Source organism: Silene latifolia, chromosome 6 (genome assembly GCF_048544455.1).
Source record: "Silene latifolia isolate original U9 population chromosome 6, ASM4854445v1, whole genome shotgun sequence".
Classification (NCBI taxonomy): domain Eukaryota; kingdom Viridiplantae; phylum Streptophyta; class Magnoliopsida; order Caryophyllales; family Caryophyllaceae; genus Silene; species Silene latifolia.
In genome coordinates this window covers 4,128,248-4,198,429 of record NC_133531.1, presented here as the reverse complement: position 1 = coordinate 4,198,429, position 70,182 = coordinate 4,128,248, and the positions used below count along the sequence as shown (strand labels likewise).

The window sequence follows — 70,182 nt, the reverse complement described above, 5'->3', positions numbered from 1 at the left end:
GTAATGACAAATGCGTTTTTGACGTGATTTTGCGATGATTTAATGTTTACAATAAATAGTTAAAAATCGATATTTAAGTATATTTTAATTTGTTATTGTTATGTGTTGTTGTGTAAGTTGACAACATAAACAACATAAATTACTAATTTTCTTCTTATATAGTGTAGGAGACATGTCTATAAAATATTTTCTTCTTATCGTCCGAGGAGATTGAAATAATAGTTAATCGTCTAATCCATGTTTGGTGGACTATAATCTTTGTAATCTACAAATGATTAATTACAAACACGACTCAATTAATTGTTTTTTGATAAATAATCGAGAGTTCTAATGTGGGTGGACTAATTATGAATTTTAAAAAGTTATCCATACTATATTTTCAAATTCATTACAATTTAATGTTACAAATTTGCTTATAGTATATACGATAAAACACTGGATATATAGGTAGGTTTTTGGGGTTAGGGAGGTCAATTTCTAGGTGGTAGTGGTGGGGCTAGGTGGCTCGTTGGGTGGGGTGAGGTCGGGACGTCAAGGGGTGGTGACAATGACAGCGGTAGCTGGTGGGTATGATGGGTATAGGTAGATGAATGGGGATAGCATGGGAAGTAGGAAACCCTTGGGGTGCTTGGCGAAATGGGTGTAGATGAGGGATTAGAGCATCTCCAATGGTTACCTAAAAGGACTTGCTTGCAAATAAAAAAGATTTTAAGCTACTTGCTTAACCATTGGAGCACTCCACATCAACTAGCTTAAATTAAGCTAGTAGCTCCATGGAGCTAGTAGCTTAAATGGTCCCACAAGAAAATATAACCAATAGAAAAATAGTTGTCTCATTTATTTTTTATTTAGTAATTAAGAATTAAATAAATTAATAAAAAAGTGTGTTAGTTAGGTCTCATCAAGCTAATACTAAATATGATTCACCATTAGAGTAATTTGTAGCTTGAAATTGTTGTTGCTCAAAAAAATGATGTGGCAAAGGTAAGCTAGTACCAACTAGCTTACCATTGTGGATGCTCTTAGAACTTAGAAGCGAAGGAGGGGTAAAGGGAAATGATTAATGTGAGAATTTCACTTATCGGGGAGTTATAGGTAAGTGTCTTCTTATATTTGATTGGTAAGAATTCCATTGATAGTTCCACTTGACATGAATTTGGCAATTAAACAACATACACGTAATGTTTATTCAATTCATGAAAAATTCTACTTTCCATAATTGAGAAGGATAACCAAACAATCCCTTATCTTTTATGAAGTGTAATTTATGTAAACAATTTGTTCGTCAACAACTTGTTCCACACAAGAGACCTGAAGGGAATAATATTCTTATTTTATTATTACATCACCTTAAACAAATTCGTTACAAGGATATTAATAAATTCGTCCCAATTTGAAATATTTGTTACACATTCCAATTAAATTGAAACAATTATTATTTGACGTAGAAGGAGTCACAAGGACAATATGTTATTAACGAGATTGAAACAAGTATTGGGGGTATGAAATTGAAATATTGTTTGGGGCTCCTGGTATTGCTAGCCTTATCCAATATAGTTTTCACATTAGTATTGTTTGTTTGGGCTATTTTGAACTACTTCGGACTCAGGTGTACTAGCCGTTTGAAATTCGGTTTAGGACAACCCATTAGATATCCGTCCCGATAAAGCTACTACGTACTCCCTCCAATTCACAATAAACCTCCCTATTTCCTTTTTCGGTTATTCACAATAACCTCCCTATTTCCTTTTTTGGTAAATGTTTGTGTGGTCCAAATGTAATTGTATGATGGGTAGTGTATTTGTGTGGTCCAAATTTAATTATATGGTGGGGTAGTGTGTTTCCTTAATTTTTGTGTCAAAATGAAATGAAATGGGAGGTTTATTGTGAATTGGAGGGAGTATCATTTTTTGTCAGGTTTTAATGTTATGACTGGCGGATTTAGGAGGGCACTTGCTGGTTAAGAAATTTTTTGCAAGTTTTAGTTAAAATCTTCAAATGTTTTTCAAGTTTCTGTTGTGCCGTTACTTGTTCATCCCCGTTGAGATTTTTCGTCCCCCTAATATAAATCCTGGCTCCGCTAGTGAATGTTATTTGTGTATTATGAGTTTATGACTATTTATTTATTGTTTCTAACAGTCTTAATTTAAGATGGCTCTCAAATCCAATTAAAATAGAAGTGAAACAAAAAATGGAAAATGTTTTAAATTAAGACAGTCTTATCACTCTTATGTAAAACCAGCTGATTATGATCATTTATAGACATGTATTATCTATTTAAGACCCTATTATTTGTTTTCCTATAGGGATATGGTCTTTTTTCCCATTGGTTTATCATATAAAGTTATTATTTTGTGTTGAGTTTTAATTATGTGATTCTTTTACTTGTAAATTTCGCAAATTGATAAAATGGGTGATAAATTATTATTCCATTAAATCCAATTCACTTTATCCATATTATCATTGTACGAAACACTCCATATTGCAAAAGGTAAGCATGTGTCATGTTTCGATGACATCTATACAGTATTATTAAAAGGCATCATAAAAAATGCCAACTAGACAAAGTCACGTAGGATGTGGAAAAGCCACATAGACATTCACATTGCCACCTTGGTTAAGATTGATACACGCTTACCCAACCATTCTCTACGCAGACATCTATACTATATAGTTAAAAGGCTACTTATACCATTTAATTTTATTCCACATGTCATTATATATTGGTTAATATTAATTAATTTTAATTTATATTGCTTATTTGATTAATGACAATTAACAACATAACATTAACTTATAAAATTAACATTTTAATTAAATGTTTTGTAATAAAACATGTTAATGAATTGATTAAAAACTTTCATATGTTTTATTTATTTATTTTCATATGATGAAATATTGGTTGAAAATGTTGTATTTTTTTTTTTTGGTAAAAAGTTAAACTTAACTTTCCTGAAATTGTACCACTTATAATTTACACCTATATCTATTTATTTAAGATCTTTATACAAACCCTTTTAATTAAAAATAAAATAATTGTGAAATTTAATAATATTCTTAAAAGTAAATGTATGACATTTTATTTCAACCACTATTTAAGATCAATATTAATAATAGTAATTTTCATTAATATTTTTTCCTATTTGTTTTACCTCCTGAGCTCCTCACTAATGAATTATCTTATTTAATAATACTCATAACTCAAAAATAAATGTGTTCCGGGTGTAATTCCAGAGCAAGTATCGTTACCACCCGTGGCTTGTTGAATAATGTCTTGAGTTGACCCCTTCTTGCCTTTATCGTTCCTCTCGGCCTCTCCTGAAACAATGAACGAACTGAGGGCTTGGCTTTGTGCCAAGCGTACTCACTCCGACGCTCAAGTCAGTAAACTTAAAGGATTAAGTTGTTGTTACTTGGCTAAATGTGTGTTGTAGAGAGATAAGGAAGATATTACCAGATGAATAGTGTATTTAGGTTAAGTTGTGGGATCCTTTCCTCAATGAAGGTTGAGGAGTATTTATAGGCTTTCACCTTTTGTCACGTAGTGGCCAAGTGGCCAAGTGGCTAGCAGGTGGAAAGACTGATCTACCCCTCGGCCGAGGGACCTATGGCAGGCCGGCGGGCCATGTTGACTCACCGCCGAGGGGTCTTGGATATGAGTACGCGGGTATATGTCCCGGCTGGCACGTTGTCACGCCGAGACCCAGGCTAACAGGCCGATGGGCTGCATCGGCTAAGCAGTCTGAGTTGTTGACTTGCTGTGGATATCTTTGACCTTGTTCAATATGTTGACTTGGTCAGCGGTGCAGAATATGCCCCATCAATTTGCCCCCAGCGTAGTCTATGCCGGTATGGGCTCCGATGTACGTTTGAGCGTATATTCTGCGCAAGTAATTTGTAACAAATGTTCTGCATCGGCTTCTTCTGCGGCGACTTCTTTTTCCTCGGCCTGGTCTATCCTAGGCCGTACCATATCCCCCCTCCACATGGATGCGTAAAGGGTATCCGATGTGGAAAAGAAAGTGACGCTGGCCGAGACCAGGGTTGAGAGTGCCGGTTGTTTTTGATTGCCCCCGGCCGGCGCTACCTAGCTTGGTTGATCGAGTGGCCGGCGGAGAACAGATGCTTGGGAATTTGTTGAGGAAGGTGAATAGGCGGAGAGATATGAATGGGCGTGTTGAAGACGCTTGGTCACTGTTGCATTGATTGACGTCTAACTGTTGCAACGATTGACATCCCGTGGTTGCATGTCCGACACGTGTCCGCACGCCATCGATTGGATGACGCTTCATGGGTCATTCGATTGGTCCTTCTTCATGGGCTTTGCCCTATAAATAGGGCAGTTATTCCGTGAAATTGGCCACCAATTTCAGTTTCTCAAATTTTTCTCCAAAATCTTCATCTTTCTAAACTTTCAAGAGCTTCCTTTTCTTCCAATCTTCAGAGTCTTTGATCCGGCGAGTGTTTTTCTTCGAGGTAAACAAACAAGTTTCTTCACTTTATTTTGTTAAATAATTATTGCTGTTATGTCTTCTGCTGACGCCAGAACTAGCACTTCTGCGCCGGAGGGTTCCCCGTCGCGTCTTGATTGGGAGGGGATACTAGACGCCGTCCCGATAAGGTTTGGGGGCCCTAGGTCTCCTTCTCCCGTAGCCGATCCACCAATTTTGGAGGAAAGGGAGGATGAGGATGAGAGGACTCCTTCTGATGGTGGGAGGCTGTCTATCCCGGATCATGGCGAGCCCTGCACGACTGGTCTTGACCGTGATTGGTCCCATAAGTTCGCCAGTTGTTCCGGCGAGACCTTTTTCGGAGACCATTTCTCCTTCGGTGAGGGGTATAAGATTGTTATCCCTAAGAAGGGTCAGGTGGTCTGTTGCCCTCCCCCGGGTCACACCGGCGTGTATATCAGGTAGCTGGAGTACGGGCTGCGGTTTCCTCTAAATAAATATGTCGCGGCCATCATCAAAGCCATGAACGTCGCTGTGGCCCAACTACACCCGCTGGCCATGAGGACGATAGTTGGCTTTGTGTGGCTCTGTCTTTTTAGGGGGGAGATCCCGACAGTCGACTTATTCCGCCGCCTTCATCATTTACGGCCGTCAATTGCCGGTAAAGTGGGGTGGTACAGCGTGCAGACGGAGCCTGGCTATATCTCCGTGAACAAGCTTACTTCTTGCAAAGACTGGCAACGGCGATGGGTGTACGTTCAAGTGCCGGAGGACTACCCATTGCCTCGGTCTTTCCAGAGCCCTGTTCACTTCCGGTGTGAGACCCGGAAGAATACGAAATGTATCTCCGGGGTAAGGTTAAGATGGACGCTTCGTTGGTCCCCCTTACCGCGGATGAGAAGCGGGCGATGCATTTGTTTGACGCTGAGAAAGGATGGCTGCCTCCAACTCAGATCATTCTTCAAGACGAGATGCTTTGCCGCGTCGGCCTCATACCGGCCCTCAACCAGGGTGAGTGGGGTCGGTGTGAGGCCCACCTTTGCTTGCTATATTCCTGTTTTTGGAACCTTGTTTTACTTCCTTTATGTAACTTTTGTTTGATTTCTTGCAGATCGGTTCGGTCAGGATCTGTCTGAGAGGGACTTGGAGAGGTTAGGGCTTGACAAGGACGGGAAGGTCGTCATGACAAAGATCCTACGGCCGACTTGCGTGATCGTAGACCGTCTCCCAACGAGCTCATGGATAAGCAGCTGAAGTCGCTGGATCCGGCGGCGGCCCAGGCAAGGGTTCTCGGGGGCGTGCCAAAGAGAACAAGGAAGGCAGCGTCCAAGTCGGCGGCGGTGTCTGCGCCAGCTCCCTCTTCGACCCCAGTGGTTCGGGAGCCTGTGGAGGTCATCGAAATCGCTGATGGGGCGGTGACCGTTGCTAAGACCTTTTCTCCTAAGAAGAGAAAAGAGCCTCCGTCTGCTTCCATCGTCGCCGGGAGAAGATCGACTCACCGCCCCGAACGAAGAGGGTCCGGACTGGTACGGATCTAACTTGTGGTTCGGATTTAGTCGGTTCGTTGGACATCCCAGATGACCGGCTTTCTGATGTGTCAATGCATGGTGATATGGATGCTCTGTGTAAATTTTTTGTAGATCCTCCTTCGGCAGCCGCCGTTCCCACTGAACGGCAATTAGGGAAGCAGCCTGAGAAGGCTATTGAGAAGGCGGGTGACAGAAATGTCATCGTTGACTCCTCGGTTCAGAAGATTCCTCCCTCCGAGCTTGTGGCAGAGGGTGTGAAATTATATAAGAGGATGGCCAAGTGGACCCAACAAGCCGGCTCCTACATCTTGGAGCAGGAGAAGACCATGGGCCAAGCTGCGCCACTGATCGCGAAGCTTAAACTTGATCTCTCTGCCGCAAGGGGGGAAGCCGCGAAGGCTAAACTGGATCTCTTTGCTGCCAGCCGGCGCGTGGAGGAAATGGAGAAGCTGCTAGGGGCCGAGAAGGCCAAAGTGGAGGAAGCTGATGCCGTCACTGCCAAGATGATGGGGGAGCGGGACAGGTATAAGGATGCCTATGACGCCGTGGCTGCCAAGGGAGAAAAGTGGAAGGATCTGTTCCACAACCAGGCCGAGGCGCTCAGGGACGCGCAGGCTGCCCTTGCTCAAAAGGAGAAGGATATTGAAATGCTTCAAGATGTTCTTCTCCCTAAAATGTGCGCCCAATTCCGGGACCAAGCCGAGGAGGCGGCCAGGGAGGCAATAAGGAGACTCGTCCTCGAGGGCTCTTTCCCGTGGGATAAGTTTGAACACTTACGGGACGAGATGGGCGATCTTTGCGAGGCGGCGGCACACAGAGGCGGAGGCGTGAAGGCGGCTCGGATAGGCCGAGGCCAAGGCGGCCTATGATGCGAAAGTGAAGGAGGGTGAGAGGTGAAGTTGCTTGAAAATGCTCAGCCTTCCTCAAAGCCGGCCACCGAAGATGTTCTTTGCCACCGACGGGGGCGAAACGCAGCATAGGGAGACGGGCGGTCGTCACCAGACTCACCCGGCGTCTCGGATAGCTTTAGCTGTTCGGGGGCCAATTATTGAGCCTCCTCTCCCTGCCATCCTTTTGGCGCTTCAAATCCCAAGTCTGTAACCTTTTGCTTTTTTGTTTCTTCGCTTTTTGTAAAGCTTTGGTAGGTAGAGTTTAGGCTATCCTTATGGGGACGGCCGTCGTTTGTACTCTCCTTGCAATCATCTTTAATAAAGTTATCTCATCGGCCTTTGGCTTGGCCGGGGCCTCGATCATAATTCCTCGTTTGTCTTTTTGCGTTATTAATTGAGTGCCTTCGTTTCTACACTCGGCATGACCGAGGCAGTTTGAATGCATGTCTCAACTGTGTTTAACGTCTTTAGCGTTCGTAACTGTGTAGGCATATTGGCCGCTAGATTGGCGTCTCAATTGCACTGAGTATACGTTTCTTTTTTTTAGCGTATCGACCGGCGTGTTCCCCGTCGCTCTCGGCTTTGACCGAGGTAATCGGGGTTGCGGCTTCGATAGCGTTCGTAACTGTGTGGGCATATTGACCGCTAGATTGGCGTCTCAATTGCACTGAGTATACGTTTTTTTTTTTTAGCGTATCGACCGCGTGTTCCCCCGTCGCTCTCGGCTTTGACCGAGGTAATCGGGGTTGCGGCTGCGATAGCGTTAAATCGTGTAGGCATATTGACCGCTAGATTGGCGTCTCAATTGACCGAGTATACGTTTCTTTTTTAGCGTATCGATCGGCGTGTTCCCCGTCGCTCTCGGCTTTGGCCGAGGTAATCGGGGTTGCGGCTTCGATAGCAATTCTTCTCTTTGAGTTCCTGCCTGGTGGCAATTTGTGGAGGGGATAAACACTGTGATGGAAAACTTGGGCGATTTATTTGTTTGTTATGATCGTGCGTTGGGGTGTCCACAATGGGTTTGGACACCTCCACCGCTATACAAAGTATTTTCTCAGGTTATCGGTGTTCCAATGGCTCATCAAAGGCACACCTCCCATGTCTGTCATCGGCCTGGTATGTACCCGGCCTCATTTCTTCGACCACTTTGTAGGGACCCTCCCGGTTTGCCGTCGCTTACCATGAATATTTCCTTTGTTGGTGGCAGCCGACTTCCTTAGGACTAGGTCTCCCATTTTTAAGTCCCTTTTGTGGACTCTTCGGTTGTAGGCTCTCTTCATCCGGTTTTGATATACGGCCAAGTTGAGGCGTGCCGTATCTCGGCTTTCTTCGACCAGGTCTAGGGAGGCTCTTAGGCCCTCCTCGTTTTCAACTCGGGTTAAAGGTGGCCGTTCAATGTTGGTACCGCTTGCTTCAATTGGTAGGACGCCGGAACCGTAGACTAGGTGGAAGGGGGTGTACCCCGTTGCTTCTTTCTCCGTTGTCCGAAGGGACCACAGGACGCCGGGTAGTTCATCGGCCCATCTTCCCTTAAGGTCTTCAACTGTCTTCTTCAAACCGTTGAGGATTGTTTTGTTGGCTGCCTCTGCCTGCCCGTTGCTCTGTGGGTGGCAGACGGACGAATACGCAAACTTGATGCCAAGCTCCTCTAACCAGTTCATTATCAGGTCGCTCCAAAACTCTCGGCCGTGGTCAAATACCATAACTTGGGGTAATCCGAAGAGAGTTATAACATTTTCCCATTACCTTTCGACGGCTGCTGTGGTCTTTGCTTTGCATGCTTTCTGACTTCAACCCATTTGGTGAAGTAGTCAACGGCGACGATTAAGAACTTCCTTCCTCCGGAGGCTGTCGGGAACGGCCCTAGCATGTCCATCCCCCACTGTGCGAAAGGGAGGGGACTAAGCACCGGTTGTAGGTCCCTGGAGGGAGCGTGTATCACCGGGGCATGCATCTGACAGTTCGTGCATTTCTTGGTCTTTGTTCTGGAATCTTGAAGCATGGTGGGCCAGAAGTAGCCAGCTCGGAGAGCTTTGTGGGCTAGTGTTCTTGCCCCCATGTGATGTCCACAGATGCCTTCGTGAATCTCTGTCGATGCTCGATTCTGCGTCGGTGGGCCGACACACTTCAAGAGTGGTCTTATTACGGATCTTCCGTACGGTTCCCCTTCGAACACCAAGTACCTGGCGGCGATCCTTTTTATTTTGGCCGAGGGATTGCGGCCCTCCGGCAATTCACCTGTAAGTTTGTATTTCATTATCGGAGTCATCCACGTTGTCTCGGTCTCTATGTTACCCACCATGCCGACGGTCTCAGTGATGCTTTTCGCATTCCGATATCTACCAAAGCACGGTTCGGTGACATTCTTGATGGTTGAGTGGCCACTTGGAGAGAGCGTCGGCCGGTTGTTCTCGGATCTGGGAACGCACTGGATTTGGAAAGATTTCAACTTTGCTATGTCGGCTTTTGCCCTTTCTAGGTACCTTACCATTCCGTCGTCCCGAGCCTCATACTCCCCTCTGATTTGGTTGGTAACCAATAGCGAGTCTGTCTTCAACACAATGTGTTCTCGCTCCGCACCCTAGCTAGCTCGACTCCGTTTATCACCGCCTCGTATTCGGATTCATTGTTCGAGGCCGAGAAGGTGAATTTCAAGGCGTACTCAAACTCGTCCCCGTTTGGGCTGATGATAAGGATGCCGGCTCCTGAGCTGTTCGTCGTGGAGGAGCCGTCGGTGTAGACCTCCCATATGCCTGGGTTTGGCTCTTCCTGATATGTGCATTCGGCCAGGAAATCTGCAAGTGCTTGCCCCTTTATCGAAGGCCTTGGTTTGTACTGAATACCGAAACCAGAGAGTTCCACTGCCCATTTGATGAGCCTGCCGGATTGTTCGAATTTTTCCAAAGCTTTCTCCAATGGCTGATCGGTTAGGACCGTCACGGGGTGTGCGTCGAAGTAGGGTTTTAACTTCCTTGTGGCAACGACGACGGCGAAGGCTGCTTTTTCGATTAGTGGGTAATTTCTCTCGGCGGGCAACAGCGTATGGCTGACAAAGTAGATTGGGTGTTGCTGTTTGTCTTCTTCCCTGATGATCACGGCGCTGACCGTGGCCGAGGTTACTGCTATGTATAGGTATAGCGTCTCCCCAAAGATCGGCCTCGGCACAGAGTTGGGAGAGTCGAAGATGAGCTTTCGGTTGCTTGAAAGCCGTGCTCGTTCTTCCCCCACTGAAGTCTTTATTTCCTTTCAACACCTTGAAGAATGGGGTGCTCTTGTCGGTGACCGAGAGATAAAACGGGCGAGAGCGCCATTCTTCCTCGACATCATAACCTCTTTTGGATTCCTTGGTTCCGGCAGGTCTAGGATTGCTCGGACTTTGTCCGGATTGGCATCTATGCCTCTGGCGCTGACAAGTACACCTAGAAATTTACCTGCCCGGACACCGAAGTTGCATTTCATTGGGTTGAGCTTCATCTTGTATTTTCTTAGTGAACAAAATGTCTCGTGTAAATCGGCCAGATGCTCGCTGTCGGACTTGCTTTTTACAATAGCATCGTCGACGTAAGCCTCAATGTTTCGTCCTTTTTGGTTTCGGAACACTTTGTCCACCAGCCGCGTGTACGTTGCTCCGGCGTTCTTCAAACCAAACGGCATCATTTTGTACATGTATGTGCCGTTGGCGGTGATAAATGCGCATTTAGGCATGTCTTCCTCGGCCATAAACACTTGGTGATACCCCGAGAAGGCGTCCGGCGGGCTCGAAGATGGTGTAGCCCGCTGTGGCGTCGATTAAACTATCTATTCGAGGCAAGGGATAACAATCTTTGGGGCATGCTTTATTAAGGTTGGTAAAGTCTACACACATTCTCCATGCCCCCGATGACTTCTTCACCATTACAACATTGGCTAACCATTCAGGGTAAGTACAAGGCATGATGAAACCCGCCGCTAGTAATTTATCTACTTCGGCTTTAATGGCCTCGTCCTTCTCGGCCGAGGAGTTCCTCATTCTCTGCTTGACTGGGCGAGCGGTGGAGAGTACGTCCAGCTTATGAACAATCACCTCCCGACTCACGCCTGGCATCTCGGCCGCTGAGTATGCGAAAACATCTTTATTCTTCCTCAGCAGGTCCAGGAGGTCGGCTCTGAATTTTGGTTCCGAGTTGGCACCGACGGTTACGGTGCGGCCCGGATCAATCTCTACCTCCTCGGTCTCTGCTCCTTCGACCATGCCGATGGTCCTGGTCGTTTCCGGATCCGGGGTGTACTTTGTATCCGGAAGGATTTTAGTTCTGTAGCGACAGCTCTCACCCTTACTAGATACCTTATCGTCTCGTAGTCCTGGGCTTCGCACTCTCCTCGGATCTGGTTGGTCACTAAGAGTGAATCTGTCTTTACCATGATACGCTCTGCCCCGGCGGTTTTAGCTAGCTCAACTCCGGTTATCACCGCCTCGTACTTGGATTCAATGTTTGAGGCCAATGAGGTAAGCTTCAAGGCGTGCTCAAACACGTCTCCGTTTGGGCTGATAATAACGATGTCGGCCTTCGAGCTATTCGTAGTGGAGGGGCCATTAGCGTAAACCTCCCATAAACCGGGATCCTCCTCGTTCTTCGGGACGAGCTTATGCGCCTCCCCCCGGTCCGAGACATATATCAATGTCAGGGCCCGGATGGATATCACAGCGTCGATTTCGCTCAAGGTGACCCGACCTATGAGAACGTCGTGGGCAGATGTGCCGTCGATGACTACGAATTCAGATATAACATTCTTGGCTGCACCTCCTCGCCGAACCTCACCTAACTGACCGACCCCGGGGTACCAGACCGGCCCCAGAAAAGCTGTACAACGGGTTGGTGGAGGGACTCAAATCTTCAACCCTCAGACCGAGGCTGAGAAAGCATTCTCTGTACATAACGTTCGTGTAGGCGCCTGTGTCAATCAAGCACCTCTTCACCGAGTGGTTGGCTATGTCCAGGCGGACTGTAAGTGGGTCACTATGAAGAGCGATGACTCCTTCGTAGTCCTCCTGTCCGATGGTCATATCGGGGATGTTGGGGGCGGGGGTGGCTGTGTTGGGCACAAAGTTGATGGCCTGATGAGGTTCATCCAGGTGTCGTTTGTGCCCATGAGCGGACCCACCGCTCTCGTTGTCCCTGATGACGACATTGACTACTCCTACTCGCTCAGAAACGGGCTTGCTATTTGATCCGCCGACATCTGGTTTTTGGCCTCTGGCAACATATTTGCCGAGGCTCCCCTTTCGGATCAGCTCTTCAACGGCATCCTTCAGGTGTCGGCAATCATTGGTTAAGTGTCCGGTGTGGCCGTGGTACTCACAGTACTGGCTCGTGTCACCGTCACTCCTTGGCCTAGGGTGTCTTTCCCATTTCTGGCCCTCGTTCTTGCTCAGAGCGAAGACCTCGGCGGCCGATACGACTAGGGGGGTATGATCATCGTACCGTTTTTTGTAGTACGTTCCCGAGCTCCCCCCGGTATCCGCCGAGCTTTGTTTCCAGGCAGTCTTGTTTGACCGTGACCTATTATTCTCACGGCGTCTTTCATCGGACTGTGACCCGTTGTTGTCATGGCGTCTTTCATCCGGGTTGTCCTCCCGGCGGCTCTTCTTTTCTGAGTGCTCGGCCTCGCTGGGGCCTACCCAGGTCTTGTGATAGTCTTCTACCTTGATGGCTTGGTCAGCCAACTTTCTGGCGGCGTCCAAGCCCAGGCCTCCGCACTTCATGAGCTCATTTTTTAAATCTCCCCTTGGGAGGCCCTTCATCAGCGCGAAGGCCGCCAGTTCGGGATTGATTTCCCGAATCTGCTGGACCTTTCCGTCGAACCTCTTCACATAGCTTCGTAGAGACTCGCCTCCCTCCTGTTTGATAGTTAGGAGGTCCGATGTCTCCACGGCCCTTCTCTTGTTGCAAGAGTACTGGGCTAGAAAGGCGTCCCTTATGTCGGCGTAATAGTATACCGAGCCGTCGGGAAGCCCCTTGTACCAACTTTGAGCCATTCCATGCAGAGTTGTTGGGAAAACTCGGCACCAGACCTCATCGGGCTGCTCCCATACCGACATGTAAGACTCGAAAGCCTTAGCGTGGTCGGCTGGATCGCTATCTCCCTTGTATGATAGAGATGGCAACTTGAGCTTAGTTGGCACCTGAACTTCTAGGACGTAGGCGCTGAGGGGCTGTCTGACCACGTGCCGAACGACACGCGGCGATCGGCTCCTCGCATTCCTAATCCGGCTCCTCTCCTCGTAGCGGGAAGGACTCCTTCTTTGGCTTGGACTTCTCCTCCAACTCTGTTGAGTCGGACTCCTCTGGCTCCTTTGGGGTAAGCCTCGTTCGTGCGGCGGGGACGCTGTCCTCCCACGAGTGCGGGAAGGACTTAGGTCTACCGCGCCCACTTTGGGCTCCCCCGGCGTCTTGACTGGGTCGGCTTCTCCTAGTGCTCCGTTCAAATTTCTCGGAGTCACGTTTTGGGCCCTGGTCTCCTGGACGATTTCCGTCGCTCTTGTCGGCGTGACAGTGTGAGCAGGCGTATTACTGATTAGGTCCAGGAGCATTTTCAGCTTTGCTACGTCAACCACATGTCCCATGATGGTGACCTGGTTGGCTGGCAGCGGCGTGTCGGGTATTATTGGCATCCCGAACTCTGGTTGGATTACTCCGCCGGTGGAGGGCTGCACGACTCCAGAATTGTTGAAAGTTTCATCTTGGTAGAATGCGGTTTCGTCGGTCACGACTGCGTCTTGTTGTTTCGACATTTTCTTAGCTTTTTGGGTGGGTTTTTGTTGTTTTTTTTTTGTTTGGGAATGAATGTGACTAGCTTCTAGTGTCTTTTCCCACAGACGGCGCCAATTGTTCCGGGTGTAATTCCAGAGCAAGTATCGTTACCACCCGTGGCTTGTAGAATAATGTCTTGAGTTGACCCCTTCTTGCCTTTATCGTTCCTCTCGGCCTCTCCTGAAACAATGAACGAACTGAGGGCTTGGCTTTGTGCCAAGCGTACTCACTCCGACGCTCAAGTCAGTAAACTTAAAGGATTAAGTTGTTGTTACTTGGCTAAATGTGTGTTGTAGAGAGATAAGGAAGATATTACCAGATGAATAGTGTATTTAGGTTAAGTTGTGGGATCCTTTCCTCAATGAAGGTTGAGGAGTATTTATAGGCTTTCACCTTTTGTCACGTAGTGGCCAAGTGGCCAAGTGGCTAGCAGGTGGAAAGACTGATCTACCCCTCGGCCGAGGGACCTATGGCAGGCCGGCGGGCCATGTTGACTCACCGCCGAGGGTCTTGGATATGAGTACGCGGGTATGTGTCCCTACCGCGAGTTGTCACGCCGAGACCCAGCTAACAGCCGATGGGTCGCATCGGCTAAAGCGATCGAGTTGTTGACTTGCTGTGGATATCTTTGACCTTGTTCAATATGTTGACTTGGTCAGCGGTGCAGAATATGCCCCATCAAAATGAAAAGGCAAATTAAAAGATGAGAATCAATAGTTTATAATGGCTATTAAACCTACAACAGTTTCCATTCACTAATCCTCCATTTAATAACTATTACTCATGAACTTCCAAATTACAAACTATATTTCATGGTTGAATTAAAAAATTCCAAAAAAAAAGAAGATCTAACTTACCAAAATTCACATCAAAATTTCTTTGTTTACAATTAAAATTCCCATTTTACAATAAAAAAAAATGTTAGTGAATCAATTAACCATTTTCATAGTAATATAGCTCATAAAAATTATATATTTATTTATTTATTTAAAATTACCCAAACTTGAAAAGAAAAACAAATGAGCAGCTTAATAATATTCTTAAACGTAAAATTATGGCATTTTATATTCAACCATTATTTAAGTTGAACCCACGATAATTTTCACATAAGTTCAATGATTTTCTTAAAGACATGAATTTTCTCACAAGTCTCTTCTAATTTTTGTGTCAAAATGAAATGAAATGGGAGGTTTATTGTGAATTGGAGGGAGTATCATTTTTTGTCAGGTTTTAATGTTATGACTGGCGGATTTAGGAGGGCACCTGCTGGTTAAGAAATTTTTTTCAAGTTTTAGTTAAAATCTTCAAATGTTTTTCAAGTTTCTGTTGTGCCGTTACTTGTTCATCCCCGTTGAGATTTTTCGTCCCCCTAATATAAATCCTGGCTCCGCTAGTGAATGTTATTTGTGTATTATGAGTTTATGACTATTTATTTATTGTTTCTAACAGTCTTAATTTAAGATGGCTCTCAAATCCAATTAAAATATAAGTGAACAAAAAATGGAAAATGTTTTAAATTAAGACAGTCTTATCACTCTTATGTAAAACCAGCTGATTATGATCATTTATAGACATGTATTATCTATTTAAGACCCTATTATTTGTTTTCCTATAGGGATATGGTCTTTTTTCCCATTGGTTTATCATATAAAGTTATTATTTTGTGTTGAGTTTTAATTATGTGATTCTTTTACTTGTAAATTTCGCAAATTGATAAAATGGGTGATAAATTATTATTCCATTAAATCCAATTCACTTTATCCATATTATCATTGTACGAAACACTCCATATTGCAAAAGGTAAGCATGTGTCATGTTTCGATGACATCTATACAGTATTATTAAAAGGCATCATAAAAAATGCCAACTAGACAAAGTCACGTAGGATGTGGAAAAGCCACATAGACATTCACATTGCCACCTTGGTTAAGATTGATACACGCTTACCCAACCATTCTCTACGCAGACATCTATACTATATAGTTAAAAGGCTACTTATACCATTTAATTTTATTCCACATGTCATTATATATTGGTTAATATTAATTAATTTTAATTTATATTGCTTATTTGATTAATGACAATTAACAACATAACATTAACTTATAAAATTAACATTTTAATTAAATGTTTTGTAATAAAACATGTTAATGAATTGATTAAAAACTTTCATATGTTTTATTTATTTATTTTCATATGATGAAATATTGGTTGAAAATGTTGTATTTTTTTTTTTTGGTAAAAAGTTAAACTTAACTTTCCTGAAATTGTACCACTTATAATTTACACCTATATCTATTTATTTAAGATCTTTATACAAACCCTTTTAATTAAAAATAAAATAATTGTGAAATTTAATAATATTCTTAAAAGTAAATGTATGACATTTTATTTCAACCACTATTTAAGATCAATATTAATAATAGTAATTTTCATTAATATTTTTTCCTATTTGTTTTACCTCCTGAGCTCCTCACTAATGAATTATCTTATTTAATAATACTCATAACTCAAAAATAAATGAAAAGGCAAATTAAAAGATGAGAATCAATAGTTTATAATGGCTATTAAACCTACAATAGTTTCCATTACCATTTAATAACTATTACTCATGAACTTCCAAATTACAAACTATATTTCATGGTTGAATTAAAAAATTCCAAAAAAAAGAAGATCTAACTTACCAAAATTCACATCAAAATTTCTTTGTTTACAATTAAAATTCCCATTTTACAATAAAAAAAAATGTTAGTGAATCAATTAACCATTTTCATAGTAATATAGCTCATAAAAATTATATATTTATTTATTTATTTAAAATTACCCAAACTTGAAAAGAAAAACAAATGAGCAGCTTAATAATATTCTTAAACGTAAAATTATGGCATTTTATATTCAACCATTATTTAAGTTGAACCCACGATAATTTTCACATAAGTTCAATGATTTTCTTACAGACATGAATTTTCTCACAAGTCTCTTCTAATTCCCTCATATAGCCTAACCGTTACTCCATTTAACTCTCATACTAATTTTGCAATAATTTCTACCACCATAAAGATTATATAAAGCAACCCATTATATACAACCCTTTGAGTGTTTTTGTTTTTTTTCCTAATTAATATTTATGTCATTTAAAGTTTGTGAACACTAATCTTAGTGTACATCATTTAACTTCCAAATTAGCATTATTTAGCCTCTCCTATCTAAGACCGTGTCATTTGTTTTCCTCCAAAACAATCATTTGGGGTGGTAAAAATTTGCAGTATTTTTGTTAACTTGAATTTGGAATGACGAATTACTAATTTATGTATTGTTTTTTGTTGTACTTTTGTTTTGTAGGCGGTACGAAAGGAAGACCTTGTGGTGAAGTCGTATGGTTAGCGGCGAACTCTTGATGCCATGCACACTCCACAGGTAAATTCACTTTTTATATAATTAACAACTTCAATATTTCAATTTGGTTTTAAAGTTTTCTAATTCGTACATAATCAAATTCTAAAATTTATGAATTTTTATTAGATGATGATCAAAATTAAAGAATAGGAATATGTATCAACGATGAAATAAATTCCGATTTCATTTGATATTTACAAAAAAAAATCAACTATCTAAATTTTTAATTTTTCTAAAGATAACTCGTGATTTTCACGGGTAATAAAACTAGTTGTTTGTAAATGGGGCACTTTATTAGGAGAAGTTGATTATTGAATTTATTATTAAAAAATAAAAATGAAAAGAGTATTTTGAAACTAACTTACTTTAAATGAAAAACTAAAAAAGTCTTCTCGTTTATGTGTCTTTCCCTCTGAGAATGGATAGTTTGAAATCAGTTGGGAGTACTTTCTATTCTTCCTATCACCAAATTGCTTTGTAGATTAAGTTCTATTAGGTAGAAACTAAACAAACACCTGTTATTAGGTAGAAACTAAACAAACACCTGTTTCATTTAGTGTTTAAACTACATAAAATTTTCAAGCACGTTCGCTATATTGTGTAATTTTTTCACTCTATCTAATAAAAAATTGAAATATATAATCACTCTTCATAAATAACAAAATAAAACCTACGAATAAATGAATAATCCTATTTGCGGTTATTCAACGCAAGTTACGCAACGCATAGTCGCATACGATAACGTGTTACACTAAATGTACGAGACTAGGTAGATGCTAACTCTAGAATCTAGATGAGGAAACACATGAACGTTTGAAACAAGCCCAAACAAATCGGTTAGCCCAAATATTAACTACCCACCAATTATAAAACACAACAAACGCTTTCCCTCCCTCTTCTTCTCATAAAATCAACGATCTTCAATTTCTAGGGTTTTACGAATTCCAGAAGAGTTTAATTAAACTAGCTCGAAGATTCTTCAACAATGGCGGACGATGATTACAATGACATTGACATGGCCGATGGGTAATCTTCTCACTTCCGCTCTTATTACGCTTCCGTCTATACTTTATCTTCGCAAAATTAGGGTTTCCCCCTTTTCCGATATCCTCCGTTTTTAATTGGTAATTTTGAAGTGTTTATTGAATATTTTGTCTTCTGATATCATTATTGTGATACGATATGGTTTACAAGTGTCTGATTGAATGTATTGATGAGTAATTGGCGGATAAATTGTGGTGCGTGTCATTGTGTTGATTGTGAATTTTCGCCGGTTGTTTTGGTTGCAAATGTCGTAATATATACAGTAATCGTTGTTTATTATTTATGCTGGCGCTAATTTAGTTTGAGTGAGCTAGGTATTGGAGAAATTGTTAGTGTTTGTTAGATAAACTCGGTATCCCAGGTCATCTTACACCCTAACCGATGGGATAATTGGAACCGACAATACTTTTTGGTAATATCACCTCAACCAATGTGATTAGCTGTAGAGTGGCATGATATTCCGGGCACTGGCGGAGCCAGGATAAGTATTTACACTAAGGGGGAGCGAAAAAATTCAGCGGGGGTGAAGAAGTAATGGCATAATGTGAACTTGGAAAAAATTCGGAAATTTTGACTAAGACTTTCGAATTATTCCTTAGTCAGCAGGGTTGGGCCCCCTGCTAGCCCTTCTAAACCTCCCTCTGATTCCGGGTGTACCTAAGAATTTGTGCGATAGCGTGTTCATATCTTAGGTGACCTTTTGTTGTTTATATGTAGGAATTTGCTGTATTGCGATTCTGGGTTGTTACCTGATTGCAGTGTGAAGTTTAATTTGTCTCGGAAATGTGACTATATCCCTTTAAACACCTAATCACAACCCTATTGAATTAAAAGTATGGAGTATCACCTAATTTGATATAGTTTTTTTATGAAAACATTGATAACAAATGTTAAACCCAGCTCTACGAGATGTCCTTAAATCGGGATCAGGGACAAGATACATGAATATTTGCTTGAGCTTCTATGTCGATAGCTTTTATATGGTATTTACAGTGATTTAAGTGAAGGAGGCAATCATTTTTAAACACACATTATCTTTCTGCTGTCCCTATCATTTCTGAACACACAAACATCTTCCTGAACTCTTATTCGAATTTGTGAACGATGACATGAGCTCATATGTATGAAATAAGGGAGAGATATTGCCGCCTAAATTTGATATAGGCTCATCCTCACCTTTCTGCCCTTTACTATTGTAAAACTCTATGTATGTTGCTTGTTTTCGCTTAAATGTATGATGCAAGGCGAAAGTGTCATCACTGAAAGGTGGCTTTAGTCTCAGACAAGTCTCAATTAGAACCAATCGTGGCTGATTTCTCTGTTTGTTTTTGCTTCTAAAAGGACAAAGTTCCTCGTGTTCTGTTTGTATTTCTCTTTAGTGAGATGCTGTCGATTGTATAGCAATGATGATATAAATGATAATCCCAGCTCTATAAGATCTCTGTTAGAGAAAGTCTAGGGGAAGACACATAAACTTCTGCCCGAGCTCTCACGTAAGGCATTTTTCAAAATGTTTTAGATGCTTGTAACTTCACTACTCCGGTCACCAAAAGGTGAAGTAGTTGTGGCAATGCTAATGTGCGAAGTATAATTAGTTTTATAGGTGTTAATTAGCTATTTAGCTGTGATGCTTTTTCGTGTTTGAACATCCTATTTGCTGCTTGTATGTTTGTGTTGTGTTTTTCAGCTATGTGATTTATTGGTTGTAAGTGGTACTTGCACACATTTTACTGACTCTGAAAGCTATTTGTGACTTCCAGATATGACGATGAACCACCAGAGCCCGAAATTGAGGTAACAGGCACTTCATCTTTATTTTCTATTTCATTTGGCTTTGAATTTCGATGACAAATTGATTCATGGTCAGGAAGGGGAGGAGGCAGATAATGCACTGCCACAAGAGGATGATCTAAATGAACCTTTGGTAGAAGGTGAAGAAAGAGACGCAGAAGCGAAGGAGAAACAACAGAGAAAAACAACAAAATACATGACAAAGTATGAGCGTGCCAGAATTCTCGGAACACGAGCTCTTCAGATAAGGTTTGTTAGACTAGAGTCCTTACCAAATGCAGTTTGTCATTGATTTCAAATTACCAGTTTGCTAAATGGAAATATGTGTTTGACAGTATGAATGCACCTGTCATGGTTGAGTTAGAAGGTGAAACTGACCCCCTTGAGGTATTGTTCTTTTTACAATAATAGTTTTTTTTTGGTGCCATCTGTCCTTAGTGTTTTCTCCAACAGTTCTGAATTTCTGACTGTCCTGTTCTGTTTCTGTATGTTTGTATCAACTTTCGGCTGTAATGCTATTGGAACATTTGGAATTGAGATATTTTTTCTTTCCTGGCGTATGTTAGCGTGTTACTCATCCCATGAATCGTTGTCTGCTTTAATTCGGTTTAACCCTTCTGATTTATGTAGATTGCCATGAAGGAACTACGTGAACGCAAAATACCATTCACAATTCGTCGTTACTTGCCTGATGGAAGGTACATTCTTATCCATTTTCGTAAAATTGTTGGACATTTACCAAAGTTTCATATGAAAGAGAGGATTGACCTTTACAAATTGGCATCTATCTATTATGTAGTTATGAAGATTGGGGGGTTGATGAGTTGATTGTTGAAGATTCCTGGAAGAGGCAGGTGGGAGGCGATTGATTGATCTAAGCGGTGTCGTGCTTTTTGTGTTGCCACCTGTTTCTGGTAACTCCCATCACATTGTCAAGATTTAATATCCTAGAAGCTTTTGTGACCTGACTCTAGCTGTCTAACTAGTCGCTATGAACTGTATGAACTGATTGGTTATAAATTACAGTGTATTGCAACTGACATGTAGTGTTCATTTTCCTGTCCCCTTTTGTCAGAGATTCAGTGTGAATAATTGATACATGCCTGTGTTAAATATCCACAATTCCACATCCATCTCCATGTCCACATGCTTGGGATTTGGGAACTTGGTTTTTAATACGGTTAATGAATCACCTTTGTTGGCCATCTCTTTCCCCAAGTGTCGGTTTCTGGTTATTGTTTCATGGAGTAACTAAACATTGTGAATGATAGTGACTGTGATGTAGGGTGGTTAGAACTTTTTACATTGGATGAGACCGAGTGGCTGTGTATCGTGGGTTTGAATCCCTCTCCCATTTATTATTGTATCGCTTCCATGACTCCATTCATATTAAAAAAAAACACGACGTATTATTGTTTGTTGCTTTTGGGTGTTTTGTGTCTTTTGGGAGATGGCTAGAGCTGGTTGTAGCTACTATAGCTAGTTTGTTACCTGTCATTTTTTTTGCTGACTATGATTTATCCACTTAACCCTTTTATAGGCACCAAAAGTACTATGTTTACACAAATTCTCGTTATAGACGGACACTATCCGTCTATATGTATAGACGGATACCATTTCCCCTCACAAAATACCCATTTGCCATAAAGTGGAAAGTACATGGGGGGTGCCCCACCTTGTCCCCCCTCCCATTTTATTAGAGGTCTTTACCCGTCTATACGCTCCACCCGTCTATAGCAAGACCTATTGCTATGTTTATACTTTACTATGTTAGGTTGGTTTGATTTATGTTACAGTACTAGTATAATTTAAGTTGTCACATAACTTTCCGCGAAAACAACAGCTAAGCAATTTGTCTGCTTATTTCTTTGATCGAACCCACATGTTTTGTTTTGCTTGAGAGCGATCTTAATAATTGTTGTTAATTATGAATCTAGACTAATAAGCATTGTTTCTACACATCGCTAGATTAAGTTTCATTGCGGATTTCTGTAGCAGTATGGATTTGATTGATTTCTTCATCAATTCTTTACTCGTTACTTGAGGATCGGCCGACAGATGTTTGATGTAACTCTTTGAGGAGACATTCTCCTTATCCATCATATACGTTCTTGTCGAACGTGTGAACTACTGTGCCCTTAATTATCCTCGTCTCGCGGCCGACAGATGTTTGATGTAACTCTTTGAAGAGTTATTTCTTGTTTAATGTGATTTTATGAAGGATATGTTTGTAATAACGTAATTTTGCCTTCTAAAATAATTGGTGGATAATGGCGAGGGTAAAAAGTACTCTTAAATAATCTGTCCAATATTTTAGAATGTTAAAAAGTACCTTCTTTTATGGATAATGGAATGAACATATTTTTATTAGGGTTATTTTATACTCCCTACTTTCCGAGTCAATAGTTTACACATTACTTTACGGGTTTTTCTAACGTGTGTCCTAAGGGCACACATTAATAACCCATATATGGTAAGATTAACAACATATTATCATTAAATATGGTAAAAATGTTGATATACTTGAATATCTCATTTGAATATGTTGTTAAACTTACCATATACACATTAGAAAACCCCTTTACAAAATTAAGCAAGTGTAAACTATTCACTAGGACAAAAGGACTACTATTATTAGTTCATTCCTAAAAATATCGATTCTATTTCTATCTCATTTGATTTTGAAAACTTAGTTAATTGGTCTTGCTTAAGTTCAGGGCTCTCACAACTACCTTTTATATTCGCAGTTCTACTTTTTTTAGTTGGATGTGAGAGACATTTTAAGTTAAGACGGTTTAAAATGAGTGTTGGTGTTTGTGTGTGCTAATCAATGTATTACATAGGAGTATAATACCTTGTACAACTCTCCTAAAGAATTGTGGTGCTCATTTATTCTTGTTGATGACATTACATGTCATATTGTCATGTAGATGACGAATTTACAAGCTCAAATAGTGTTAATTATGTGGCTAATCTATGTTGCTGACTCGATTCCACGTCAGACTACTTAAATTAGATTATAATTATTGAACTTTTTTTGCTCTTTCGTCATTATTAACAATAACATAATTGTTAGGACCTATAGGTCTATTATTTTACAATGTGTAATGCGTAATTATTAAGATTAATTAATCTACCCTTTTAACATAACCTTTACTGTTTTATTAGGAAATAGATTTATCTAAAATAATGACCTTTTTGCCCTGTTGGCATAATTGCATTTCACTTTTTGTTATTGTAATACTCCTATTTGTTGTCGGAGATGCCTTTGGCTTTAACTCGAAGTGAAAAGACATTTTTGGTTAGTGAGTCGCATATTCTCATTTAAAGTTCGCGTTAAGTTATAGTTAGAGAATCTGATGTATGACTCACTATTTTAAAAGAGAGTAGTAATTGCCATTTAATTAGGGTATTACTCCCTCCCGGTCACTATAATGTTCCCTCTTTCTCAAAACGGATTATTCAAGTAATGTTTCCCTTTCTATTTTTAGAAACTTTTACTCTTATTTTATTCATTTCTCTCTCCTATCACCAAACCCCACACAACTCTTTTACTCCTATTTTATTACTTTCCTTTATGTTTTGGCCCCACAATTCTTTATTTAACTACTAATAATTCATCCCTCTCTCCTACCACCAACCCCACACAACTCTTTTACTAATATTTTAATACTTTTCCTTAAGTATCGTGCCCATATCAAAGGGGAACATTATAACGACTGGGAGGGAGTATATTTCAAAGGTGAATGAAGAACTACTTATACACAGTTGTTAAGTTTACTCTGTTATGTCAATGCTGATGTCAGCTAGCTTAACTCGTAATGTTATAAGAGGTGATACTCATTAACCTCATTTCATATTCAATTAGTCTTGTTGAAGACGGGTCGGAGTAAGTGACGGATAATGCCACTCACAAAACGAATAGGGGGACAAGGTGGGGCACCCCTATGTGCTTTCCTCTCTCCTCTGTTTGGGTCATTTGTGAGGCAAAATGGTATCCGTCACTCCAAAGTGACGGATACGTGCCGTCACAAATGAGATTTTGTGTTTCATATTCCACCAACTTTACCAAAGAGCGAAAGAAGGCGATAAAACAAGTCAAGAATAAGAATAAAGTGAAAGCCTAAACTAATATGAGTCACAAAGTTCACAAAGTTTGGAGTAGATGGAAGTTCTTTTGACATAAAAGCAACACAAAAACAATTAAAAAAGAACAAGAATAGGATATTGTAAGAATCTAAAGAACCATAATTGTAGAATAGAATAGTGACATTTAAACATTTGGTGTAAGGTGACAAGGATTTGGATAACATCGGAATATATTTGTGAGTTTGTGAGGTTTTGTTAATGTGAATCAAAACACCCACTAGATTCGCCACAATACTATGTTTTCACATATTCGGTATGCCAATGAGGTATGATCTAGATTCTAGATACCCTTCCATTATGAAGCATACACTTATTTTTTTGGGACTTTCCTTAACTAACTGAGTTTTCTATATACCATCCATATTATATCATTGTTTTGGTGGTGTAAGCTAAAATTTATGAATAATAGATCGTAGGTTTGAATTTCCCGCTGTATCTAACCTGAGAGAAGGCGATGTGATTTTGTGCAGGTAATTTTCCTTCCATTGTTTGCACTACAAATCAACTATAAAAATAATCTCAATCTAACCGAGAGCAATCTTGTGGAGGTTTATGGTTTTTGACTATGACTCTGCTTTTTTGAACTTTTAATTTCAGTTTATTTTATTTTAGTTCAGCTTAGTTTCATTCTGTTTTATTTTGTTCTATTCAGCTTCATTCAGTTCAGTTCAAATCTTCTATTCACAAATTAACTTTTACTTCAGTTCAGTTTAGCTCCATAAGTTCAGTTCAACTCCAATAAGTTCAGTTCAGACAGATCAGTTCAAAAGATCTTCACAAATTAATTTTTACTTCAATTCAGTTTAGCTCCATTAAGTTCAATTCAACTCTAATAAATTCAGTTCAGTTCAGACAGTTCAGTCCAAAAGAGCATGACTAGGGATGGCAATGGAGCGGATCTGGATAGGGTCCGATAGGATCCGGATCCATATCCGCCACACCAACGTTGGATCCATATCCGACCCATATCCAGTGGATCCAAAATTTTCCAGATTCATATCCAGATCCATTTTCAAATAAGTGAATCCATATCCAACCCATATCCACGGGGTCCAAAAAATTAGGATCCATATCCTACCCATCAGGGTCCGGATCCGCGGATCCGTTGCCATCTCTAACTTACAACTTGTGTATTGTGTTTGTGTAATGGTAGTAGGGATGACAATGGACCGGATCTGGGTAGGGTCCGATAGGATCCAGATCCATATCCGACCCATATCCGGCGGATCCAAATTTTCCAGATCCATATCCAGATCCATTTTCAAATAAGTGGATCCATATCCAACCCATATCCACGGGGTCCGAAAAATTAGGATCCATATCCTACCCATAAGGGTCCGGATCCGCGGATCTGAATAGGGTCCAGGATCCGTTGTCATCTCTAAGCATGACCGATGTCTTCTAAACTCCAAGTCTATCACTTCCTAAAAAGGGTATTGTTGTAGAAAAAATACACTTAGGCCACCTAGTTTTTTTTTGTTAGGGTTTTTTCCAATTTATCTTAATGTCAATTAATTAAGGTTATCAAGAAATAATCCCAACCAAAAGCATAGAAATATCTAAAGAACCTTGTTATTATTAGGATCTTGAACTCATCTCGATTATACTTTTTTTGACCCAATCTTACGATCAAGTATGAACACGAAGAAGTCTTCTACTCTATATGTTGATTGTTGAGTGTATAATATAACTAACATATAGGGGTCGTTTGGTTCAACAAGTCGGAATGGAATGGAATGGAGTTTGATAGTATGGTGGTATGGGGTTCTAAATCCATACTTGTCTAATCTTGTTTGGTTCATCATAAATTATAGAAGGAGAGAATGGAGTTTGAATCCAAGGGAGGAGGGTGGGTATGGGATTCCAAGGGGTTGGGGTGGAGTTAGAATTCATTGGGGATCTAACTCCATTCCAAATCACCCCAACCAAACAATGGAATGGATCAAATCCATTCCCTTCCATTCCAATATGTCCAACCAAACACCCCCTAAATGTTTCACGAGGAGTTGAAATTATGAGTGAAAAGGAGCTTCAATTTGATTGTTAATATATAGAGTAACAATTAGTCAAATTAATCAATTAATCATATATCACCGGGAATTATTATATTTCGACTACGATAGCTTAATTGTCGGAAGATTAATATTTCATTAATTTTCATGGGTTCGACATCTGTATTAATACTTAGTACGTACTAGTAGCTTTCATGTCTTCTTTACAATCAATACATATATATAAAGCAGAAACTTTTCGAGCGATATTAGAGAGTCCAATTTTTTTAGAAATCCTATAATTTAAAGAAAAATTTAATAAATTATCCTAATAAGAGTAGATTTCTAAAAAAAAAAATATTAAATTTATAAAATTATCCTAATAAGACTAGATTTCTTAAAAAAAAAAAAAAATTTATTTAATTTTATATCCTAATATAAGTAGATTGAATTTATTAAATCACAAACATATATGTAGATTTTAGTGATTATAAATTTATTTATATGTGATTGTGAGTACCAACTTCTCATTTTATCTTAAGTTGAAAATGAACTAAAATGACATTCAATGTATCCTAATAAAAGTAGATTTATATAAAGAACAAAAAAAAATCAATCAATCAATCATCAATACATATATATAAAGTAGAAACTTTTCGAAATGATATTAGAGAGTCCAACTTTTTTGGAATTCCTAATAAGTGTAGATTTAGCTTTTTTTTCTTAATAATTTATGATTAAATTATCCTAATCAAAGTAGATCTAATAATTTATGAGAAAGTAATCCTAATAGAAGTAAATAAATGTAATATTTTATAATAAAAAAAATACTAATGGAAGTGGATCTAATAATTTATCGATTATTCTTTACTAACATAATAATAGATTATAAAGAATATTTATTTTAAAAATATTTATAAAGTCAAAAAAAGTCATTCAATAAACTGTATAAAAGTGTTAAAATAGTATATTTTATACACATATAATTAATCTTTGTGAGAAAAAAAAAAGAGATCATAATTTCTTACAAATATAAATATTGTCAAAAATCTAAGTACTATTTGCTGAAATTCATGTAGTAATAAAGATAGTTTTATTTAGAAACTTTTTTGAATATTTAAAAAATTTACAAAAGATTCGAGTTGGTAATTATAACCAAACCTGTAATTGTCTTACACAAAAACCATAGGAGGAAGCTAAACTTTATTTTAAAAAAAATACTTAATGAAAAAGTAATAATATGTCATAATAGGAAAAAGAGGTCAATAATGATATTTACTTGGCATTTGACAGAGAAATATTTCTACAATGACAAAATTAGAAATAAAGAACTTCAACGATGGCATGAAATAGTTTTAACTCTGACTTTCTACAACGTATCAAATTTGTATGATCAGATTACCAATAATATTCACATAAGATTAAAAAATTGAGCTACCATTTAAAAATATTAAATAAGTCTCATATCGATTTTGTCAAATGAGCCAAAAAATTAAATACAAATGAACAAAGTCAAGAATTTCGATTTTATGCAGACTAATATTTCAAGAACCAGCTAACTATGAATAAATCAGTGTAAATATATATACAAATTGTGAGAACAATATATAGTCTACTATTATATCACCGAATTGTTTATTCAAACTGGTTTCAAATTCATACCAAATCCATAATAGATATTAAAAATGTATTGAACTGCGAAATATACAAAATTATGCGGTTAGATCAATTTTTACTTTTTAAATTCCAATTCTTCTATGTGTTTTTATTCACTTAATTATTTACCGCGGTTTGCGAATGGCTGGTTATTACTTTGTCATGTATTGATTGTATATTAAAAAGTGCAATAGTTTTTACATAGCTTTTCAAAGGTGTTTTTTTTTTTTTTTTTTTGCAAAATTTCCATTTTGTTCCCTGAGATTTGGGTTAATTCCACTTTAGTGCCATGGGGTTTGCATTATTCCACTTTAGTGTCCTAAGGTTTCGACTACTTCTACTTTGTTAACTTGAGTTTTGAATAAAATTTCATTTTTGGTGGCCTAAAACATTTAATAGTCAACTTTTATCTTAAGTACTTATATTTTCAGTAAAATGAAGTGCATAATTGGGTATTAAACTGCATACAAAATAGTAATATTGCAAAAAAGGCCTGATTTGTTATGTTCAAAATATTTTTTTAGTACTCCCTCCATTATCTTTTATCTTCTCATTTCAATAAAATTCTCTCACATATATTAGAGAAGTGGCCGGGGAGATAAAAGATGATGGAGGGAGTATAAAATATTAAGAATGTTATGTATAGGTCACTTAAGTGGGAAGTAGACCTCAAGGCACCAAAGTGTAATTATGCAAACTTCAGGACAGTAAAGTAAAATTAAATTAGGCTGAACCTTAGGGCAAAGTGGAAATAATCATTTTTTTGGTTTATGGTTAACTATGGGGTATCCCATAAGGATTTAGTTGAATATAAAGTACTCCTTAGTATAATAAATTAGGTCAAACTTAAGAGTTTGACCTTAAGATAAAAAACATAATTGCATATATATTGGTTAAGAGGAAAAACGATTGTACGTATATATTTAGTAATTTGAAGCAATTTTCTTAAAATTGAAACTATTTTTGAAAATTTGTTCATTTTGTTATTATAACTAAAAAGTAGAATAACAATATAAGATAACGAGACTTGATTTTGTGAATAGATAACATTTCAAATAAACAAAAATGAGTTATATTATAATTTTAATAGAATTAATCTAAAACTAATCTATTTTAAGAGTAGTATCATAATATCCTACTCCCTCGAATCCACACAAAACCCCTGATTTGTTTTTTGGAGGTCAAACTTTGCAAAATTTGACCATTAATTCACTTAAAAATATATCTCACATCTAAAAAATTAAATTTCGTATTATATATTTTACATGAAGTTCATAGGGAACAACCAGTCTTAATGGTTAATAGTCAAAAACATTTTTTTATTGTTTAGAGATCTAACAAAAATCCTTCAAACAGGCTACATATATAATTGAGATACATGTTATTTTGCGTACTACCATTCAACATTTACATGGTCGTATGCTTACAAAATGGAACATTCGTAAATGTTATAAGTTAATCTAATTTGTGAATCTTATAAAATCGGCCTCAGTTATCACGTGTTCATTTTATGAAATTAAATCACATTTTTGGGAATAACGTTTTAAATTAACTAAAATCGGTGGCGCGTACAACAATAAAAATAGGTAATTACATAACATAACCGTGTCTTCGGATGCTATACAACTGATATAGTTAATACCAAAAGGAGTAGCTTTTAAGTTAAAGGGATTGATGATCCATCAATAATCAACCCACAAGTTTTCTATGTTTCGATTTTCAAGATAGTTGGACTTTATTTTTTATCAACTTAATTGACTTTCACTATCAAACCATGACAATGTAAACCAATTTTTTGCAATCTGTTGTTCAACAAATTCTTAGAACGTTTAACATGCATATTGTTAAGATGATCCTAATGGGAGCCTCATGCATTCTATGTAACAGAATCACAAATATTTTTGTACTGTTGTTAGAGACTACTAATTTTATTAGAATTTAGTATGAATTTGATTTTACGAGAAGGTATATAAAGAGCAAACTACTCTCTTAATTGTAGATAGTCAAGGTAAACGTTTGCTATAGGAGATCTAACATTTCTCTAAACACACTAAATATAGATATTTATGATACTCGTTGCTTTACGTAACACCATTTAGTTTTACGTAGTTGTTATGGGTTAAAATAATTTGCAGAACTCATAAAGGTCTGTCTCAGTTATTAAGGGCGGTTCATTTGGTGAGCTGCACTATATTTATGGAGATAATGTTTTGTACGGAGTATTTAAATAAAACCAATGATTTCTATAACAAAAATGGAAAAACTAATTACATACTCTTACTATGTTATTTGATGTTTTACAACTGAAATGATAACTACTAAATGACAAAACTACTATGCTAAAAGCACCGATAGTTCATTGATCAACTACACCAACCACGAACTTTTGTTTATCAATGATTTAAACATAATTGAACTTCTTTTATCAACTATAGAATATATTTATAAAGATAACCCTAATGGCAGCCCCGTGCATCGCACGGGCTTTTCAACTAGTTAGTGATTAAGATTAAAGATTAAAAGGTGCATAAACCATCAATTAATCGTAATTAGACGGCATAATCATGATTATATTAGGATTATCTTGACTAGCACTTTGAAAGAGAGAGCCAAAAATCAAAGAGAAATAGCACTATAATTTGTTAGCTAGGCAAAATCGAATATTACTCGATATCATTGTCTAATTAATACTCTCTTCATTTTATTGAATTAGCAATTTGACAGGTAATCGAAAAAAACGTAATTTTTTCGATGTATTATTTACAAAAAGTATTTGGTTCCATTTTAACTGAAGACCTCTCGGCTCTCACCCATTTTTCCGTTGTCTGCTGATTATAATTCACCATTTTAATAATTTTATCATAAGACGGTTTTATACTCCTAAATAAGTATATAGTGAAGATTAATTATAGGAAAAATTACAAATAACCACCTCGTATTTGCGTCTTTTTACAAATTACCACCATATATTTGCGTTTTTACAAATAACCCCCAAACTTCACAATATATTCCCCTTCAGGCTTCATCAAACACTCTCTTTGCAAACGTTTCCCTCCCTCTCTGCTCCCATTAACATGTACTCCATATCAGTTTTACTCTCTGCATTTCTCTTTTATTTAGAGCCTTAAATGAAAAACGAAGTGTGCGCTGTAAGCAGTGACGGACTAAAAATTCGATGTCTGGGCTTACAACATAGTTCAAGAAATTTAAGAGGATGAGATTGTAATGCAATTCAGAAACTTTGAAAGAATAAGTACAAACACAAATTCTCATTGAAGACATGGCATATCCGTCACAAGCGGAAGACGGATATCATTTTACATTTTTACCTCACAATGTACCCACTTTTTCTCTCTCTGCAAAACTATTCATGTGGTCCCCTTTCTCCACTAACCCATTTTGTTACCATTTTATCTCACAAAATATCCGTCACAAATGGTAACCCGTCACAAGGGAGACCAATTTAAGTACAAATTATTACTAGTGCATTTGTCCAAATTGGAATGAAAGAAAGATTAAATCTTGCCGCTCAAAATCTAATTGGGTGCTTTAGGAGATGGTAGGATTTTTCTATGAATCTACTGGTGAAGAGACATGCGGAGTCGTCCACCATTTGAAGAGCACAACGTCGGACAAATCAGCAAGATATTAATTTGGTCCTCATTCAGATCGTTTCGCATTTGCATCGATTGAGAGAAATTAATAAATTGATTTGGGGATTAAGGAATTTAGGGATGGAGAGAAATTGATTAACTGATTTGGGGATTTAGGTTACAATTGGGAGATTAAGGGTGTGTTTCGATAACAAAAATGGAGGGAAAGGGAGGGGAGGGGGAAGGAGGGAAGGGAAAGGGAGAGAAGGGAAGGGGAGAGGGAATGGGGTGTGGGTATTTGGATACAATTTCCCTCCAAATTTTGCATAGTGTGGAGAAATTTTGATTAAGATTGGAGGAAGGAAATTGGATCCCTCCAAATCTCTCCCCCTTCATTTTCCTCCACCCTAATTTCCTATCTAAACAAGGCATTTTAAATCCCTTATTCCCCCTCCCTTTCTTTTCCCTCCAAATCACTCAATCCAAACACACCCTAAGGAAAATTGGAAAGACAAGGGATATGTTATACAGTATGCTATTTGAGTTTGAGATTAATCAGTTAGTGTAAAATAAATAAGGGTAGTTTTGGAATTTTGCTTCAATCGTCACTTAACATGTCGGAAAATAAGAAAAATGATACTCGGGTTAATTATACGGTGGTGATTGGGGAATATACTGTGAAGTTTGGGGGTTATTTGTAAAAACGTAAATATGTGGTGGAAATTTGTAAAAAAAACGCAAATACGGGATGGTTATTTGTAATTTTTCCTTAATTATACAGAGAAAGTAGTAAAAAAGATTTATCATCGATTGCCTTAAATCATACGTAGCGTACTAAAACACGATTGCTAATTGTGATCCATTGTGTTTAACTGTTTAATCCATTTGGCGAGTTTCTCTAATCATGGCACGTGTAATACTTACTTTATTCTCTTAAGCTCCACTTATATGGAGTTTATATTGACATTAGAAGATTAGAAGATAACATTTTTTTGGGGAGGAGTTTATGCTCTTTAAATCTCGGTTGTTAGGCTTCGTTTGACACGACACTTCAGATAGCTTATTTGACTAAAGTAGCTTATTTGACCAAAATTTCAGTTACCTGGTTTTTTGCAAGTGTTTGACAAGTAGCTTATTTGGTCAAATAAGGTACCTGAAATGAAATGCTATCTCAGGTAGCATTTGAGAAATCAGGTACCTGAAATGACTTATTTTCCATTTTATACCCCTTTATTTTATAATATTAAATAATTTTCATATCCTTTTATGTCATTTTACCAAAATCAGCAACCTTTTTAGCTAGTTTGTCAAACACATTTTTATATAATTAATTACCTTATCAGTTCATAATTTTCAGCTACCTTATTAGTTACCTTTTCAGGTTTCAGTTAGCTTTTCAGTTTTCAGCTGCCTTTTCAGGTTTCAGCTACCTTTTCAGATAGTTTTGGCAAACAGAGCCTTAGTTTGTCACATTTTCGCATTGATTAAATAATAACAAAGAAATTTGGATTCAACTTGGAATTTTTTTTCCCATAAAAAAACTCAAATAAGACCATCGTATGATGTATATATGATGTATAATAAGACCTTGTTATTTTGGATTTAATTTCAGTTCAATTCAGTTTTATTCAGTTCAGTTCATTTCGTCTCTTTACAAATTAACTCCTTATTCAGTTCAGTTCAGTTTCATTAAGTTCAGTTCAGTTATTTCAGCCGAAAAGTACATGGCCTAACTCTGATCTATCCAACGTAGTATATCTCATATTCTCATACAACGGTTTTACACATGAGTTGACATGACCGATTGTCATTTTTTAGGTTTTCTGGTTATTCAACAATTTAGCTCTCATTACTCCAGAATAATATTTTATGTTATCGGTTTCATACAATATACAATGATGAGTAAAAATGAACACAAATTCTCATTTAAATTAATTTAGAGATAATCTTCATTATTTCAAAGCATGTCCCATTAGAGGTGGCAAACAATGACACGACACGAAAACAGGACACGAACCCGACACGAAATTAATGGGTTTGGGTTGAGCCTTAATGACCCATTTATATAAGTGGGTCGACACGAACACGACACGAGATTTAATTGGGTTGGGTTGGGTTTGGGTTGAGCTCTCTAAATACGAACCCGACACGAATGACCTATTTACTAAATTAATCATAATTTTTCTTGATTTTTCATTACATAAATATACTTACACTTTCCAAATATAGACAAAACACGAAAACCCGACACGAACCCTACACGAAATTAACGGGTTAGGGTTGAGGCTTGATGACCCATTTATGTAAGTAGGTCGACACGAACACGACACGAAATTTAATTGGGTCGGGTTTGGGTTGTAGGGTTCGTGACCCGTTTACATGTGACACGAACACGAACTCGACACGACCCGATCTGTTTGCCAGGTCTATGTCCCATGCATGCTGATATCTAAATAGGAGAAATTAGTACCACAAGTTATTGCAAAAGACTAAAAGAGTGTATGCATGCAAATTAATACGTTCAATTTTAAAATAATGTATGTCGACCATTCAACTTGGAAGTGTACAAGTTAGTACAATATCTTGAAATACAATTTTTTTGATGTAATATCTTGACAATTGAGAACCAACATATTATTATTTTAATAATTATTTAATAAAAATAATCGTCCGTCCGTTGATAGAAAAAATAGAAGTTTTAACATTTTATATTGATTTATTTTTAATCAGAATAAAACTTCTTTTTCCATTTTCAAAAACAACCCTCTATCTTTGAAAATTATACTAAAACAATAGTTTTTGGTCATCAAAAATTCAAAACTACACAAAATTTGACTTTTATGTTCAATCTTATTATTACCTTTAACAATCTTTTCTTTCTAGAATGCTCAATTAATAAAAATTCTAACTACAGGTCTCTAATACATACTCGTAACATTTTTTTCATAATTTTTTTAAAAAAAAGTTAGATATTAAAAATAAAATCACTAAGCAATGCTTATTTCGACACCTATTAATACATTGTAGATAAATCACACAAATCATTCGTGTAAGTTGTAAATAGTTAAAACGTTTTATAAATACTTAAGATCACGCTATCAATTATAAGGTCAATAATCAATACCTTTGTTGACTAAGGGCTCGTTTGGTTGATACGAGAATTACATTGACGTGTTAATTTGCAATGCACGGGAGTTTATTAATTCATACATTAAAATTCACGTGAATTACAATAATCCGTTTGGTTGCCATGTTGGAGTTTTACTTTCCTAGGAATTTCCAATGAACATGAGGGGATAGGTAGTTAAATTCCCCATAATGTAGGAATTGGAAACTCCTAGAAGTTTTAGGAGTCGTTTGGTTGCCTCGATAAAACGTAGGCATTGGGAAATCCCATGAATTGAAAAATCAAGACTTGTTTGGTTGACATATTTTTTGTAAAATGGAGGAATTCTTACTTCCTAGGAACTTCCAATGCCTACATAATGGGGGAATTGGCTTACCTAACCCCCCCTAGGTAATTGAAAGTTCCGGCGGAATTAGATTCCTACATTGATAACCAAACAAGTTTTCTCAAATCACATGAATTCAATGTAGGAACTTAATTCCTATGAATTAGCATTTCCTAGGAAAATCTAATGCCTTCATGAACCAAACGACTCCTTAAACTCCCCTTTACAAAAAATGGGGTAACTAAACAAGCTTTAAGAATCCCAATTCATGGGATTCTAGAATTTTCATGAATTGGGTGAGCAACCAAACGAGGCCTAAGAAAAGTATCAATGCTAAAATAATATACTCATATATATATACGATTTATACAATAACGCTAATGTAAAACCATGTCGTCCCGAAATATTATACTCCCTCCAATTCATCATAATGTTCCCATTTGATTTTTTTTTTTATGACGAGGGGGTTGAGTCCCCCCCGGGCCCATGCATTCCCGCACCACCACATGGACCATGTGTCCACTTTCTTCGGGGCTGCGGTGCCCAGTGATCATCGCCCAAATTGGTAGTAGTCGAACCTGGGACCTCTCAACTCCTGCATTTCTGCAAGCTTCAAGGTATAACCCAGCTACCACTGGACTAACACCACTTGGTTATGTTCCCATTTGAGAATGACACAATACTTAAGAAAAATCAATAGAAAAGAATAAAGGACAAATGTGGGGTTTGTTGATAGGAGAGAGAAAAGAATAGTTAGTAGTTAAATAAGGAGTTGTGGGCCAAAAAATTAAGGAAAGTAATAAAATAAGAGTAAAAGAGTAGGGTGGGGTTTGGTAATAGGATAGAGAGATGAATAAAATAAGAGTAAAAATTAACAAAAAAGGAAAGGAGAACATTACTTGAATAATCCGTTTCGGAAAAGAGGGAATATTATAGCGAATTGGAAGGAGTACTTGACAAATACATAAGTGGATTTTATAAAATTCCAAGTCATTATAAACGCACCCAACTTCCTTTTCATTCCTCTCTGCCAACCAACACACACATTTACAAAACACAAATACTCATTTTCCCTCCACCAACCTACATACAAAAATGGGCGCCGGGGTATCATCATCCACCATCTCCGACGACTCGGTCAACGGTGTATTCAAACACTCGTCATCACGAACCACGAGACGTCGAAAGCTAGAGGACATACCAGAGAGTTGCATAGCTTTAGTATTAGGACACCTTGATCCACCTCAAATATGTCATTTAGCACGTCTTAACCGTGCCTTTCGTGGCGCTTCGTCTGCTGATTTTATTTGGGAGAATAAACTTCCTAGTAATTATTCCTTCATTATTCATTTGATTTCGTCACAAAATTGTGACGAAATTAATATTAATAATAGTATTAATAATGAGGGTGATCAAGAGGATGATTATTATTGTGATAGTTATAATTTGGGTTATACTACTAAAAAGGATATATTTGCTCGTCTTTCTCGACCCAACCTTTTTGATGCCGGAACTAAGGTACACTTTAATATACGTCTCTTGATACTGAACTCAAATTTACTGAATTTAATTTTACGATATACAGAGTATTTTTTTTTAATGATTATACGCGAGATATGTATTTTTTATTTTTATTTTAAATCGTTATGAGGGTGTTATACTTACGGGTTTTATTTAGACTATGATCTTGGTACCGAATTTGAAAATTTAATAATTAAATTAGCCAATTTTCATGGATATGTATATAACATTTGTAGTTAAATTAAGGTTTTCTACCTTAGGGATCACAATTTTGAAGTGATTTAACATGATCTCATGGTATCTTTAATTAGTTGGATTAGGATGAAAGAATAAGATGAAGCTCTAATTTTCATTTGTTATTGTAAGGTTAATCTAATTTTGAATTATGTAATAATATCTAATTACAATTGTTAATTCCTATTTATGGGGGTAAGAACCATGAGAAATTCTAACACATTACTCATATCAATAAGTCTTACATACTCATAAGTCATAACCGTTGTAATTTACAACAGAGCGGCTGAAGTTAGTCACAGCGGTTGTAAATGAGAATTTGTTTACTCATATACGAGTATGACATGTTTGGAAGCCCCTTCAAACCAATTGGAAAATAATAAAATTTTGACGTGTCACATAATTAATTAACCTTTTCCATCATTTACAACAACAACATCAGAGCCTTAATCGCAAAATGATTTGGGGTCGGCTGATATGAATCATCCTTTAGATCCTTCCATGGGTGAACGCACACCTCAAATGCGAATAGAAAAGGGAAAATGAAAAACAAAGGGAGAGCGAAAATGTAATGCAAAAGTCAAGTTAAACTTACAGGTTTTAAAATCGAATTTCGGGTTTCTTTTATAAAAACTTAAAGTTTAAATCGAGAGAAAATGTTAAAAACGATTTTGAAAACCGAAATTAAATATATTTTTCATCATTTAATTAGATAAAATTAAAATTTGAAATTAAATATATTTTTTTGTTACATAATTTAATTAATATGTAGTATTAATTTTGTAAATATCTTGTCCACTTTATATCTTGCATGTTGAATATTGTACTCCATAATTCATCAAGTAAAGAAAATACGGAGTACTAAAAGTAATTTCTTTTTCTTAGTAAACACTTTTTTTTTTAATTATTATTATTTATTTTAAATATCTTTTGGGGTGTTTTTTTTATTTTATTTTAAAAGGTCAAATGTTTATTTGACCCTTTTGAAGGATTAGAGTATAAACCAATCATAGCTAAGATATTAGGTATACAACTTGAATTTATTAAAATGACTAGTTTAAATCATTTAGTTGTGTAATATCAATGTCACCATCAATTTTGAAAAGAATTATTTACATGTTGCCACTTAATAATTATACCAACTTAGATTTTATTATACAAGAGATTTGTTGTCCATCTTATCCAACAAATCCAACGTGTACCATGTATATATTTGTGATCCACCTAAATTCTCAACAAAAATAATTTCAAAATGATATTATGATAATTGCCACTTGAATTATCGGGTCCAATTTCGCCACTAAAAATAAATACAACCTTTTATCTAGACAAATATAATCGATTGATAGTTACTTTCGCTACATTCTGCGCATTAGTTGTTAAATCGTGACACTTACACAATACACATCGAGTACAATAATTACAGAATATACTAATTCATTCGCGAAAAAAACGTGGGAACGGAAATAGTCGACGAAATTTAGCATCATTGTTATTGTACATATATACATAACTTGTAGCATAATAGTGACTAATTTATTTAATTTTTTATTTTTTTAGGAAGTTTGGGTGGACAAAAATACAGGAGGAGTATGGCTATCAATTTCATCAAAGGCATTGTCAATTAATGGGATTAATGACCGTAGATATTGGAATCATATTCCTACAGACGAATCTAGGTAATTTGCTTTCTTACGTATTCTTAATTTTTTTTTTTTTTTTTTTTTTTTAAGTCGGTTTGTCTACCGTGGAACATATTCTATGTTAACTTTAGTTTTTCTTCTTTTGTCTAGCTAAAGTGTGTGTTATATTCGATTCCTAGCTTATCTCAACCACGTCTTAAAAGTTGTAAGCTAGGCATGGGTTATTAATCACTAAGCACAGTTATTTTTAACCCGTACGTCAAATAAAGTTGTTAGGTGTCGTCGATGTCATGGTAAAAAAAAAGTAGCTAATTTAGTTCGAGAACTTGTATATATTTTTCACATAATCGAGTCAAGTCAATTAGGTTGTTCTGAGTTATACCAACTAAAAAAATAATTTTTGAGGAATATTTTGCGATTTAATTTTATTTAACTTTCTCTTGTCCTTAATATATAGGTGAATAGGCCCATAATTAGGGATGGCAGTGGGTCGGGGACCCGACCCAGACCCTTAGGGTCGGACCCTAATGGGTCGGGTATGAGTCTCATTTTTTCAGGCTCAATGGGTATGGGTCGGGTATGTGTCTTAAGAAAATATTTCGGGTTCGGGTCTATGTTATGAGACCCATACCCGACCCTTAGACCCTTTATTAAAAAAAAAATCACAACTTTTCTAAATTCATACTGGCATACCGTAGAAACTCAACTAAAAGTCTTTCTCCTTTCTCATCCCATAAAGTGATAAAACTCAACCAAACTCTTCTGACAATACCACCACCACTCCATTTCACTCCATTCCACCACTGACACAAGAAAACCACCACCACAACACTGATACGCGACTCGAAACCACCACTCTAATAGGCGGCGACCGACAACCATCATTAACGGCAAGTCAACGACGGTCAGATGGAGACGGCTATCAAGTACGATATTGATTTTTGGGTTCCGAGTTTGATTCTTTCACATGTATTTGGATGTAAAATTAATTTAATAAACTCATAATGTTAAAGTAGTATGAATTTTTTTTAATATTATAGACCCCATAGCTGTTAATCCTGTTACTAAAGTTGTTGAAACTCGGACCCGTGGGTAGATCCAGACCCTACCCTTACCCATAGGGTCCGGGTATGGGTCCTCAAATTTTAGACCCTTGCGGGTCTGGGTCGGGTACGGGTCCAAAGAGAAAATCTCGGGTCCGGATCCGGGTCGAGGCGGACTCTACCCAGACCCTACCCATTGCCATCCCTACCCACAATTTAGATATCTTTTTAGTGGAGTCTTTAATATTGTATACGTAAATCTCGTTTATTTTTTTATAAAATGAATTTGTATGGTACGACGGATAATCTATTTAGATTGAACATTATAAAAATGAACTAGAAATAGTTTAATTATGTTAAAAATCATCAAATTTTGAAAAATAAAGTTAGTTCTATTTAGTCTTTGATTCTACTCTCGTCATGCATGAGCTAGCTAGTTGTTAAATAATATTTCATGTTAATACAACTATATATTGTATATGTTATAAGGATTTAATTTCCATAGTCTTAGTCAAGTCAAGCATAATTATTAGTCAAAATTAAAGCAGCCATGTAAGTGGAAAGTCACCTAATTTTTTTAGTTTTTTGTCATACAATTTTGAGATATTGTCTCGTGTACCCCTCAACTTTTTCATTTTCTATGATATATCCCTCTTTTCATTTAAATAAACTTTGACCGTCAATAACTCTTGGCTACAAGTTCAGAATACGATAAACTTTTTGTTCAAATTGACCGTCTTTAAGAGGTCTCCCGTTTGGAAAAAAATTCACCGGCATTTCAACTCGTAGTCGGGAATTATGGTCGGTCAAAGTTTATTCGTTAAAAAATGTTTGACCAACCATAACTAACGGCTATGAGTTCAAAAAGCAGTGAATTTTTTTTTTCAAATTAAAGGCCTTGACGAGATAATTGGTTTGAAAAAAAAAAATTACCATTTTCTGAACTCGTAACATAGAATTATTGTCGGTCAAACTTTTTTTGTGAAAAACGAGGGGTACATCATAGAAAACGAGAGAATATCCCTACAATTTTATTTAGATTTGAGTCGGGTAGGACCATTAAAACAGTAAAATAATATAAACTGTTTTCTAATTGAATTGTCTTGTTTTTTTGTATGATGTTTCCTAGCTTCCAAACAGTTGCATACCTAACACAAATTTGGTGGTTCGAAGTATGTGGAGAATTGGACTTCAAATTTCCAACAGGAACATATAGTCTCTTTTTTAGACTTCAACTTGGAAAATCTACTAAAAGATTTGGTCGTAGGACATGTAATATGGAACATATTCACGGGTGGGGCGTAAAACCAGTACAATTACAACTTTCGACATCAGATGGTCAACAAGCAGTTTCGCAACATTACTTGGATAACCCCGGTTCATGGGTGCTCTACCACGGAGGAGATTTCGTGGTTAAGGATTCGAATAAGATCATGAAGGTTAAGTTCTCGGCTAGACAAATCGATTGCACCCATACTAAAGGTGGTCTTTCCTTGGATAATGTATTGATTTGTCCCAAGAGTGTTAGATAAGATTTGCTTGCTATTTAGATAGAAATTGCGTTACCGCAATACATATCAGCTTCTCACATGTATTTATATATAGTCATCATGCTTATAAGGTCGAAAATAAGTCATGTGACAAAGTGAGACCGAGATTAAATATAAGTCATCTGGTGGCTTTATAAATAGTGTATAGAGGATGTAAGTTGTAGGCAAGAGTTTTTGGGTTAGTCCTTAATGTATTTGATTAGGATTGGGCTTAGTGTATATAATGTGTATATAAGCTAGGATTTTCTTCTTTTTTTTTGTAGTTGTGGCCATTTTCTAGATTGGGCTTTGCTTTAATAGTATGTTGGGCTTATTAGCTTTAATAGTTGAGTGTTCTCAAAAGAGATCTAGCTCATTTCTGCCCTCCTACATCTTTTGCAGTTTTGCACATTACATTTTATGGTTTTTGTTTTTAGTATTGAGTGTTACCGAGTTACGAATATATCTGTCTTAAAATTGAAATTAACTCAATTTTGTAATGTGTCATTTTTTTCCTTTTGACTTATCTATATTATTTAACTCATTTTAAATTTAAAACGAATACTCAATTAGAATTGGATTAACGTTGTGATTTAGCGGTGTATGGCACCTATGGCATTAGCTTTTAACTCCATAAAAAGGAGGTTGATATATGGAAGGTGCATGACTCTTTAATTTATTTACCTTATAGATCAACATAATATTTTTGGTGAGTACTCTTTATATCATCATATATCATTAACATCCCAAGACCACAAAATTGAGGGACATATAACATCTCGGAAATATATCATTACTTTGTATATTTCGCGAGTTTGGCAAATTAAAAAGCTTTTGCCATGTGCCCATTGTTATTAAATATGTGATTATTGACAGTAGTATCCCCAACTCTGAATTGATTCCCGACATGTGGTGGAAAAAATGGGAGAAAAATAAATGATACTTGTTACGACCTAAATGACTCAAATTGAAGTGTACACAGTTTTCGGGATTTTGAAGTTTCGGAACAAAAATGTTCGAAAGTCGTACGTAGGATTGCTCTGGTTAGATAAATCAGCCACGCAAATTTTGAGAAGCAACAAAGGAAATTTAAGGGTGCTAGTAGGGGATAAACCATCCTTAGCCGAAATCGGATAATTGTGCAAAACCGACGTATACTTGTTGTTTGAGTCTGAAATCGAATAGAGTACCTCTGGAAGAAATCTCGGATAAGTGGTAGAAAAAACAAGAGAAAATGAAATGCGGCCCGGTATGACCGCCGGAACGGTCAAATTGAAGTGTATAACACACAGTTTTCGGAGATTTCAGGGTCCCAAAACAAAAATGCCCGGAAATCGCAGGTAGGTTTTCTCAAGTGAGATGAAGCAGCCACATAAATTTTGAGCAACAACTGAGGATATTTGTGGGTGCCGGAATGCAATAAAATCATCCAAAGCCAAAAATCGGAAAATCATGCAAAACCGATGTATACTTGTTATTTGTGCCTGAAAACGAATAGGGTACCTTATGAAGCGACCGCGGAGACATGGTAGAAAAATCCGGAGAAAAAATAATGTGGCCCGGTACTACCTCCTAACGACTCAAATCGAAATCTAAGATACACAGTTTTCGGAGATTCCAGGACCGGGAACAAAATTTTCTTATAATTGTACGTAATGTTTCTCGGGTCAGATAAAGCATCCACTGAATTTTTTAGGAGCAACAAACGACATTTGATGGTGATGATATACGATAAACCAGCCTCGACCGAATATCGGATAATCTTGCAAAAGCGATGTATATTTGTTCTTTGGGCTTAATATCGAATAGGCTACCTTCTGAAGGGATCCTGGACACTTGGTAGGAAAAAAAAGGAAGAAAAAGAAAGGTGGTTCGGAACGAACTTCTGAACGATTCATATTGAAGGGTAATGCACAATTTTAGGAATTTCGGGATCCCAGAACAGAAATGTCCATAAATCGCACAGACGGTTCCTCGGGTTAGATAATGCGGTCACAAAAATTTTGACCAAAAAATGAAGACATTTGAGGGTGTCGGTATGCAATAAACCAGCCTCGCTGAAAATTGGATAATCGTGAAAAAAAAGGGATATATACTTTTTATTTGGCGATGAAATCAAATAAAGTACCATCAGAAGCTGCCCCGACACGTGGTAGAAAAAATGGGGAAAAAAGAAACTTGGTTGTGTACGAACTTCCGAACGACTCAAATTGAAGTGTATAGTACACGATTTTCGGCATTCTGGCGTTCCGGAACAAAAATGTCCGGAAATTGCAAGGACGGTTCCTCAAGTTAGATAATGGGGTCACACAATTTTTTAGGAGCAACGGATGACATTTAAAGGTGCGGGTATGTGATAAACAATCTCGACCGAAAACCGAATAATCGTGCAAAACCGATGTATACTTGTAAGTTGTAACTTGTTGTTGGGGAATATATCAGATAGGGTAGTCGAACCTGACAAACTGGTTAACTAGATTGGATTTGGCTCAGGTTAATTCGGTCTGGATCAATTTCGGGTTTGCAAGAGTTCAGTCGAGCCGCGTCGGTTCGGCATGGGTTATTTCGGGTTCGAATCATTTTCGGATCAACTATTATCAAGTTATTTATGGATAATAATCAGTGTCCAGCAATAAACATTCGGGTCGACTTATATTGGATCGGGTAAGCTAGGGCTTGTTTTTCCATGGGTGTGGGCTTTTTTCTAAAGTGGGCTTTTCTTTAAAAGTATGTTGGGTTAGCTTTAATCGTGGGTATTTTAAAAAAGGAAAGTTCTCATTTCTTACTATCTACCTTCTATTTTTTACTTTTTCTTCAACTTTATCCTCTCATAACCGATTAAAATATTATTTCTTTTACTTCATTTACTTATTTTTCAACCCCACAGTCCCACACAGTATATACTAAATTAATCAGTTATGAGAAGAAAAGAGAGAAGGTGGAAAGAAGAAGGTTCATAACACTCCTCTTTCTGCCTATACACCCTTGTTTTTTGTTCACGGTAGTATATTATCTTCCAGCTAGTCTTGCTATAGACGGATATAACCGTCTATAGCTAAAGACGGGTCAAATAGCTTAAAAGTTGTGACATTTTTGGCCCCTACCACCCCACTTATTGCTTGTCCTATTAGGAATGTGGTATTGTATTTGACCCGTCTTTAGTTATAGACGGATATGTGCCGTCTATACATGCTTTGTTTTTGTTTTGAGTATTCAATGTTACACAATTACACTACATTTATTTTGTGATTTGGTGGCTTTGTTTTGTCATGAAAAGATAAATAAATGACACATGAAATAATCTTTTAATTTACTATCTTATAAAATTACTCCACAACTAGTTTAGATCCCGCGCAATGAATGTGCGGCATTTATAGAGTTTTTATTTTTGTATTACTTAATCATGCTAAATTAACAACTTATTAATTTTTCGTATTTCACGTCATTATAATTTGATATGAGAAAAAAAAATTGAACTGTAAAATTATTCAAGAAAACTGAGTAAAACTGAACTGCAAAATAATAGTGGTATCTCATTAACGTAATTGTTCATTTTTCTCGTTGTATTTTATTTCGAGAAAAAAAAATTAAAATGGAAAATTAATTAAAAAGAATTGAGTAATGTGCTGAAATGTATTTTTTTAAAAAGTATTTTTTTTATACCACAAAACTAATGATTCCAATTTCTCTCAAATTTTTTTATCATGAAAGTAATCAAAACGATTTATAATTTTGTTAATACGTAGTATGAGTCAAGTCATTCTGAAATAATAGCATCAATAAAAGATTTAATATTTTATAATTTTATATTATTTATATTTTAGTTAAAATATTATAGTTTAGTGTTTAGTGAAAATTATATAATTTGATGAAAATATTAATTTTAATGAAAAGAATTATATAATGAAATACATTATAATTATTAAATTTCCTTATTTAGCGAATACAATTAATTTATCAATAACTTCCTTATTTAAAAAGATGTTTTTTGGAGGGAAATTAGTAAGTTCACCTATTCTTTTAGTAGATAGGGGATGATTCATGTTTCATTGATTCAAAGTCGCCAAAATTTTGGGAAGACATAAATAATACCGCGAAAGTATATCACTATTCAGTAAGTCTCCCTTGTGACGGATATATCCGCCATAAGTTTGTGACGGATTAAATATCACCCAAATAGCTAGATAAGACAAAAATTAGAGTACCTAGGGAGTTACAATTAACTTGTCTTTATCAATCAAAGTGAGTTTTATTTGACCCGCCACAAGCTTGTGACGAATATTGTCCGTCACAAATGAGAATTTGTGAAAGCGTCTCATTGTAGACGGCCACTATTCGTCTAAAGTTATAGACGAATAGTGACCATCTCATAAAATGTAAGTGGAAGGGCAAATATGGGTATCTATTTTCCACCCACTTGCATTATCCACTCTCATTTTATGAGAGTGATCCGTCTACAGTTTTAAACGAACATTGTCCGTGCAATGTGAGAATTTGTGAAATCCGAATACTCAGAAAATCAATGTAAGTTTTTATATATTTCTTTAAAAAAAAAAAGACAACAAAATGCAAAAGCTAGAATATCTCAATCTCAATCTCAATCAATCAAGTATGTAACCACTAACCACATGTCCACAATGGCACAATCCACATACATGGAGCAATAAAATACAATCATAGAATATCAAATTATTAATTAATTGCTAATCTCCATTAATAATCTCCACTAATCTCCCAAGGTTTAACCTTTCCCATCATTCTCTCCTCTATTGCATGATTTAACACAAAAGGTAAACAAACAAATCTTATCTTCATTCCTTCTCTTTTGTCTCAATCTTTTTATTCTTCAATTCATCACATTTTATCATTAATTTCCCTTTCCTTCTTATTTTCTCAGCTCAATTGCAATTTCTCAATTCAATTTCAATTATTGTAGGTCCAATTGCACAATCTTACTTATGTTTTATGTTTATGTTTATGTTTTTTTTTTTTTTTTTTAAATGATCATTGATCAGTGACTAAATCTTGTAATTGTAATTATGACATGTTTTATTTAGTGTTTTTGGTAACCCATTATAATCATTTGAGCTCAATATAGCGGTGGCGGAAATAAGGGGGCTAGCAGGGGCGATTGCCCCAATAAACATCAAAAGTTGTTTTTTTCTAGTTTACTTTATTACATTATTACTCCTTTGTCTCAATCATTCATTTGTGTACCTTTTTTATCTTTCTGAGGTTTATTTTAATGAAAGGTAAACAAATGATTGAGACGGAGTGAGTAATAGTTTTCCCATGAACATTTTTGCAAATCCTGACTATGCCACTGCTCTCGAGTAATATAATTTCTTATGTTTTTATGACTAGTTAGTTACTGAATCTTTTTTATTGCATTCATGTCTTAGTTTAATTACTGTTTTGTTGATCTGTTTTAATCATTTGAGCTAATATAGCTATTAAATCTCTAAAGTAGAGTAATTTCTTGTGTTGGATGTTGCATGATTATGATTTTCTGCTATTTGTATTTGATGATTCGATAAATTGAATTCGCGATATAGTCATCTCAGTGTAAAGGGAGCCACAAGGATAATATGTTGCTGACGGGATTTGAACCCAGGTCATGAGTACCATCCCTAGTGACTTTACCAGCTAAGCGAGCTGTCATTTGCAATGTGTGTGGTGTGAGTGTGATCATAATGGGGCTGTGATTGTATGTTTTTTTGTCGAAATGTTGTGTAGCTTGATGTTTGAATTTTGACCGTTCTTTTGGTTTAGTTTTGGAGCTCAAATGCTGTGTTTTTTTTTATGAAACCAGGTTGTGAAATTATAGAATTCTGCTCCAAGCTAAGCGTTGATGATATACTTTGGTAATGAATCATATTGATTGGAATTTCTTAGACTCGCTCCCTCCTGATGTGAGCTTTAAGATTCTTACCTGCCTGGATGACCCCGGTGATATTGTCCGTGCTAGTTCAGTGTCCCGTATATGGCGTGATTTTGGTAAGCATTTTCTGGTTTGTGATTGAGACATTAATTCCAGTATTCCTAGCACCATTTACTTGTTATATCGTGTTGGCCATTTCTTTTATCTTTTTATCGGATGTATGGATCTTGCATTTTGAGGTAAATTTATAGACTTCGATTTTAAAACCTATAAATTTACCTTGACTTTGTATTATGTTTCGCTCTCCCTTTTGTTTTTCATTTTTGCCTTTTCTATTTTTTTCGCATCATTTTGAGGTGTGTGTTCACCCATGAACGGTTCTAAAGAATGATTCATGTCAGCCGACCCCAAATCATTTTGGGATTAAGGCTCCGATGTTGTTGTTGTTGTATGGATCTTGCATTTATCTTTAGAGGCCTGCTACATTCTGATTATTTTATCTATCGTATGTTAATCGTCTTAGGCCAAGCTGGCGAGGATTGATCAACAGTAAACGTTTTTTTTTCTTGTATTTTGGCAGTTATAGCAAATGGCATGTGCAAGCGTTTGTTCTTAAAAAAATTTCCACAGTTATCTGGCATTGCCGATGTGGTTGATACAAGCAAAACACAGCAGGAATCTGCAGACATTGGTAGCAGCAGATCTGCTGAATTGGAGCAGTTAAAGAAGGAACACAGGGCATTTGCCTCCTTAGCTCGAGGACTTGCTACTTTGGATGTGGATGAATGCCTCGCAGACGCTTTAAGTGCCTCAAGTACAGATAATTATCCTGAAGAGGGTATCCATAACACTCTAGAACCCCGGGATCAAATAGGGGATAGAGCTTCATACTGGTCGAGCTCGGGCCAAAGTAATCCTGAAGTGCCTGAGAGGCTAACTTATGAATTATTTTCTGACTTTTGTGTTGTTACTGAAATAAACGTTCAGCCTTTTCAAGGTGACAGTCCTCGTAACTTCACGCACTTGACACTTTGCGAAACCTCTATTGTTTTCTCAATGGGGCTTCTTTCAACTTGCAGCCTTTTTTCAAGAAAATTCTCCTATATACTCTGCGAAAGCTGTGCGTTTCCGTATGGGTTACAGGAAATGGCATGACGAGGAAGAGGAGGTGGACTTTTCAAAAGACAATGATGGCCATTCATTTACCGACAAACATTTTGTATGGACCTATACCTCACAAGAGTTTCCAATGGCGCAGGTTAGAGTCAAATTTTAATTGGCTTATCTTGCGATGTTAAATGCTAATTGCTTTCGTGGAATCTTGCCAGCTGACTCATTCTAGCCATTTAGACACGGGTGTCGCTAAATTACATCTCCCCTTGCATCTTTATTCACAAGTCCCTTACCTTCATGTTCCTCTTAATGGTATTTCCGGCCCAATTGCCACTCCTTATGGCAACAAAAGCGTGAGTAGTGGCAACTGCAGAAGCTGCAATATGTGGCAACTAAATTAAATAGTCCGTATAGTCTGGATTTTGAATCTGTACTTTTACCTTCAATGAAAGTTTTATGAACTAATTTCTGCATTATACAAATATCTTCTCTAATAAGGACTTCGCTCCATCCCCGATCCCCCCAATATCCTTCTTCTCCCAGGGAAGAACTTAAAGGGTGTGTTTGGATAGGATAAAAGGAGGGAAGGGGAGGGGAGGGGAGGGGGAAGGAGGGAATGGAAAAGAAGGGGAGGTGAGGGGAGGGGAAGGAGATGGAGGAGGTGATTTTCCCTTCAAATCTTGCCTATGTTGGTGGGGAAATGATTTGCCTTGTAGGAGAGAAATGGAGGGATCCATTTTCCCTCCCCTCCGAATCCTTCTACCTTTATTTGCTAACCAAACAATGGATTTCAATTCCTTCCAATTCCCTCCCCTCCCTTTCCCTCCAAATCACTCAATCCAAACACAGGGTGTGTTTGTATAGCAAAAGTGGAGGGAAAGGGAAGGGAGAGGGATGGAGGGGAGTGAAAGGGAGAGAAGGGAAGGGGAGGGAGAATGGAGAGGTGGAGTTTTCCCTCCAAATCTTGCCTAAGTTGGAGGGGAAACATTTTGGGTTGGAGAAAAGAAATGGAGGGATCCATTATCCCTCCCCTCCAAATCCCTCCACCCCTATTTTGCTATCCGAACAATGGATATTGCCTCCTTCCAAATCCCTCCCCTTCCTTTCCTTCCAAATCCTTCTATCCAAACAAGGCCTTAGTGAGAAGCTTGCAGAGTTGCAGACATCAAAATCAAAACTATAATAGTCAAGTCATTAACATATTCCCTTAAACAGGAGAATCGTCTTCAGAATTTCAAGCTGCCAGATCCCGTTCTTTGCATTGGGGGAATCATCCAGATAGAGCTTCTTGGTAGAGTACAGAAGCAAGAAATGGATGGCATGTTTTATACGTGGTTAGTTCTTGGAGGAACTTATTTCTGTTAAATGATTATGTTCATCGTCTAAATTAATGGCTTCTTATCAACTTTTTGCATGTCGAAATTAAAACCTCGCATGATGCTTGTTGCAGTGTGGCCCATGTTCAAGTTTTAGGGCGACTGCTGTCCCCAGTCTTCAGCGTTAATCCTCTAGAACCACCTGGTAGGTTCATACTGATGTTCAACCCCCAGGCTGAGTTCTACAAGCCTCGTAATATCCACGAGGAGTCGTCAGAAATAAATGTTACCCCAAACATGATGCAAAGGCATGTCGGAGGCTGGGAGCAGATATTTAACATGTTGCGGGGAACCCCTTGGGTAGAGGTTTATGACTCGGAGGATGAGCAGCACGATTCTGACGAGGACATGGTTGAGAATTTTGCTGCCTAGTTTATGTTTTCCCCGAAAATCGTCTGGTACTCCTAAAGTTTGGCATATTTCTCTTGGAACTCTGAGGTTTGTGCAGATGGTACCCTTCGCGTTTGATTTTTTATCCACTATGAATAATCGTATCAAGCGGTTAACTTTATAAGCTTTGTGCAGTTGACTTAGCCTTGATCGCTTTGATGGGGAAAATAAGTTGTAGGAATTCGGAAAAAAATTAACATGTTTTTATTCACAATATATGAAACCTAAGGTTTTTAACCTAGGATTTCAATTGAACATTTCCACTGGTCTTCCTGAGCAAGCCTCTTAAACCCCTTTATTCTTATACAGAACTAATTTCCTCTCCAAATCGATCAAGGTGACGTCAACTATATAATATAAGGTTACCACATAGTACGATTTTGTCACGGTGGGAGAAAACAAATCGTATATGTACCATATTCATAAAACTAATATTTTGGAAATGCTGACTGTTCGTTTTTTCGGTTCAATTTAGCCTCAATGTACAATAGTTTTCGCTTTTTTTTTTTTTCTTTTTTTTTAGCTTCAATGTACAATAGTCTCAGTCTTTTAGCGCAACAGCGCCTTTACAGCAACCGATCTCATGTGTAAGCTGTTGACAATAACCTCCGTTTGTGAGTGAGGCTATGCACAGAAAATAAATGTTTTCATGCTGTTAATAAGCTGATTAATGTTAATTCCTGGCTCTGGTTAGTCACTGTGTGAATAAATTTCGACAAGAAGCTTTTTAGTTGGCGATAAAGCAATGTCTGATCTGCCTAATAAAATCGCATTATTCATGAGACGCGAGCTATCTTATTGTGGTTCAACATTCAAAAGCCATATATGCAAAGGCGTGTTCTTGCAAACACGTGTTACGCTTTTCTCAACTCTGGCTATTCAAAACCCATCTTCATCCCAAATCATTAAAGCTGAAATTCCAAAGCAGTGTTGTACTATATACGAGGCAACATTTCCTTAAAAACATGTATTATTGTTATAAACAGGAAGTTGGAACTGAAGACAACAAATACAGTACAGGGATGCTTCTTAATTAACAGTGAGAATGCCACCCTATTATAATTTTACAGATACAGGCCTACCACAATAACTTCCAACACTTGAAAGACGAGACTTGATTCATTCAACATATCTTTGACTTGGGGCGAGATGGAAGCAACTGCATCAATTGAGAGACGACGTTATTAGCTAGTTACCAACACAAAACTCATAATTTATAGCTGAAGACAACGCTGCCAGTAGACTTTGCAACCGCGTTACAAATAGGGTCAGATGGGGTACAGGCCATTTCAGGTCCGACAGTTACCGAGTTTTTTTAATTTCAAATTAGTCGTCAATTTGAGTTAAAAGTCTACTTCTAGACATGGATAGCTACATATCTCATCAAGAAGCAAAGGAAAAAAAAAAAAAAAAAAAAAAAATAGACTGCAGGCCACCTGATAGCAAGAGATGAGAGATGTAGTAAATCCAAATGCTCCCGTGACTCGAGCATTGATTTTTTTGGGAGCCAACTGAAGAAGACCAGCGGCAACAACAATATCCATGGCAGCTTTAACCAGAGCCAGTGATCTCTCATTGTACTTCTCTACTTTACCTTTGTATTGCTCATTCTGCATTCGTTCCCAAACCAACCCGTCAAAATATAACTCAATTTAATGATGGGCGCACAAATAAACTTTGTAAAGAGAAGGAAATCTTTAAACTTGCATGCACCGTTTTTTAAAACTAAATACGCCTACTTGAGTTTATTCAGGGACAAAGGAAGTACACGCTTACTTGATGTTCATCACTGCCCTTAAGCTCCTTTTCCAATTTCTTCATTGATGCAGCAAGTCTTCCAAGCTCCCCTAGCTGAATAAACCAATTAGTAGTTAGTACACGCCGTTTTTCGTTGCTCAAGGATGCATTTAGGTTAGACATGGCTGAAGGTTGAATAGAAGAACACGAACCTCGACTAAAGTAGAGCAGACAGATGAGCTCATCCAACAATAAAGAGATATCTTCCCAATCACGTCAGTCTTCTCCTTGTTCTATCAACCATTAACAACGACAATTAAGAGTCACACAATAAGCATTTTGGACTGCGGAAGATTTTATAAAAGGTTGAGCAGAAGCCGGAGCCCCTCAAGTCTCATCCCCCAATTATCTTGGTTATGTAGTAATTATATTCTACGGAGGACAAGATTTAAGCCCGACTTCAAAATTCAATCAAGACCATCCCCTCACCACACACGCACAATTTTTTTGGCAAGGATTCAAGCCTGATCCTGCTCAGTTTTTTATTAAAATCTGCGACTGCTGTTGAACAGAGAGAGATAAGATCACAGACCTGATAGATGCCGCTTCTACCAAGCCAAACAATTTGGTCAAGGAACAGAAATGTGGACAGTAGGGCATTTTTGGACTGGAATGTGAAAAGAAAAATCAGATCTTTTAGTCAATAAATTGATCACCATGAAATAAAAAATCACGGGGCTCAAAATACCTTTCCAAGTAAAACAAGGGGAAGAGGAGTTCCAGCGGGAGTCGGGCTAATAAGGGCGTGCAAATCATTAACAAACTGCAACACAAAAAGCCAATACATAAGTCATCTTTATGGCTTTACTGTAAAACCCGAAATGAAAGAAAAGTGAGCCATAGCGGATCAAAATCTTTCTTGAGCATTCCAGTTCCCAAATACAGTTGCCTCAGTTGATTTTGTTGGTCAGATGATGTCTAATTTACCCGATATTTGCTCACAATAAATAATTCTTACAAATTTTTAAAATAATAATATGAATATATTAAATTTCCAATTTATAAGTGGAGAAATATGGTCAAAGTTGACATAAGTGACCAGCAAAATAAAAAGGGAACGATAAATTTGAAGCGGGGGTTCTAGCTAGAAACTATTTTCAAGACTAACCTTGAAGAGACGGAAGACTTTTCTGGCCAAACTGGTTGATTTGTCAACATTTTGAGCAGTACCAGGCTCTCCATTACTAACAAATTTGGAGCCATACTGGATTGCTCTGCATAACTTATCCCTAGCTTCTGCTTTGTTCAAATATAGGACCAAAAGACCAAGTTCGGCCCTTGGAACATCTAGGAGACTCATATTTTATCTGCAATACAGCGCCTATAAAGTCAACGTATTGCCAGGAAAACCACAGAGTACTCCATAACTAACAAGATTATAGACAAAAATTGAAACAAGTTCGGAGCCAACGGTAACAATACAGAATTTTCACCCTAAATTTAAGGTCATAATGTGAGCTAAATATTACCATGTACAACTTGAGGAGCATGGTAAGAAAACCCAACACAAAATAATTCAGTAAATGAGTAGAACTCATATGTGAAACCAAAATTTTCCAACAAGAAAACATCACATTTCCTGCAAATGCATGACAGAAAAACAGATTAAAACTATCTTTCAGTGCTATGTATCCCGCCAGTTGCAATTGAAATCCTATACCCCGTTTACAATCTCTAGCAATGTCAAGCTTATGCAAACCAATCCCCCGCTTACAATCTATAGCCAATAAATCTCTCATCTTTGGTCAAGGTCGAAGAGATACGACACTACCACTAGGGAAATATCAAAACACCCATATGCCACCAGGCCCACCACACGTACCACCTCAAGGCTTTTAAAAGGTCCAAACTTTCAATTAAAGAAAGATCAAAGTGACTGAAATACCAGCCAATAAAGACGGTTGTAATATCAATATCACCAAATTTTAAAAAATTTACACGCCTTCCATTCACCTATCAAGACTAATCACTTCTTATCCAACTCACAGCATTGAAATATGAATCTCGGAATCATTCCGGAAAAAAAAAACAAAAAAAAATCTTTGTACAGAACATTAATATTTTATCATATTCATAAAGTCATCTGATAATCCGGGCTTAACAACTCTTTCTCAAGTTGCCAACTAAACCCCAGTGAATCCTAATAACCAAACTCCACACCACAGAGAAACATGTAGCTTAAGCTAAGAAAATCCATGTTTGAAGAAACAACAAACCACATCATTTGTAGTCAAATTACATGAAGCCAATTCATTAAGAATCACAATCACCAAACAAAAATTCATAAACAAAGCAAAATGCTAAATATTGCGACAAACCTAAAAGAAAACTGCGACAACCCTCAAAATATCTATTCACTCATATAAAATGATATTTTTATACGATATGCCTAATTAAACATGCAAGGGACAATTCACGAATTTTTGTTCCAAAGCGCCTTACATTCACTTATTGTAATACCATTTAATTCAAACTTAGAGTCAACCCTCATATCCATACACTCATGGGACATAATGTTTCAGTTCTCAGTCCTGCAAGGTTTCTGCCGTTGAAGTAGATCCGGTAGAGTGTCAATCAAAACAGGTGCATGGTCCAAGATTAGGATTGGTAAGTGTTACCGTCGTGTTGGCCCAATCAATGGCCCGATCGACCAGTCATCTGAACCATACACCTTATCTAATCTTCCTTAAACTTGTTCTCCATTCTTCCTATTTCCCACCTTGTAAAGTTTAAATCCTTAAAAGAGACCCACCACATACATCTAGTCTTCTTTTTATATGATACGACATTACCTGTGCGCCAGCTTCCAATTGTGGATAAAATGAAGCCACTGAGCGAGTACTGATTTCCAGAGAGTACATCCCACAGATGATTATCTTGGTTGAAGTCCTCGATAAGTAAAAACTGGTTATCAAAGTACGCTATCATGACCAAAGACGGTACCAAACTTTACTTTTTTGCATGACATGGCTAGTCTTTTAAAGAGACACAAGTACCACCGATTACCAAAAGAGCTGTTTGCAAAGAGTATTATGAAGTTAGAGAACCTACCAGCAAACAATCCTTCCTCCAACCTAACCATAGGCCACCCTTCGCACCATTATCATCTACACTATCACAACTGTCGAAACCAAGTGACCTAAGCAGTATTAGGACTTATACCTATACAGCAGTTAGTCTCACATAATAAAATCTATATTATTAATAGTAGCTAAAAGGACCCTAGTTTTAGTAATTGCAAAGGTCATAAGGTCTTTCACCCCCCTGCAATTCCAACAAATGCCTCGCATTGCACTGGACGAGTTCGTCATGGCAGGCTTTTATTACCAAGCAAATAAGAGAACCAGGGAGTCAACATGGAGATCCACAAGACATCAGAACCACGGAGAAATCACAGAAGAATTTGTACAAGACGACTTACGATGAAGAAGTCCATCAAAAAAACCAGTGAAATTTAATAATATAAATATTGCAAAGGCAAAAGGAGCTGTCCATGAATGTACATAAACACACTGGAGATAAAGAGTAAGGAGTAGCTGGGATGTCTGGATACATGATCGTTGATACTCAAATCAACGTAACACACTAGACTACATAAAGAATGTAAGGAAATCAAGATTGGTGAATATTGCGGATGGCAGCAGTGATGTTATGACAGTCAAAAAGCATGACATTAATCCAGTTTTCAAAATCCCCGATTTCCTTGACGGCATCATTGAGAGCACGGGAAGCAGTCAGCCATTGATGGGTCTGCTTGTGGAAACGAGCCACAGAAACAGAGAGAGATCGAATTTCCATTTCGATCTGCTTCTCATTGAGGAAGCATTCTTCCACCCCACCGTTCACTGCCTCAACCAAAACTTCCGACACTCGCGTTCCCGCCCTTATTGCCTCCTTCTTTGCCATCTCTGCCGATTTTTTATCATACTATCAGTAACCAATCTACTACACAAAAACGCAGCACCCATTCTCTTTCAATTAATACGAATATAAGGGTATGCGAACAAACCCGTTTGGTGACGAAGAGACGCCGCAGAGATGTTATGTTGATGAAGCATATCCGCTAGGGAGGCTTCAAGTCCATCAATCCCCTCTTTTCTTTGCGTTGACGCCACTCCACGCCCCATCACCGCTGTTGACGACATCTTACTCTCCCCTTAGTTCTCACGGTGAAGAGAATATATGCTGAGGAAGAAAGAGGAGCATAACCGGGCTATTTAAGTTCCTTTCTAGGATTACTAAAAACGATTTTTGGCATCTGACCCGAGTATGCGTTATTTAAAGCGGTCTCACTAATGATAAAAGAACCAAGATATAAAGTAGTAACGATCACCATTGTTGGTAACATGGTGACCATCAATAGGAAAACGATCACCATCTAAGACGGTCGTTGATCGTACAAAGATGGTCATTAATAACAGATAAGAATTGAACTTAATTTCTAAATATAATGGTTCTACAATAAGTTAGTTAGCGTAAGGCGGGTTTACACAAGAATCCATGATTCGACCATGCCAGGGTTAATTAAGCATATCATATCATATAAATTGTGTACATTAAATAACTTCATATGATAATCCTGACTTAAAAAGGGCTTCTTCCAAAATTCCAACCAAAACCCAACAACCACCAAGTCACATAGAAACACATAAGATCATCACATCACAGAAGTATATCGTAAAACGGGTTCTTTGATAACTACTCCTACACTAATATGGGCATGATTCTCTTGTAATTCGGATCCGTTTTACACAATCTTTGTGTAAAACCGCTTCACACAAGACTAATTGTACAATTATTAGCTATGAAAAATCAACAGCTAAAAAATACCCAAATCTGCATAATTTATAGTCAACTTAAATAAAGCAAAATCACAAGATTCACAATCACAAACCAAAAGAATTCATAAACAAAGCCAAAAGTTAGATTCTTATAACAACCCACAAAACTAAAACATTAAATTATACTTACCAAGATTAAATATTTAATAAAAACAAAGATAAATTGAGGGTTTTTCAAATTAAAGGTAAAATAAAGAAGCAAAATTTACCTGGAAGTAAGAAGAAGTTTGTTGATCACTTGATCCTTATCTTTCTCAAGTGAAGAGTTTTATCGGAATTGATAAGTGTTTGTTTGGTCCTCTTTTCTCCTCTCTAATAAAAATCTGTCTTTCTTCTTCTTTTTTGTTTTTTTCACTTCCTTTACCCGTTGCCTTGTTGGAATGGACCTGAGGTGGCAATTGGGTCGGTCGATTTGGGTCGGATTAAATCGGGTCGGGTTATATTGGATTCGGGTCATTCCAACTGGTTTTCAACTTTTCATTCAATATTTGATCGGGTCATTGGGGTCGATTATGGATTGTTATATCTCGAGTTTTTGAGTTTGTTGGGTTAATATCACTTAATAATGAGTCGGGTTGAGTTACCACCGAGGGACGGGTTTTAGTAAAAAATAATTCATCATGGGGAATTCGGGATGTATTTCTCTTATGTGTTGGAATATTTATAGCGATAATTTCATGTTTGACTTTTTTTACACACGTTTTTTTTAAGTAAAAAATTTGTGACAAGTGTCGACTTGACTAGTATTATTGTCAATTGTCATGTTTATTTACTATTAGAGTATTAGGTCATTCATCGAATTGAGCAAGTATCAAGCTATATCCATCCTTGGTCGACTTTGTTTCGACCAGATCCGAACCGTAAAATTGCAATGGTTATTAGCGTGTCACTTCTTATAAGATTGTGGATTTTGCTTATGTCAAATTTCAAATCGTTCGAATGGATTTGCCGGTTTTCTAGTTCTAAATTCAAGCATCGGTAGCCTTGATACGATCTCGACCGTTGATTTCTTCTTGGGATTCGGGCATTATACGATTTTGATGACTTGCATAATTGTCCTAAATAAACAAGTTAGAACAAGCTGTCCTATCCAATTAATCAATCATTTGTAATGTAGTTGATGACTAAACTATGTGCTTGGAGTTATGTATTGAATTGGAAACATTGCTTACAAAAGTATCACATGTTTTCAACCTTAAGCACATTTTGTAGACCCTCACATTGTCTCCATAATATTTTGATCTCAGAGTTAAAGCATTTTATATGCATCATAATTGTGATCAAGGTCGGAACCAGGAATCGAAAGTACCAAGCAAGATGCTTCATTTAAGCCAGATTAGCTACACTTTTCCTGATCTAGTTCAGGTTTGCAAAGATAAACAGAAACTAACTTATTGAAAGACCGTCTCTCCAAAGTTTTAGTGAAAAATTATTTCCAAGACGGAAAATGACACTAAATGATACAAATATAGTACATGATTACAACACAAACACTATTATTAATTAAGGGATTAACACTCAGTTTGAGCTTTAACTACTTTAAATTACACTTTTTTTTTCTTGCAGATGATGTTTCATATAGGCTATGAAACATGGATCATCAGAATAAACATAAACTTTGTTAAAAGAAGCAATTTTTGCTCGGGTCTCGACTCATTTTCGGCTAAACAAACTCTTTAACCTCCCTCGCTCTAATCGCTCGAGCAACTTCTTGGCACCGGTAACATCCATCTCGGTCAACTTTTTTAAGTACCCGATTGCCCCGTATGACACCATTGGTTTCTTGCATTTCTTGCTCGATGAGAGAGCGAGCAAGCATGATACCGCGTATTTCTTGGCGGTGTTATGCGGGTTTGGGTCGAGTAATTGGACCAAGTTAGGCACACTCTTGTCATCCTTCTTCACTTCTCTACAATTATGTGAAAGTGTCATTAGGGTTGAAAGTGCTTGTGCTGCAATCTCTCTAGCACTATTAGTCTTTGCTTCGAGCATTTTGATTAGCAAAGGAATACAACCCGCGTCAGCCACCATTTTCTTAACCTCGTCTGAGTTACATATTCGACAAATTGCAGAAGCGCCTGCTTGCTGCGCTCCAACAGATCCTGATCGCAGCACATGGACTAACCTTGGGAGAAATCCGTGTGCTTCCAACGACTCTATTGGAACGGACCCCACCAAGTTCCTCAATGCCCCCATCGCGGGCTCTTGAGGCAACGGCCCATCTAAGTACCCGAGCAGGCTCGGGATTCCACCCTCGGAAATGACCGACCTTCGAAGAGCCTCGTTGCTCGAAGTTAGATTCTGCAAGCATTCTGCTGCATATTCCTTGGACCCTAACAAGATTCCACAATCAAGAAGATTGATCATAAGCCTAACAATCCCTTCTTCGGCTAATGCTTGTCGAACCTCAGGAACACCTGATATATTTTTCAATGTACTAGCTCCTGCAGCCTGAGAAACAGAATCGCCGCCTTGGCAAATTTCAATCAAGGGTCTAATACCGCCATGCCCAACAATGGCTCGTGCCACTTCACTCGACATTGATAGCCTTTGAAGCGAAATCGTTGCTTTCTCTTTCCCAATTGGACTACCAGACTCCACTAATCTTATAAGCGGTGGAAGAACGCCTTCCGAAACTAGCCAATTTTCACAGGAGCCTGATTCCGCTAATGAACAGATGACGGTCACAGTCTTTTCTCGGATTCTAGGGGAAGTTGCTGTTAATAGCTGAACTAAAGCAGCAATATTGCTTCTTCCTAGAACGTTCAACACGTTCTTCTCGTCTTCCTTCATGATCTCGACCAGGGTATCGAGAGCCTTATGCTTTGATTCTAAATGCCCGATTTGAAGTCGGGCAAGCAACTCCCTTATATTACTGTGGGATGAGTTATCTGATTGATCAGTTGACGATGAGCTTGAAGAAACCGAAGGCATCGTCACCTCTCCTAAAACACCGGTCTTGATCAACAACCCACAATCCCGGAGATTCAAGTCCAATTTCCCTGACAACGAATCAAGATTGCTTTGCATCCTGAGTTTCCCTTCATATTTCTCATGAATACACAACTCGGCCATCTCAATCACCTCGTTCAACGTCTTTGAAACCGCCTGTAACTGCTCCTTACAAAGAGTATTCTTTGAAAAACACGGATGAGTCGACAAATCCGATAAACGTGATGGGATTTGCTCCAATTTTGATATGATCATCTTCCATCTCCCCGGAAATCCCTTGACTTGTTTCGCTTTACTAAGTGCTCCAGGAACTAGCTCCTGAGCATTTACTAACCATTCCTCAGCCGTCCGATCATCTATCATATTCCCATGCTCTTTCTCTTCCACCATGGTTCCTTACCTATAACTTTCCACACCGGAATCCAACAACAACGACAAAAACGTCTTCGTCCCAATATACTGCAATCAAATGATAACAAAATTACAGCCAAGTTATCAATGCTATATGAAAACCTCCAAAATTTCCTGAATTATTATATAATGTGATTGGAGTGGTTAGAAATACACGAGGTCGGTTCGGAACACATGAAGTAGTTTCTAGAATATAATGTAAAGAGTATAAATCACAGAAAACTTGTTTTAACATAAAACAAAAGCCATCCAACAGAAAAATCATCAATGTACCAATAATGCAGCCCCACCAAATGTGTTATGGTAGGAGTGAATACTTGTAGAGTTGTAGTTCATCCAAATGCACATGAAAGTAAAAGCCTTTCTCCAACTTAACTTTACAGCTTTAATAAGAAACTAAGAAAGCGAGATAGCATCGAGTAACAATTCAACGGTTTTTCTAACGTGTGCCACTGCGCATCAAGACACAAATTATACAGGATTTTCTCATGAGATATTAAAGTCGGAACTTACTTTTACTATATTTAATGAAGTAATATCTTCTGGCGTGCCTCATGGGTACACGTTAGAAAAACTGATTGTTCACTAGTGAACAAATCGCGAATCTTAATGACACCCTTTTGTTATTATCCCAAAAAAAGTTTTGCCTTTTTGTAATCAAATATTAATAACAAAGTTTGATTACATAGGTTGATATATCACCATCACTTTGATTGATATTGATGGATTCACCTTTTAGGCTAATCAAAGGCAGTTTACAATGTTACATTAACATAAACTATCAACCCAACAAAAAGACTAAAATACCCATGACACTAATCTCCTCCAAGATACCAAAAGTGCTCGATTTTTTTTTGGTGTAAAGAGAGTCACAAGGGCGATTACAGAGTAATTAACTCCCTCCTATTCCGAATAACTGTCACATTTGTCATATTTGGACATGTTTTTTGACTTTCCTACCCTTGGCTCTTTTCTTTATTTACCACTCCAATCACCCTAAACCATCATATTCAATACTTTTTATTATTTAACTCATATATTCTTACCCCTATACAATACGGAGTACTTTTCATTATTTTAACTTCATTCCTTAATTTTCGTGCCATTGTCCAAATGGGACAGTTATTCGGAATAGGAGGGAGTATATAGTATCACCTCTTATGACTTTACAGTGACTAAGCTAGTTGACATCGGCACAAAAGCGCTCGATCAAAAGGGTATTTTGGTAACATGATTACAAAAATCAAACTTTAATATTCAGTTAAATTTGAGAAAAGTCAAGTTGTATAATTTAGATCTAATTCTACGGCTAATATTAATGAAAAAGACATTTCCAGCTATCTTTTCCTAAATTACATCCATGAATTGCAATTTTGCAAACTTTTGTGGGGTTTGGCATGGCTTGTCTTGAAAGGTAAGGTATAACTATAAGTCCCCATCTACTATTTTCTGGAGTAGACTTGAATTTTCAGACCTACTTCACTTAATAACTTCAGTAACACAATTATACTTCTTCGTCTCAATCATTTATTCACCTTTTATATTCTTAATAACGGTTATTTTAATCAAATGTAAACAAGTGATCGGGAATTTGGGACCAAGGGAGTCGGTTGCATTTTCTTGGGACCAATTTTAAACATAACGTAAAGAATCAGTTGAGTCAACGGGAGTCGGTCACCCCCTAAACATTGGAAAAATTGGAATTTTAGTTAAAGAAATTGATTTTTGTTCTGATTTAATCTTATCCACCGTCTCAATCATTTGTTTACCTTTTACATTAGAGGTTATTTAATCAAAGATAAACAAATGATTGAGATTATTAGTCCACCCCTGAACCTTTTCCTTTGAATTCAAATCCAGACTCCGCCACTAACGGGATCATACCTCAAGTTTCATCAACAAGTATGTAACTAGACAATAAAATACACAATTTGAACTTAAGAGTTAATTTAATCGAAGATAAACAAATGACTGGGACAAGGTTACATTATTAGTCAACCCTTGAAACTTTTTCGCCCTCTAAATTCAAATCCTGACTCGGCCACTAACGGGATTATACCTCAAGTTTCATCAACAAGTATGTAACTAGACAATAAAATACACAATTTGAACTTAATTAGAAAGAAAATTCAAATTTTGAGTAAAGCAAGAGAATCTAAAACAAAACACACAAGAACTAACCTTTAAACTTGATCCTTGTTTCTTAAATCAATGCAAAAGCAACCCAAAATAGCTTGATCATCAAAAACCCAGAAATTTAATAAAGTTTTGAGCTTGAATTTGGAGTTTTTTGAGAGATAGGCAAAAGGGTAATCTGGTAATTTTGAAAGTAAACGGTCAAGAATGTTTAAAATTTAAAGAGAGATGAAATGCAAGGATGTTTTGAGTGGTACGAGTATTTGAGTATGCAGGAGAAAGTGAAGGAGTAGACTTGTCTAGTGTCTATAGTAGTGTAATGTAGTGCCTGGATTTTTTGAATGTGGTACGAGTATTTGTAATAGTAAGTCAGATGTGGACAAGAACGTAGGGTGCAAAATCTACAGTCTATCAAGGGCACAATAATTTATGAGATTTGGATTTTGAAGACAAAAAAAAATTGATGTTTTTATTGTTTGAAATCATACATTAGTTGAATTTATAGGAATCGAATGACATGGCGACTTTTATTAAAAGTGGTTGAACTGAATTGAGTTAAATATAACTGAATTAAGTTGGGATAAACTCAATGAAGTAACTGAATTATAGAGTCGTTCAGGTAAAGTGAATTGAATCGAGTTAAAAGAAACTTAATTGAACTTAAGTGAGTTTAATTGAACTTTTTTTTTTTTGGTGTAGACTAGGGATGTCAATTTCACCCGCATCCATCAAAACCCGATCCACCCGATCCTAAAAGATGGATGAAAACCCGACTTAAATGGATGATGGATGGATGACGGATGAAACGGATGATGGATGACGGATGGGTTGGATGAATAAATTCCACCCGCCATCCACCCGACATTCATCCATCACCCGATTTTATTACTTTTTATTTAATTTTTTTTACATATAACACATTATTAAGACATAAAATATTTAATTTTTCATATTTGTCTACTCTCAATATAGATATTTTGTAAATCTACCCACTAGAAAGTTAAACTAACTAATTATCTAACTTTATTTTTGTAGAAAAAAAAAATCATCATTTTTTTTAACTTGAAATATATAAAAACAAAACACCCGTTAATCACCCGATCCACCCGTTTCATCCATGGATGATGGATGGATGGATGACGGATGATATGTTTCACGGATGACGGACGGGTTGGATGAGATTTTAAAAGGACGGATGGATGACGAATGAGGCTTCACCCGACCCGAACCCGATCCATTGACATCCCTAGTGTAGACCATTCGGTTTAGCCCGGATTTGAGTCGGGTAGGAGCAGTGGGGCGATAAAGTTATCCCTCATGAGTGTTAAGACTGTTACACACTGTTGCATTTCGAAAGCTCGAATACAAGACATCTGGCTAAGGTAGAACAACCCTTTGCCAGTTTAATTGAACTTAAAGTGAGCTAAAATTAAGCAAAAGGAGTTGGGTCTTGGCCCTCTTCTTTCGGACTTATTTCAGTTCATTTCATCTTCATTAAGTTGAGTTCAGTTCAGTTTTTCTCATCACAAATTAACTCTTACTTCAGTTTAAATTAATTCAGTTCAGCTCTTTTCAACTGAAAACCGAAAAGAATAGGACCCTAAGTTCAATTAAATTGATTTCAATTTAACTAAGATGATGGGTAAAAATGAGAAATGTATAGGTTCCGATTAGAATTGAACTTATAAATCTAACCAGAGCTAAACCAAACCAATATACTCCTTCCTATTCTAGATAAACCTCCCTATTCATGGGGGCACTAGAATTAAGGAGAGAGATTAAAATAAAGTAAAGTATTATAGTGGGATTTGGTAATTGGAGAGAAGGAAGGTATTGTGGATATTATTGTGGGTGGGGTGATTAAAATAAGTATTGTTGTGGGGTAAGTTGATTAAAATAAGTATTGTTGTGGGGTGATGTGGGGTATTGTTGTGGGGTGAGGTGATTAAAATAAGTATAAAATTTTACTAAATAAGGAAATAGAGAAAGTATTGTGAATAGATGAAAAAGGAAAGAGATAAGTTTATGTAGAATAGGAGGGAGTACTTCCTCCATTCAACTCCATTCTACCATATTAGTTTTTGCACACTATTCACAAATAAGTCTGCAATTGTAATTTTCTCTCGATATATAAGTGAAAATATATTCAAGTGGGATCTTATTTGATTCGTCTGTACGAGTACATTAAAAATATCTAAATTTTATAATTTTTGCAAATATGTAGCTAACGATATTTATCGCGTAAAACACGCGTTGGCAAACATGAAAAAGCAAAGTGGTTGAGTTGAATGGAAGAAGTATATGAATTGAATTAAGGTAAAAAAAAAAAAAACACATTGACTTACAACTCCTCTGTCCCGGTGATATGTTTACACTTCCTTTAATTTGTGAGAGGGAAGTAAACATATCACTGAGACGGAGGGAATACTTATATTATGATTTATGAGCCATATTTAATAATTAGCCATTATGTTATTATTTAGGAAAATATAACTAATCATAATATTTTTATCGATTAATTATAAATAACGTGATACATCGAGTGGTCAATTAACCTCAAGTACTCATGCTGAATTGCTGATACTCCGGTTTGCGGAAGAATTCAAATAACACAAATAATGAGTTGTTTATAATGGGCAATAAAAGCTGTCATGTGACAGTGTAATTATTGATGAGTTGAGGGACTCAAAATGTTTGACAAAAAGTCATCGGACGGGCAATCTTGTTCATGGAATCAAAATTATTCGACCGTTGGGATTTGTGGGTAATGCAAAATTTGAAATTAAATTTTCATTAACAAGTATTTTAAGGTGGATAAAGAGAACAAAAGGAGTGGCAAAAAGGGTGCAGGTGTTAAGTTGGGACAACAAATGAGTGCCACTCATGGTATAACATCCTTAAGCACGTGTGGTTACTGTGATAGTGTTGCTAAATTGTGTACAAAGTAGTCATGCACAACTCCACCACTTTAGTTGTGTAGTGGTTGTGTCTAATTTTAAGCAGTTGATCTTGATTGAGACGGGTTATTTTGATCTGAAGTAATAAGACGGGATTGTATAATTGTTTTAAGGTTAATTGTGACCACTATTGAAAAATAAGTTGCTATAAATGTAACACTGACCATATAATTGTGGTTATGTTTAATCATAAATTAGTCACATATGTCCGTCTGAAAGTTCAGACAAAAACTCAGACGAAAAGTGGCCGTTTAAAACAAGAGTTTGCGAATTTTAAGTTCAAGTTCAAAATTACCTTTTTTTTTGCCTTAATTTCGACTCATGTCAGTTCAATTTACTTCGATTCAATTAACTTTATTTAGGCCAACTTAATTGAGACTAACTCTACTTAAAATAACTATTACTTCAAATTCATTCAGTTTAGTTCAGTTCAACTAAATTTAGTTCAGCTCCTTTTAGTCGAAAAGAACACAGCCGTACACTAATCATGAACATTCTAATTAACATACTTAGATCAACTAATAAGTAATAAGGGGTAAATCTCTACAAACTACAAATAAAATATTGTAAAACCATGTATCAAATACCTTATCCAAAAAAAATAGTGGTTAATGAAAAATATTTTAGTAGAGGGATGTTTGGTTACCCCAAATTATGTGATTTTCTTTTTTCCCATGAATTCCCAACTCCTCCATAATGGAGGAGTTTAATTACCTAGCCCTCCCTAGGTTATTGGAAACTCCTGTGTCAATTTAATTCCAGGATGTCAACCAAACGAGTTTTGGGCAATTCACATGAATTGGCCAATTCACGTGTTTTGTAAAATCATGGGATATTAATTCCCGTATGGCAATCAAACGAGACCTTATTAGGTAAAATATGATTTGATTTTACAATCACACTTGTATAAAACAGTTTTAGGAGTACAAAATTATTGTTTTAACACAAACGAGAGATAAATACTCCCTCCATACCATACAAATGGTAACGTGGTAAAAAATGGGGTTTTTAAGAAAAGAGGGTAAAAGAAGGGGTAAAGAGGGAAGAAAATAGGTGGGGTATATAATTGTGGTTTTAATTGTGAGTTGGTATGTGGGGTATGTAGTGACATTTTATGTAAATACTAAATGGGTATAAGGATAATTTGGTAATGTTGTGGGCCAAATAAGGAATGTTATCATTGGTATAGTATGACTGTATTAGATAAGTGTTACCAGTGATCTGATACGAATGGAGTACAAGTTTGAAAGGACAACAATTACTCTTATAAAGTGTACGGAGTAATTACATGAGTAACAATGTAACATGACAAGTGACAACCGACAAATCGATCTTGCCCGAATTGACTTCATCTGAATTATCGGAGCAATATCCAATAACCAAATACAGTATATATGTGTCCGATCCTATTATCTTAGCCCGACCCAAATGACAACTAGTTATATTCAATCAAAATGACCTATTGGCCAAACGATTTGTCTTCGTTGCTTTCAGTGGCAGACGTAGGATTTTAAGTCATTGAGGGTAAAAGAGTAATATTATAAAAGAATCTTGAAAAAATTCGAAATTTTTAACTAAAAATGTCAAAATTTTCAAACTCCAGCGACGGTGAGCGCCCCACTAGCCCCCCTTACTCCTCAACTTGTTGCTTCGACGTTTTAATATTCGTAATTATTACTCCGTATTTTATATCACTATCACACAAACATAAATACTTTATTTCTACCCATTAAACATTGCATAAGTTTTTGTTCTCTCACCGACATTCCTTCTCTCCGTCCATTTAGGGAAGAAATTAACAACGAAAACTACGTAATAACAACTTCCCATTAAAATCTTATAAAACTTTTAAAATGTGCATTATTTATCTAATTATTTAAAATTTAACAATATTTTTATAAATAAAATCCAATTTTTTAAAAGCTAAGATTACGATCGATAATTGTCTTTATCTAAGGTATCTACCTAACATTAGTTAGACATGCACGATCAAAAAATGGTCCAAACTTTGGACGTAATATTAAACCATAGCATGTTCTAATCTATAAACATATATAACCACAAACTCACCCAAAAAAGTAGAAAATCAATCTAAAAAAAAATTAACAATCAAATCGAATAAAATGGGAGAAGTGAAAGTGTATAGAATGTGGAGTTGTCCATGTAGTTGGAGGGTAGAATTAGCTTTGAAAATCAAGGGGATCGATTATGAAATTATTGATGAAGATTTAAAGAATAAAAGTGATCAATTGATTAAATACAACCCCGTCCATAAGAAGATCCCGGTCCTTGTCCATGATGGTAAACCTGTGGTCGAGTCGTTGGTGATCCTTGAATATATCGATGAGATTTGGAAGGGAAACGCGCTTTTGCCTAGTGATTCTTATGAACGTGCCCAGGCTCGTCTTTGGGCTAACTTTATTGATGAGAAGGTGATTTTATTCCGAGAATTTGACTAATTGATTTATTACATCGTTAAAAGTCCCTTTTTTATATTATTTTATATCATTATTTGTGGTTAATATGATTTGTAATCTGGCATGTGTTATTAGTTTAGTATCGAGAAATAATTTGATTTTAACATTAGGGCTATCTACAAGCTCATAAACGGATGAATTTTCATTTTCATTTAGATCTTTCCAGCAACACGAAAGGTGGGATTCAGTCGAGGGGACGATGTGGAAAAAGCGAAAGAAGAACTCGATGAGGTGCTCGAGATCTTTGAGAAGGGGATCGAGGGAAAAAAGTTATTTGAAGGGAATAAAATTGGATATCTAGACATAGTCGCATTGTTAGTATGTTTCTGGATTCCGGTTATGCAAGAAGCTCTTGAAAGAGAAGTGCTTACTAGGGAGAAATTTCCAAGGATTTATGCTTGGAGTGATGGGCTTTTGGGCCAGCCCATTATAAAAGAAAATCTGCCCAAAAGGGAGGATTTTCTGGCCTTTTATCGGGTTCACTTTGGGCGGTCCTCTTAAGACGGGTTTGTGTAGTCTTACATATAAAATGGTCTTACATAATAATTTGTTTGTTCCGAAGCATTGTTTAGGCTACCATAACGTCCATAAGATAAGTCGAGAAAAATAAGACTACTTCCCTGTGTGTATGTATTTTCATTTAGTACTCCAAGACTACTTCCTGCGTGTCGAATTTTGGAGTCTCGTTTTTAGTTTAAGATATGTTTTTAGGCGTTTAGAAAACATATCGTTATTCTACGCATTCAATGTATCCCGCTACCAGGACCAAACTATCAAATTTGCCTCTATGAGAGGTGCTAGTCTATCAAAAACCGCTTCTCATCCAAAAGCTTGTTGTTGCTTGTTGTTTGCTTTCAATAATAGTATTGCTTACTTTTATTGTTTTCGTGTGCCGGACTTGATAATCGTGACTAGGATTCCCGACACACACCCCGAGTCCCGAGAAACGTGCTAGTGGGCGATCCCTCATTAGTACGAGACCCTTGTTGCTTGCATTCTTGCCCTAGAGTTGGGCAAGGGTGCTCACCACGATCCGGCAAAAGTACCGGATCGTGACACAATAGCATCTAAACAACCGTCCCAAAATCAATTTCTAGGCAACAATCAAATTCAGCCTCTATGGCTATATCAAGGGGTGTTCATTGGTCCGGGACCGGACCGGACCGAAGACCAAATAAGGGTTAAGAGGTGGACCGAGGACAGGACCATATTAATATTGGTCCGGTCCGGTCTGGACCACAAAAACACGTGGACCGGACCGGACCGGACCAAATGGACCAAATATTATTGTCATTGACATGTTTTACCACATAAAACTAGAACTCGAGAAGTTCGTAATAATCAAAATAAACAACATTATTTTCTTACGAGATTTAACTACATAATTACACATCTTATAATACGTGTAAACAAAGTAGGAAATAAAATCAATAATATTACAAATTTAAAAATTCTTTTATTACATAACTTCGGTCCATGGTCCGGTCCGCAGTCCATTCGAGTTGGTCCAGGACCGTACCGAAGACCAAAGTAGAGTAAATAGGTGGACCGTGGACCGGACCAAACAAAATTCGGTCCGGTCTGGTCCGAACCAAATGGTCCGGTCCGGTCTGGTCTTTGGTCTGGACCACTGAGTGAACAGCCCTAGCTATATCCATTCACCATAACCCTTGAAAACCTATCAAAATTGCCTTGAAACATGGGCACTAAAGTAACTCTACTAATCTCAACAATTCAATACACATGCAGTCAAATTGTAGCCATGCTATGCTGCTACGCGTTTTTTCTTTTCAACCTTTAGCAATGATCTAAAATAATATTTACTCCCTCTCACCCCAATCATTTGTTACATTTGATTAAAATACCTCCCACCAAAAAAAATAAACAGGAGAACCAAATGACGGAGACCAAAGAAGTATTTTTTTCCTTTTGTTTGTCACTTTCTAACCAAAATGTATATTATGATTACCGTCTTTGTGTACTAAGTGACAAAGTTACAGAGAAGGTCATGAGCATTGCTCACTCAAATTGTTTTTTATTTCATCACGATCGCTACAGCCTCATATATTCTCCTCACCATAAAACCCATACTACAAGCCAACATTAATTCAAATTCGATTATGCAGAAGAAAAAAAAAGGCACAAAATAAATGAGAATTAGCCAATGTCATTAGCAATCTTACTTCTTCCTACTAATAAAATTCCACAATCGGGTAAAGATGGTTTCTTCGTTTTTCTTCTCCAATTTCCCGATCCTTTCTTCGATTGTGGGATGAAATGCACCTACCAAATCTGGTCTCCTGCTCAACACTTTTGACCCACTTTCCATGATTCTCTCCACATGAATATCACTTGGGTTAGACAAACCCCTCCTCAATTCCTTCAAGTCACCTTCGGTTGTTTTCTTCATTGCACCAACCGTAGCATCAATACAGTCAATTCTCGCTGCAAAAGATTGATGATGTTTGTTCGAAGCCGCAGAGGACTGGGTACCCGTCACTGCCACGGAAGTTCCCCATACAACAATCAAGAACTCCACAGTCTTCAAAACAACCTTTAATAGTGTAACCATCTTTGTTACAAACAATAACAATACGGTAACCATCAACATTAAGACAGAGCCCACGATCCACGGACCAGGATCATCAACAGAGATGAAAAATAAACATCACACACATAAAAACAACAAACTTTAAGAGCATCCACAATAGAGAGCATGATTTCATCCTCTTATTTTTTCTCTTTCTTTCTATCTTTTTGACACCACACTCTCTCTTTCATCCACCTCATTTTCCACTATCAACCTCTTATTCATTCCTCTACATATATTTTACTCCCACGAAAATAAGGCTATCCGTTCAATAGACCTTGAATTATAGTTCGCAAATAAAAATATAAAAATATCTATTTTAAAAAGCCTTTTTTTGGTTGAATAAATTTATATTTTAATATAAAAATGACCGAGATGGAGGGAGTATAATAAACAAGAGGGGAAAAATGAAGACAACAGCAACAATAATAACAATAATCGTGGCAAAACATTAATAAACATAATAATATTTAATGCAAAATACTAATAATTCGTGGTAAAAGTTTAATAAATTGTGCACAAATATTATTCTACAATTAGTTGTATAATAGCATTGTA

The 70,182-nt window shown here is 37.1% G+C and overlaps 7 protein-coding genes and 1 non-coding gene across 12 annotated transcripts; 5 read left to right on the top strand and 3 right to left on the bottom strand.

The window, feature by feature from the left end:
- Positions 1 to 17,861: 17,861 nt before the first annotated feature.
- LOC141586051 (DNA-directed RNA polymerases II, IV and V subunit 6A-like) lies at positions 17,862 to 21,005 on the top strand. The gene is made up of 6 exons (XM_074407157.1): positions 17,862 to 18,083; positions 19,862 to 19,895; positions 19,969 to 20,141; positions 20,228 to 20,279; positions 20,523 to 20,590; positions 20,692 to 21,005. Exons 1-6 carry the CDS (start codon positions 18,043 to 18,045, stop codon positions 20,759 to 20,761), a joined length of 438 nt encoding a protein of 145 aa, XP_074263258.1. The 5' UTR covers positions 17,862 to 18,042; the 3' UTR covers positions 20,762 to 21,005.
- LOC141589031 (small nucleolar RNA snoR69Y) lies at positions 19,495 to 19,594 on the top strand. Its single transcript, XR_012519989.1, has one exon. It is a non-coding gene; the product is annotated as a small nucleolar RNA snoR69Y (small nucleolar RNA).
- Positions 21,006 to 35,742: 14,737 nt separating the features above from the next.
- LOC141586050 (F-box protein PP2-A13-like) lies at positions 35,743 to 41,104 on the top strand. Its single transcript, XM_074407156.1, has 3 exons — positions 35,743 to 36,251; positions 38,049 to 38,167; positions 40,304 to 41,104. The coding sequence occupies exons 1-3, from the start codon at positions 35,829 to 35,831 to the stop codon at positions 40,704 to 40,706; spliced, it is 945 nt and encodes a 314-aa protein (XP_074263257.1). The 5' UTR covers positions 35,743 to 35,828; the 3' UTR covers positions 40,707 to 41,104.
- Positions 41,105 to 45,250: 4,146 nt separating this feature from the next.
- On the top strand, positions 45,251 to 50,140 carry LOC141586053 (F-box protein At4g00755-like). 5 transcript variants are annotated; one of them, XM_074407162.1, is made up of 7 exons: positions 45,251 to 45,493; positions 45,601 to 45,635; positions 46,516 to 46,700; positions 47,165 to 47,581; positions 47,664 to 47,842; positions 48,913 to 49,031; positions 49,148 to 50,140. In XM_074407162.1, the coding sequence occupies exons 3-7, from the start codon at positions 46,571 to 46,573 to the stop codon at positions 49,443 to 49,445; spliced, it is 1,143 nt and encodes a 380-aa protein (XP_074263263.1). In that variant the 5' UTR covers positions 45,251 to 45,493; positions 45,601 to 45,635; positions 46,516 to 46,570; the 3' UTR covers positions 49,446 to 50,140. The 5 variants fall into 5 exon arrangements, with proteins under 5 accessions (XP_074263263.1, XP_074263260.1, XP_074263262.1 ...); XM_074407159.1 differs by lacking the exon at positions 45,601 to 45,635; XM_074407161.1 differs by lacking the exon at positions 45,251 to 45,493 and having other exon boundaries at positions 45,517 to 45,635.
- Positions 50,141 to 50,415: 275 nt separating this feature from the next.
- Positions 50,416 to 56,429, bottom strand: LOC141586054 (peroxisomal membrane protein 11C). Its single transcript, XM_074407165.1, has 8 exons — positions 56,311 to 56,429; positions 52,369 to 52,567; positions 51,949 to 52,023; positions 51,793 to 51,867; positions 51,413 to 51,493; positions 51,240 to 51,314; positions 50,900 to 51,073; positions 50,416 to 50,622 (listed from the first exon to the last, which is right to left on the bottom strand). The coding sequence occupies exons 2-8, from the start codon at positions 52,558 to 52,560 to the stop codon at positions 50,587 to 50,589; spliced, it is 708 nt and encodes a 235-aa protein (XP_074263266.1). The 5' UTR covers positions 52,561 to 52,567; positions 56,311 to 56,429; the 3' UTR covers positions 50,416 to 50,586.
- LOC141586055 (biogenesis of lysosome-related organelles complex 1 subunit 1) lies at positions 54,692 to 56,423 on the bottom strand. Its single transcript, XM_074407166.1, has 3 exons — positions 56,311 to 56,423; positions 55,270 to 55,445; positions 54,692 to 55,168 (listed from the first exon to the last, which is right to left on the bottom strand). Exons 2-3 carry the CDS (start codon positions 55,403 to 55,405, stop codon positions 54,873 to 54,875), a joined length of 432 nt encoding a protein of 143 aa, XP_074263267.1. The 5' UTR covers positions 55,406 to 55,445; positions 56,311 to 56,423; the 3' UTR covers positions 54,692 to 54,872.
- Positions 56,430 to 57,517: 1,088 nt separating the features above from the next.
- LOC141586049 (uncharacterized) lies at positions 57,518 to 61,994 on the bottom strand. The gene is made up of 2 exons (XM_074407155.1): positions 61,646 to 61,994; positions 57,518 to 59,512 (listed from the first exon to the last, which is right to left on the bottom strand). The coding sequence occupies exon 2, from the start codon at positions 59,441 to 59,443 to the stop codon at positions 57,755 to 57,757; it is 1,689 nt and encodes a 562-aa protein (XP_074263256.1). The 5' UTR covers positions 59,444 to 59,512; positions 61,646 to 61,994; the 3' UTR covers positions 57,518 to 57,754.
- A 4,616-nt stretch (positions 61,995 to 66,610) lies between these two features.
- LOC141586048 (putative glutathione S-transferase) lies at positions 66,611 to 67,875 on the top strand. Its single transcript, XM_074407154.1, has 2 exons — positions 66,611 to 66,989; positions 67,191 to 67,875. The coding sequence occupies exons 1-2, from the start codon at positions 66,681 to 66,683 to the stop codon at positions 67,533 to 67,535; spliced, it is 654 nt and encodes a 217-aa protein (XP_074263255.1). The 5' UTR covers positions 66,611 to 66,680; the 3' UTR covers positions 67,536 to 67,875.
- The last annotated feature ends 2,307 nt before the right edge of the window (positions 67,876 to 70,182 follow it).

Coding starts and splice junctions, on each gene's coding strand:
- LOC141586048 (XM_074407154.1), top strand. CDS start 66,681: ATGGGAGAAGTGAAAGTGTATAGAATGTGGAGTTGTCCATGTAGTTGG. Junction 66,990..67,190: donor CTAACTTTATTGATGAGAAG/GTGATTTTATTC, acceptor ATTTTCATTTAG/ATCTTTCCAGCAACACGAAA.
- LOC141586051 (XM_074407157.1), top strand. CDS start 18,043: ATGGCGGACGATGATTACAATGACATTGACATGGCCGATGG. Junction 18,084..19,861: donor GACATTGACATGGCCGATGG/GTAATCTTCTCA, acceptor TGTGACTTCCAG/ATATGACGATGAACCACCAG. Junction 19,896..19,968: donor CACCAGAGCCCGAAATTGAG/GTAACAGGCACT, acceptor ATTCATGGTCAG/GAAGGGGAGGAGGCAGATAA.
- LOC141586054 (XM_074407165.1), bottom strand. CDS start 52,560: ATGAGTCTCCTAGATGTTCCAAGGGCCGAACTTGGTCTTTTGGTCCTA. Junction 51,494..51,792: donor GTAGAAGCGGCATCTATCAG/GTCTGTGATCTT, acceptor AATGGTTGATAG/AACAAGGAGAAGACTGACGT. Junction 50,623..50,899: donor CTCTCATCTCTTGCTATCAG/GTGGCCTGCAGT, acceptor CAATTGATGCAG/TTGCTTCCATCTCGCCCCAA.
- LOC141586049 (XM_074407155.1), bottom strand. CDS start 59,443: ATGGTGGAAGAGAAAGAGCATGGGAATATGATAGATGATCGGACGGCT.
- LOC141586053 (XM_074407159.1), top strand. CDS start 46,571: ATGAATCATATTGATTGGAATTTCTTAGACTCGCTCCCTCCTGATGTG. Junction 46,701..47,164: donor CCGTATATGGCGTGATTTTG/GTAAGCATTTTC, acceptor GTATTTTGGCAG/TTATAGCAAATGGCATGTGC. Junction 49,032..49,147: donor GATGGCATGTTTTATACGTG/GTTAGTTCTTGG, acceptor TGCTTGTTGCAG/TGTGGCCCATGTTCAAGTTT.
- LOC141586050 (XM_074407156.1), top strand. CDS start 35,829: ATGGGCGCCGGGGTATCATCATCCACCATCTCCGACGACTCGGTCAAC. Junction 36,252..38,048: donor TTTTTGATGCCGGAACTAAG/GTACACTTTAAT, acceptor TTATTTTTTTAG/GAAGTTTGGGTGGACAAAAA. Junction 38,168..40,303: donor ATTCCTACAGACGAATCTAG/GTAATTTGCTTT, acceptor GATGTTTCCTAG/CTTCCAAACAGTTGCATACC.
- LOC141586055 (XM_074407166.1), bottom strand. CDS start 55,405: ATGTCGTCAACAGCGGTGATGGGGCGTGGAGTGGCGTCAACGCAAAGA. Junction 55,169..55,269: donor GTCTCTTCGTCACCAAACGG/GTTTGTTCGCAT, acceptor AAAAATCGGCAG/AGATGGCAAAGAAGGAGGCA.